General features: G+C 37.8%; 2 protein-coding genes across 2 annotated transcripts in view; one reads left to right on the forward strand and one right to left on the reverse strand.

Moving 5' to 3' along the window:
• Window positions 1–8,328: 8,328 nt before the first annotated feature.
• LOC131951623 (nuclear pore complex protein DDB_G0274915) lies at window positions 8,329–30,737 on the forward strand. Its single transcript, XM_059313960.1, has 13 exons — window positions 8,329–8,618; window positions 10,909–11,142; window positions 11,895–12,472; window positions 13,076–15,044; window positions 15,780–15,869; window positions 19,050–19,483; window positions 20,844–20,928; window positions 23,036–24,351; window positions 25,579–25,824; window positions 26,590–26,773; window positions 27,442–27,584; window positions 28,184–28,487; window positions 29,617–30,737. Exons 1-13 carry the CDS (start codon window positions 8,372–8,374, stop codon window positions 29,922–29,924), a joined length of 6,138 nt encoding a protein of 2,045 aa, XP_059169943.1. The 5' UTR covers window positions 8,329–8,371; the 3' UTR covers window positions 29,925–30,737.
• A 10,119-nt stretch (window positions 30,738–40,856) lies between these two features.
• The window catches only part of LOC131951630 (uncharacterized), a 44,677-nt gene continuing 13,444 nt past the window's right edge, over window positions 40,857–72,089 (reverse strand). The window contains exons 11-17 of the mRNA XM_059313973.1: window positions 71,919–72,023; window positions 70,649–70,832; window positions 46,886–46,982; window positions 46,076–46,126; window positions 44,292–44,367; window positions 42,955–43,061; window positions 40,857–41,020 (exon numbers count right to left, since the gene is read on the reverse strand). Of these exons, the coding sequence (XP_059169956.1) occupies window positions 40,857–41,020; window positions 42,955–43,061; window positions 44,292–44,367; window positions 46,076–46,126; window positions 46,886–46,982; window positions 70,649–70,832; window positions 71,919–72,023 (784 nt within the window). The remainder of the gene's footprint in view (window positions 41,021–42,954; window positions 43,062–44,291; window positions 44,368–46,075; window positions 46,127–46,885; window positions 46,983–70,648; window positions 70,833–71,918; window positions 72,024–72,089) is intronic.

A 72,089-nucleotide genomic window follows, 5' to 3' on the forward strand; every position in this document is an offset into this window, starting at 1 on the left:
AGTGTGTGTGTATATATATAGTATATATATATATATATATATATATATATATATATATACTATATATATATATATATATATATATATATATATATATATATATATATATAGGCATATCATTTGTTTTCTATAGATAACGTTGTATTGTGCGTTATGTTAATTGTGTCATTTATTATGTTACAAGTTATGCATGTTCTCTAAAAATTTCTAGAATATGACGATTTCTTTTCATGAAATTTAATTAAGCCCCTTGTGTTTTTAATACAACTACTCATTATTTAAGTCCCCTGATCATTAATAACAGTGACCTCCCTTGCTATAGGAAAATCCTATGAATGCGTGTATCCCTCTCATTAAGAGGCGACACAATCATCGCTATATTTAGAACATGACTCTTCTTCTTGTGGAGGAAAACTTTTAATTTTTTTTTACAAACCCGGGTTTTCTAAAAAAATGTGAACGTGGAACATCAGACAGATGACGTAGTTGCGATAAAACGAGTCAAATAAACATTTAAAAAAACTCCTCACACAAGCGCGATGAAGGGTTGGAGAGTAGCAAATCGATTTTAGCTTAAAAGGAGAGTGGTGCTAAGATTGGGACCCTGGGAGATTCTACGACGTTGAAAGCTCGACCAGTCCTCATGAAAATACATCAGAACAGTCTAGAATAAAGCGGTGGGAGTGGGAAGGGGGTAGGAGTTACCAGGCAAGAAGATTAAGTTCAAAGGTCAAAGAAGAAAAAAGGAATCTTTTTTTTTTTAAATCTGGTATTCTATTTGTAGAATAATTCAGCGGGGATTTTTTTTTATATAGGATAAACTCTAAAATGACATCTGACTAGAAGCTTTATAGCTAAAAAATAACTTCGTTAAAATTGACTTTTTCAAGCTTTATCCTGTCGTCATATTTCGATGATTTGTTTAGAAATCAAATTTGGCAAGTTGTATTCTATTGCTTAAAAACTTTATTTAAGAAACACAAACTGAAATCGTTTTTTTTCAAAGAACACATCTCTAACCACTGGCTAATAAAAAAGTAGTGCCCAATATTTGTTATCGAAACCGGGTGTTTAGATTAGGTAGATTTTTAATTAGCAACTGTTTTTTTTTCTATACCTTACAAAAACATTGGCAGAAAAATAAAACTGCATAATTTAAATTTAAAAATGTGAATAAAAATACATTTTAAATTTACAAGGTTGAAGCAACGTCACATCTTAATCTTAACCACATTCTTTGTCTTCGTCACATGGCATTACAAAATGTCAACACCTCCCACCTCTCTTCATATCTAGAGCGTGACTTCATTTATGGGCCACCCCTACTTTTTATTCCATACTTTTTTCCAGACCAAATAATAGACTATTCCCTTCATTTTAGACCAACATATTCAATATTAGACCCAGTGTACAGTGTTTCTTCCAGACTTTTTTCTCCCGAGGGGCACTTGAAATTTCCAAGTGGAGGGGGGGGGGGGCGGACACTGTTAAAATTATATATTTTCTATATACATTCAATTTCGTTCGGGGGGTAGGGGTAGACTTTCTTGCGGGGGGGGGGGGGGCTAGAAGAAACTCTGCCAGCGTACAAACCATTTCACTCTAGTCTATCATACAACTAGTTCATTAATTATAGACTAGCATACGCAATATTAAACCCAGTCTACAACTTTGAATACAATATATTCCAAACCATTCTCTCATACAACTAGTTCCTTAATTTTAGACCAACACACTCAACATTATACTCAGCCTACAACTGGGATACTATCTATTCCAAACCATTTCAAACAAGTCTATCATACAACTTTCTTTACTCTTTTTATCATACAACTAGTTCCTTAATTTTAGACCAACATACTCATTAGACCCAGCCTACAACTGTGAATACAATATTTTCCAAACCCTCTCTCACACAATCAATTCCGTAGTTTTAGACCAACACACTCAAAATTAGACTCAGCCTACAATTATGGATATAATCTATTCAAACCATTTCACCCAAGTCTATCATACGACTAGTTCCTTAATTATAGACCAACACAGTCTACAACTGTAGATACAATCTATTCCAAACCACTCCACATCCGCCTCTATTTGCCCACGCTATAATGTCTTGTAATTGCATATTTTGTTTTAAAACATTACCTAGGTTTAGAATTACAAATTCTGTATCAATTTCTCTCATTGCTCACGTTAAGGGAGATAATTCGCTAGGTATTTCATTGCTCACAATAAGAAGGGAGATAATTCGCTGAGAATTTTTATTTAATTTTTTTCCTGTGATCTTTTAACCATTCCTATCCCAACAATAAAAAAGCACTTTTTTTATCAAGATCAGGACATATTCCTTAAGTTTATTATTTTATTTTTTTTTTGTTCTTTGAAAATAGTAATGTCCATGAATAATGATTGAAAAGTCGCGTGAATTGTGAACGAGATCTGGCAACCTGAAATTGTCGCTGGAATTGTCCTACAACTGTCGCTAGGAATGTCGATATTCATCTGAGGGCCGACATTAGTCGGGGGAAACTTATTCAAATGAGATGCATTCTCTTGAAGGAATTTTTAGAATACTTTCGATCGTTCTTTTATACAAGCCGCCCACTCGTCCTACTCCCCCCTACCCCCGGGTCGTCGCCCCCCTTCCCCCAAACCACATTATTGTCTTTGGCGCTTGTATCTAAAGCATGTTACTGTTGTATGACGTGTTTTAGTAGTCTTGCAATTTTAAATATTTCTCTAATCTTGAGCACAAGTGAACTCTACTTCACCTGCTCCCATGACCTTCAGATCGAACGCCCAGTGATATGGACTATTTAATATATATATATATATATATATATATATATATATATATATATATATATATATATATATATATATATATATATATATATATATATATATATGTATATATATATGTATATATATATATATATATATATATATATATATATATACTGAACACTGACTACAGCAACACTTAGTTTTTGTTTGGAAGTCAGATGTGGCAGTCTCCCCCCCCCCCCCCCACACACACACTCGTATTATTCTCACATCACCCTATACACCCTCACTATCTGACGCCCCCCTTCCCACCTCACACACACAATCCAACTGTTTTATATTTTTACACACACACACACCCAGTCGTCCGAGCATTTCCACCCCCACATCACCTTAAACATCCCTCTCATTTCCTACACACATTACCTCAAACTGCCCCACACGCCCCCCTTCCCCACAAATTAACTTTACTCTCCCTCCTCTTTTCTCGCCACACATTACCTTAACACTTACAGTTTCTCCCCCCCCCCCCCCCCGCCTCCCCCCACATACACACATCACCTGAACCCTCCCCGACTCTTTTCCCACCCCTCCCCCTCCCATCACTGAAGCACCACAGGGAACATAACATAACAATCGCCGCTGTTTATTCTGACTTAAACCAAAGATCTATTGGTCACTTACCCCGGACCTGGTCCGCCAATTCTTGACCACGGTAATCAGAACGAGGTAATCGAATTTAGGAAATCGATACGCCTGGAGATATTCTGGTCACGGAATGGCCAGATTTCTGTAACAGAAAACGCTCATGCCTCGCCTAGAGAGAAGGGGCGAAGAAAACATGGTTCCTGGAGTTCTAACACAATGGGTTAATTCCCTTCTTGAACGTATTGTCTCCCTTGAATTGAAGTCTATTTTTATACCCGTGAAGAAACATAACCCACGTTGTAATCTGTTTCGGATTTTAAGCGTAAAGTTAGCGAACCGTAAAACAAATCAGCCCTTTATTGCCCATGAAATATGTATCCATGTCAAATTAGTTTGATTGAGGGTCCTATATATTCTGATAGCTTTTAAAGAATTCCATTCATGCATAAAAAAATTACAATTTATTCCACACGAATACTGATTACGTACCGGGTATTACTGATACTACTAGTTATAATAAACCTTAACTTAACCTTAATCCTGGTCCTTACCAAGTATAAACCTTAAGATAAGTGCTGTCTATATTGTTTAAGGCTTTACCGAGGAAGTAGTTTAAAAGTGTCATCCTTTAGGAGAAAACTCTATCTATTCTTATAGGTACCTGCGGGATATATATTTTAAAAGGCACTGTACATTCGACAAAGATGGGGTGAGAGGTATTAAAATATTGGTGGTTTCACGTTTTTTTTTATTTCCTTGTACACTACACGGTAAAAAAAAAAATTAAAAAAAAAAAGAGACAAACGAACACTAAAATCATATTTAAGAAGCCAAACATTTTATTTTAGCTCTCCCCCGCCAGCCCCATTCTATATAAAAATAAATAAAAATAACGTTAGCTCTCATGAAATGTGTATAAGGAACCGATGAACGAAGGGCACTTAACTCGTCCTCTGCCTTGCTGTTTTATGCTGTACGGTGCCCTGCAGACAATATCATTCCACTTGCCTTTTTACCTTTCTACAGCCCCTCCCCCCTCCCCTCCTCATTTAACCTCAGCTAAACACACTCTCTCAGATTTTTTTTTTTATTCGTCCTTCAAGAACCTCACATAATCTGAGATAAAGAACGCATAGGTCAGGTTGACATTTTCCCCTATAAGATCACAGCACTTTTAAGAAAAAATGTTTATTTTTGTTACCCTTTTTTATGAACTTGGTCACGTGAGATCTAAAAATAGTTTAATTATCTAGCTAATGTGTTATAATTTAAAGCCGTGTTAAAAACAATAAGATGAACTATTATAGAAATATTAATTATGAATTAATACTTAATGGTTTAAAAAATTTTATGATTAAAAAAACCTATTTTATAAAATGTTATGCTCAAAAACTGATTTTGGGTGATGTATTTAGCACTATGTTTTTGTAACTCAGCTACTTGGAACCAGTAAAGTGCACACGTTTTCGTACATTCTCACTTTAAACTGTACTTTTATAATATAAATGGGACGACCGACCTAAGCGGTAGAGAGCTAGGCTGCTAACCCGTAAGTCTCGAGTTCAGGTCCAAGTCAGTAGAATGTCCCTGAATCTACCCAGCTCTGATAAGTACCTAACTCAGGTGGGGCTGGGCAAAGTGCTGACCACAACTTCCGTTCATATGTCGAGGTCAAGAAACATATGAACTCTACTTCATCTTCCCATTGGATCGCTAGGTCTAAAGACGATTGTTATATTTTTTTATTATACCAGGTTAGCAAATGCAGACAAAGCAAATGAGGTTTTGAAAAGTTTACAATGTTACATTTGAGTTCTAAAGTCAATATAGAATGGACAGTACTCGAGACAGAAGAAGTAGAGTTCATCTGTTAACATCTTCTCGTTGTTAAAATAAACTCTGTGGTCAGCTTAGCCTATTGTTTTTTTTTTTTTTTTGTTTTTTTTTTTGTGTAAATAGTCAGTACAGACTTTACCGGTATGCTGAGTACAGGACAGGAAATGTAACGTTTTTTCATGTAAAAGAATCGCGTGCGAAACTGTGAGCTCAAACAACTCACCACAATCTTAACTTACCCTCAAGCGACCCCCCCACACACACACCCACACACCCTCACACCTCTCCAGTCAGCATCTAGCCTCACGTCGACCCGCACTTAGACCACACCATCTCTCCACTAATCTGCTTCCACTTCAATAGAATTGTCCCCCTTGGTGCGCGGGAATAAATTACTTCCCCTGAAGTCAGCTCATCGATAGAAAAAAGTAAAAAAGGAGAGGAAGGGATCAGAGGTCATATGACGTCAGACTCTGGACGTTGTGACATCACGCTGGCTGTTAATATCTACCCCTACCCCTCCCCCCCCCCCCACAAATCTAGATGTGGGGTTTTCATTGTAAACTTATGGAACTACCTGATATACTGTTTTGATCTTGTAAAGTTAAGTCACTTTGTATGAGTCTTTATGTAAGTATCTATAAAAAAAAAGAAAAAAAACCGCAGGACATTTAGTTACATTCACGATGTTTCTTTTAAATACACATATGGCTGATATTATCAAAAATCTTTAAAAAAAAAAAAAAAAAGAAAATTAAATTAAATATACGTTTCTGTTGACTGTCAATATTCCAAATACTCATAATAATTATTTACTGTAGGACATTTCGTCATCATCATCATCATTTCTCTACGCCCATTGCCAAACGAAGTCTCAATAAGTGAACATCATTTCGTCCCATCTCTAGCTATAACCTCCACATGATGGAATGTTAGATCTGTATTTCAACTCATTCTCCATTCATCATCTCCATGTTTCTTTATGAACTCTACTTCATCTGCCCTATGGATCGCTAGGTCTAAAGAGGATTCTTTACTTTTATTTTCGTATTTCTTCGGGCCTCCTTTCTCAGTATTACCATAAGCTGTTTTAGACGGTAGCATAAAGAACGTATTCACCGTGAGCTTTGAAGGTAAGGCAATACGTTTGTCATGGGAATATACCTGCGATATTGTGGCTGAGTATTGGAGTGTATTGAACTTGAATGGAACAAAGCTGTAGGGTTATTTATGTGAGTCGGGAATGGGGGGGAGTGTGTATGGGTGGGGGGGGGGTGGATACGAAGCTTATTAGAACTAGTTCTACTTAGCATGAATTTATTTCTTTATATGTCTACATTTCCGTAGCACGCGTATCGTATGTTGACATCAGCCAGATTTCATTGTTTATCGAATTTTAGAATGAGTTGTAATCTAATTTTGGTTAATAATCTTAATAATTCATTAAGACATCAAAACTACACAAAAACGTAACTGATACAACAGAATCTGTTTTTTATAGATAAACTTATTTTTGCGTACTCTCCCTATCCAAATCATACTTCTAATATTTTAAATCAGAGTTTCTTCCAGGCATCTCTTCGGGGGGGGGGGGGGGGGCAGAGCTTCGAACGAGATGGAATTTATATAGTAAACATATACTTTTACTAGTGTCCGCCCCCCCCCCCCGGAAAATGTTGACCGCCCCGCCCCCCGAAAATATCAAGTGCCCCCCCCCCTGGAGCAAAAAGTCTGGAAGAAACACTGTTTTAAATTCTTTTGATATGTGTTATTGTTTATATATTTAGAATATCACAAGCTTCATACTTTCAATTTAACTTTCAACTTATTCTAATATTCATCAATCGCAATTTCGGTAAACATTTTGATAATTAAATATTGTCTGTGATAAAAATTTAAAACCTCTCGCAGATGAAATGTTTTTTTGTTTTTAGCACAACTTATTTGAACGATGTATAGGCTATTGCGTCAACCACTGTTGACTTCACATAACATTGTGGGGAGGGGGGAATAGTGAAAGGTCACACCACATATGTAGTGTAGCATTATGTTATGTTGGGGGTAGGCTGGCTATAATGATGTTACATAGCAATTACTGTTTTAAAAAAAACAAAAGTGGTAAAGCCAAGCTTAACATTTCAGGCATTTCCCTCCCTCCCCCGAAGCATGTACCCCCCCCCCCTCCCCCCCCCCCCCTATCAGTCAAATTAATGTAAAACACATATCCTTTTACTAGAGTCCGCCCCCTTTCCCCCCCCCCCCCCCCCCGGAAAGTTTCAAGTGCTTCCCAACCTCCCCGGAGAAAAGTCTGAAAGAAACACTGAAGCATAACAATAGGGCCTACTTATTTGTTTACAATTGTTTTATGCCCTGCACGGGAGGGGTAGTAAATTAATAATATCGCAAATTCATTGAGTGAAAGGCTATTTCTTTTTTAAAACAAACATCGGAACAAAGAAAGAAGTGGGGGCTAAATTAGGTGAAAATGAACTGACGTCATTTATGGACAACCTTTAGCTGATTTTACAAGCCTCCTATGGAGTTTCTTTTGCATCGGTGCACATACAACCCGTTTTATCTTTGAACACTTTTTCCACACACTCTTCACTATTTTTAAAAATGCATTGTGTTTTATTTCTGCATTTATCTGAATGATTTAAATGACACTTTATAATTAGTTTACTAGTTTGCAATTAGCTGTTGCATTTAATTTTTTTTTAAATTAGTTTGACTGCAAAAAAAATAAATATGCAAGTTAATTTACTAGTTATAGTTTATTTTAGTTTATTGCTTGTTGATTAGTCGTACTAATGTATTCCAATCTTTAGTAAAATCGATTACGATTCTTTTATGCTCAGAATTACCCCTGAGTTTTGAGTATCGTAATTAGTTATTTACGATACTAAATTAATGACTAAAAAGCGTTACGACTAATTAATAAGAACCATTTTTTTCTTCTTGATTGAGCCCCTGATTTCTTCTAAGCATGCCCCCCTTTTAAAGCATTTCGTTTTTTTTTATTTTTGCCTCTTTTTGAATGTAGAACTTAGCCTGACATGACCTCCTCACACCTCAACTGTTTTGGGAAATCAAAGCTATGTCAGCATGTGAACACTTTACCCAGAATGCTTGGCGACCTGACCTTTGCTCCACTTGTCAACGGGCCAAGTCAGAGCACGAGGGCGTGGCGGGTTCAAGGTCGTCCTGGCGCAGGAGAAGCGAACCCAACCCGAACAACGCTATAACCGGGGTGCGCATTTCGGCGCTCGCGAGCAAGTTTCAAGGCAGGGAAACAAGAAGTGGGAGTATACCGGAAGACGAGCACGAACGGGCGAGAACTCTAGGTAACTTTGACCGGAATTTGGTAATGGCTGTGTTAGGGGACTTTAAAATAATAAAGCCATCGTGGCGACAAAATCATATAATATAGATCTAGAATCTATATTAGTATTAGCCTTAATTAGCTAAAGAGTAGATCCAGATCCTAAGACTTAGATTTTCAGTTTCTTTAAGTCATCTTTTGCCCCCTCCCGAATACTCCCCACCCCCCTCCCGGAGCACGTACACTGCTCCCCCCCCCCCCCCACGACGAAATAGAAAAAAAAGTTTAGAATAAGAGTAATAGCCTATAGATCTAGTATAGTGACAATAAGGGGACATCCATAAATGACGTCAAGCTTTTTGGACGATTTTTACCTCCTTTCTCCCCTACGTCATACATCTTCACAAAAAGCGAGATCCACCCCCTACCCCATTAAAATGACGTCACACCTTAGCCTCGAAAATGGAGTTGAATTTTTCTTAAAACATCGATTTTTTTTTTTCTCTAAAATGTCGACAGCGCTCAGTCAACATAGAGTATTTTAATCAATTCCTATTACAATTTATTAAAACAGTTTTCTAAAACATGAAATAACAGCTAGAATTCGTTTTCTAACATTATTTTTATAATGCTAATGTGTGATGTCATACTATCCGAACCCCACACCCCCTCTCCCTCATCAAAAATTTCTGAAATAAACACTGTTAGATTCTTTTCTTGTAAAAAATTTTGGCCTTTTGTATTTATTATTTAAGTCTAGGTTTATTTATCTGCTTGGTAAAAAAAAAATGGGAAATATAAGAGTACAAAAGTAAATAGTATTGGCCCAGTTTGTTGAGAAGATACACTTTGATATAGGCCTACAGTAGCAAGTGTATCAGAACAAGCTGTTAATTATTAAACCAAACAAGGTTATGCTACCACAATGAAAAAACAACCAAAGATTAGAAAATTCTAAGCCCAGCCCCACCAAAGCATGAGTTTCTTTCAGGCCTTAGCTACCTAGAAATTAGAAATAATTTATATAGTGCACTTTTCTTTGGCTTGCTTAGCATATGCTGTTTTTTTTTTCCTCAACAAAACCATTAACTATCACTTTTGTTAAATAGACTTACTTTTTGCCAAATTGTTTATGAACTTAATTTTTTCCATTCAAGGAATCTAGACCTAAACATTCATCAATTGACTCTACAGTCAAAGCCTACATGTTTTTTATTCTTGGTGTTTAATGAGTTCTTTAAAGTGATAAAAAATTAAGCTTTTAATCCATCATGTTTTTGTTTTAAAAAATTCATACTTAAAACAATATATTAAAAATTATTACAATAAAGTCATAATTATTTTTATCTATAGCTTTTAAGTATAACTTTATTAACATTTATGCAAATCATAATTATTATGTTAATATTGTTCAAATATATTTTTCAATTCATCCATCAGGGAAATAAATTTCTTATGACATGTTACCATGGAAAATTCAAAATCAAATAACATCCCTTTTTAAGAGCCTTCTATTATTGAACACTGGTATAAACAATCCACCATTAACTTAATAAACAAAATGTTTTTACAAATACTGCTACTTTACCTCCATCTACGTGTTACTTTAACTTCAAATTTAGATCTATGTAGTAATTTAAAGATAGCATCTATTTGGTTTTTCATATTATATCAAACTTAAACTTATTATAACCACAATGTCTTCATTGTAAACTGTAACAATAAAAGGAGATGTAATAGGTCAAACATGAAACTATAATTACAAATAATGTAAACTCATGTTAGGGTAAGTAGAGGCAGCTGGGCATAGTGCTGACCACACTATCCTTTCATATGCTGATTTCACAGAAACCGGTAAACTCTAAGTCACTTGCCCCTTGAACCATCACATTTGGAAAGGGAATATGACTTTTAATGTAAAGGAGCACCCCACACACAAAATACAAATTACACACAAGCTTTTGCTTATTAGAAGAAACGTTGCACTCCCCTCCCCAAATTAGCATCAAACTTTATACCTTTAATAACCTTTAATAATCATTTTGTAAAATAGAATGTTGTATGTTTTTAGACACACTTATTTTCTGTTTTCTTTTAATATATAGAGTGGATATATTCTAACAATATAACTAATCTGAAAATTCTGATTGATATATCTAGTTAGATTTGTACTGAATCAGCTACTTCCTTGATACGATGTTAAACCAATTTAACAGGTTTTAGCAAACGTAGTAATCTACACTTTAAACATTAATTTTTAACTATCACTCTATCCTTTGTCTTTGTTTTAAATTTTCTCTATTTTTTTTCAGATCGTAAATATGTCAAGGCGAAATCTGGTGAAAAGAAACTGAATGTTTCTCGCTCCACTGATTTACTTGATGCTGCTGCATCTTCCACTTTGTCAGTAAGTGAGAGACTGTCTTCTTCTTCAACCAGCGCAATCACATCCACACAAAGCAAGCCGTCGTTCAACTCGTCCAAGAACCCAGAATCAAATCATGGTGTTCATACCACTACCCCAGTAGCTACTTGTTCTGCTTCATGTGAGTAGGATAATTTCATGTTAGCATATACAATTTTTAAAAATATTTACTTAACATGTTTTTACAGCTTTGTTGGGGGGGTTTTCCAGTTAAGCATGTTTTCACTTCATCAATAGAATGTTTTAAATTATGCACTTGAAAGTCTTAAGTATTTCAATTAAATAAATATTAACAGTTTAAAACTAATACACTTACTTATTAGAAGATTACATTTTATGCAGGAAAATGTGATGTTGCAATAATTATTTGGAATTAGCTATTTCTTCTCTTCAACGTACATTTCGCTAACTAAGTTTGAACCTAAACTAAATTTTATTATTATGTTTATTTTCTATTCATTTACTATTGGCAATGACAACTGGCTCATATGCTAATAAAAAGTATACATTTACATGACTTTTATTCTTAAACCTTCAAACTTTTTTTTTAATTTACTTAATTTAAGACAATAATTATAATATATTTCAACTGTCAAGCATTTCTTGTTTTTAATTAATGGTTTGGTAGGTTAGAAAACAGTTTGTTTATGTGCTTGAAATTATTTGTTGTGTTTTGTTTTATTTTTTTCAAACTTTCAGCTTATAATATTCACGAATCATAGGTTCAGAAATTATTTTGTATTTTAAAAATTATTTTAATATTCAAACTCATTTTCCTAAGGTTTTATTTTTAACTTAAGCTCTCTCAACATCCATAAAACAAAAATCTTTAAACTCTAATTTTTTTGGTGTCTTTTTTTTTAAAACTTGCAGCTGTGTCATCGTCCTCAAAACCTCCAACAGATGCATCCGCCCACAAGAGTATCACCACCCAGCCCCTAACCACAACAAAGACTAGGACAACAGTCCTCACCAACAACCAAAAACCTTCAACGAAATCTTCCACCCAGCGCTCCGCTAAAGACTCTCCGTCATCCACAGCACCACCTGCCACTGGTACAACCACTAGCGCTGTTAAAGTCAGCACCGTCACCAGACAGACTCTCAGCAACGGCGCCGGAGTATCCGCAACCTCCGCGGTTAAATCCGCAAAACAGGATCCCGCATCGGTGCAAACATCGTCAGTACTTAAAACATCAAAACTTGTCGAACAAGGTAGAAAAAACGACAAGTCATCGAAATCCAAGACTAGAAGAGTCAGCATTCCAGATTCTGAGCCTGAGGTTATTGGCACTGATGGAGGTTTAGACAACCTATTCCCTGAAGAGGAGGTTGTCCACTCGGGAGAGGATACAGACAATGCTTACCTGTCCTTGACGGATGAAGAGAAACAATTTGCACTGTTGGCTTTGGGGAACACAGTCTGGAATTCAGATACTAGGAATCTTCAGGTAATATTTGATGGAATCAATTCACTTACAGTTTTCTTTAATCTGTAGGCTTTGAAGAGATGCTCAAAATGTATTCTAATCACAGACGTTTGATTTTAGACTCTTTGATCCTAGTTTGATTAAGAAAGATTACAACAAAATTACATCTTTGATTAGAAAATTACACATTTATAAATCTCTTTTTTTTTAAAATAAAATTCCTGTTTTCTATTAGTTTTATTTTAAAATATTATAAAAACCTGTTTGCAAAGATGCCTAATAAAAAATTACCTGTTTGGCAAAATCTACGCTTTCTTAAAAATAGAGAAATCTCTCAACATAATCAAGGAGTGTTTTAAAAAAATGTTAATTAAGATTTCAGATAAAGATACATCAAAATAAATTTTCCACAATTTTTTAGTCATAACTTTTATTTTAATTTTGTATTTGTTGTATGGCGGCATATAAAATCTAGTTCTGTGTTGTGTTTTCAAATCTTTCTTTAGATGTCTTTTTTTTTTTAATTTCTTTGTTTAAAAATTGATTACCGAAGTCTTATTTGTTCAATAAAGTTGTGATTCACTTCCCTCTGAAAATTCAATTTTTTTTTGTTACTACTTTCAGGTAGAACCAGAAAATGCTAAACGAGCATGCAGGGAGTTTGAGGACCTAGAAATTGACCAGCTTTTAACAAAAGAAAGGTTTAAGACTCTAGTAGACTGTGACGCTGTCAAACACCGCACAGATTTCGGAACATTTCCTCAGATCAGCGGAACCAAGCAGACAAAGCTTTCTATAGAAAGTGTGAAATTTAATTCCGACAGTTGCAGGAGCATTGAAACTGTGGCAGAAGTTTCCAAATGCATCAGAAAGGTGGAGAAATCGTGCGATGTTCTTAATAAAAAAAGAGGCACCGTCTCCTCAACGCCTGATTCCAATGGTCAGTCTAAAAGTTCTGGTCATTCTAGTGTAGAAAGATTGAAATCCGCCGGCTCGTCCGGCACTTCAGGGAATTCCTCAATGACTTCTTTAAGCTCCGACAGTGATTGGAAAGGGAATTATGGGTCTAGTTCAGGAAGCGGAGACTCTGGTGTAGAAATGGGACCAGGTATCGGAGACAAAGAACGTCCGTTGTCGTATACGGTTGGGGATATCACTGACTGTCTGTACGAGACACCGGATGAGGTTGGTACCAAGACTGGAGATACCAGCGCCTACCCTCATGCTAAATCCCGCAGCTCGTCTAGTACTGAAAGAAAAACAGCGAGCAATTCATCAACTGCTAAACTAAATCAGCAGAACGATAGTATGATAAGCTCAATGGGGTTTTCTTTAGAGGCAGAGGATGTAAGGAACTTAGAGCTGCTGAATGATTCCACTACAATGGAAGGACTGCAAGCAATTGCGCTTCTTAATGATGTCTTAAAGGATTACAGTGATTTCAATGAGTCGTCTACAGATGACTACGATGGTAAAAAGGATCCTTTAAAAGGGAAAAAGTCTTCAGACTTTGAAGCAAGAATGGCATCAGTAGCTGCAAATCTTGATTTAACAAAGCAACAAAGAGCCAAACGGCAAGCACCAAGACCTCCAGTCTCCCCTCCCCCAGAACCAACCTCTGCTCAAGCAATATCTCCGAAAAAAGTCGCAAACCAACCGGACCCAGTTTTCAAAATGGTGCCGGTTGGTAAAAGTATTGTAACGATTCCACCGCAACAAGACATTCCAAAATCGACCAAAACCCCACAAGGTCCAGTCGGGGTGGAGGAGTACATAGCCGCGTCGGACAACGGCGAATCACTAGCCAACAGGATGAATGGTGACGGTAAAGGTAAGAAGGGGATCACGTCATTCTTTCGGAATATTCTCAGACGTGGGAAAGATTCTTCTGAAAGTTTTGAATCTTTAAATCCCGATGTCCAGTTGATTGCCAAACTTGAAAGGAAAGACTCCACAGGTACGCCTGTGAGCAGTAGTAGTCTGGACATTGCGGACGAGGACGTGACCTCGTCGTCTGTTGATAAAAAACCAGGACCAAAATTGTCTCAGCCGTCTAAAGTTTTAGTCATTCCGCCATCTTCGGTCTCCCCCCAGCACAAAGGCGGCACAACGCCTGTCAGCGGTGACGGTTCTCAAACTATTCCTAAAGATCCGGAAACAATCTCAACCACCGCATCCATATCCTCTGCTGCTGCATCCAACGCCACCACCCCCGTCTCCGCCAGCCCACCCACTCAAAGAAAAAAGGGCTTAGCCAGCCCTAAGATGATGTTAAAGAAAGCCACCGCTAAATTCTCACCCCCTGTATCAAGACACCAAACCAAACCTATAGAGAAAGACCTTACTGATTCCACCCTGCCCAAACCATACCCCGCACCCAAACCTGCCGTACCGCCACCATCAAAACCACCGGTCACATCTACATCAACACCTGCGTCTACAGCAGCACCTGTCCCTACCTCTAAAGAAACCAGCCCATCCAACACTAAAGAGAGAGAGACAACAGCTGCTCCAAATGTGGTCAAGCGGAGGCCAAAAAGTCCTAAAAGGACCGCTCCACCTGTGCCACCTTCAAGGACATCTGTAGGACAAGGTAGGACTTCAAATTCAAATATTGTATACACTCTGTATGTTCTAAATTATAATGTCTGTACTGAAATTTAACAAATGACTGTATTAACTCACTCTAAGTAGTAGCCAAAAAGTTAACAAGACCGTTAAGTGAAACGGTATAGCTAAAACATTTATTTAAAAATAAGAATAATTCAAAACAGCAATATTCAGAGTTTCTTACAGGCATCTTTTTGAAGAAAGTCTACCGCCCCCCAAATGAGATGGAATTTATATTGTAAACATATACTTTTACTAGTGTTCGCCGCCCCCCCCCCCCCCTGAAAATATCAAGTGCCCCCCTGGAGAAAAAGGTCTGGAAGAAACACTGGCATTATTCATTATTATAGCTGATATATCTGATAAATTAAGCCATATATGAGCCACAAGCTGAAAGTGCTTGAAACAAACCTAGAAAATAATAGAATGTCATAGAACCAGCATGAAAGAATTGCCTAGTGTATAATGGAGAGATGTTATTGCATCCTTGTTCACCACAAAGGATCACAAGAAATTATTATTTTTGTGCTTATATTAATTCCTTTACAAATCAAAGTAGGAATCATTGAGATTCAATTAGTATGGTATTTTAAAAATATAAAAACAGAATTTGAAAACAATGGTGACTGGGAAAACTATTAGACTAGCTTAACATGCTAGACATATATGGCTGACCACTGACTTGAAACTGACCCCATGATCAAACCACTGTCCTTAGGAAAGTCTGCCCCGGCGCCTGATTCTAGAAACACAGATTTAGCTCGGGAGTTAGAGTGGCGTCTTAACAAGGCCGCCACTGACCAGTCAGGTTAGTGTGTACTGGTCAATCAACACTCCAGTCCTCAATTGTTTATTTTAGTTGCTTTTCCCTTGTAATTGTTTTTATTTTTCATGAACCTTAACACCAGAAGTTAGCTTTTATTCTGTTATTTTTTTATTTTATGTGTTTCTTATTTTATATAAATCCTAAAACCAGCTTTTCATCTAATATGTTGTTTCTTTTTAGTTTTTCGTTTTGTACATTAACCTTGAAATCAGCCCTTGACTTTTTATTCCCTTTTAATTAAAAACAAATTTTTTACAAATTTTAAGACCCGTAACTCAAAGCTAACCTTTAGAATAATGCTACTGCTGTTAACATTTAAATTCAACATTGAGAAATATATCAAATATTATTTTTCAGTAGGCCTGTTTTTGTAATGATATAAATTGCACTTGCTAGGCTATTTAATAATATAATCCAATATATCCAATAGATTAAATGATAAAATACTTTGTTCCATTCATGTGTTTAATAAATATTTTTACTAACTCCAGTTTTAATCAAAATTAAGTAATAGTATTTTCTTAATAATATTTTAAATGAAACTGCTATGTCAAAAGAAATTTAAAAAAACAACAGGACTGATAATAAGAAATTATTAAGCTTGTGAATCCACATTTTATATATACCAATGTATTCATATTAATTTTTACAGATAATTTGTTTTAAATAATATAATACTTATTGTTTCTATTCATAGGTTATTATTTGGTAATGGAGTTCTTTTGCATGCTATTGTCAATTGCTTTTTTATTTTTTTTTTACAGCTGCATGTTTATTTAATTTTATTTTTTAATAAAATAAATAATCATAATGTGAAATTCTTAGAATGTACTACACGCCATTAATGGTTATCTTATTAATATATATATATATATATATATATATATATTTGTATGTATATGTATATATATATTTGTATGTATATGTATATATATATATATATATATGTATGTATGTATATATATATGTGTGTGTGTGTGTGTGTGTGAGCTTATTTATGTATTTACTTATTTATTTATGTTACTGATTGCATGGCAGATTTTATTTGTATATTTATGTACACATTTAAGGGCATGGGCGGGTGATGAGTACCAACTTCCTTATTTCCGAGTCTAAAGATGTAATACTTGGCTAATAGTTATAACTCAAAGAGATAAGCATAAAAATATTTTTTTTTAATTTTTTAAATCCTCCGTTGCCATGGTGACGGCGGCCATATTGGATTTTATTGACGATTTTTAAATGGAAATAACTCAAAAATGGTTTGTACAAATTTCATAAAATCTTAATACATTCTGGAGACACATGTGTTTAACACTTCCTATTGATTACATTTTCAAAAAAGAAGATAGTTTATTTTTTACTTTTTTTTCCCATACATCACTGTAAAAATTTCATTATTTCGTCCAATTTTTTCACTATTTCAACAATAAAAAAAAATTTTTTTTAAATTTCCAAAAGTGTTCAATACGTTTTATTTGAACATATATACAGAGTAACTGGAAAAAATTTAGTTCAGTTCTGATAATTATTGACAAAGTTATTTCAATAATTGTTCACAAAAGTATCAAACTGAGAAAAACGCAAAAAACCAACAAAAAGTTGCAAAAAAAGAACATTTACAGCTGTATGTCACTAAAATTGACCACATTTATTGCCTGAAGTATGGTGCTGCTGAATATATTCCTTCTGAGCTTGTTCAGCTGTTAGTTTCCTTTTTTTCTGGCTTTCTTTGTTTTACCTAGAGCTGTAGTAAAGCTGTTGCGAAGGCGTCTTTTTTGGCGTCCTTCACTAAGTCTTTGACTATGGTTTCCTTCTTTTGACAGCAATGCCATAGCATGCATGGGCCCAATACTGAATTATGCTATCGCAGAAACAGCAGTATATTTTGCATGGTCTCGTGTCTAAAGCCAATTATGATAAGACGATGTCTTTGTTTATTGTGAATGGCCTTGTTGTGGATTCTTTTGCAGTTGTATACTTACGGTTTACAACATTTTATTACTGCCACACCATGCTTGAAGCAAACCCTTTACACTTTTTTCACCAATAGTAGCCGCTACATCACAGTTACACTCTTGGCAAGGAAATGTATTGATAACATCAAGAAGCAAATCACAGTCGACAATAATTCTGCATGGCTGTTGTTTACTACCATACTAGATGTAACAGTGCTTTCTTCTGTCTGTAAAAACTGTCTTACATTGCCGCAGTTTCTTAGTAAATGTGCATATTACATCTGCACCAGTGCTTGTCTGAATAGTGCTAGATTGAGTAGAGGTAGACTCTAGATGCAATCAGTTGCATTCGGACGTGCCCTTGCTTTAGTAAATTCGTTAGATGTGTGTATCTATTTTTAGCGAGTGTTTTGTTCTACCCATTATCGAAAGAGAAACAAACTAAATCGTCTCACTGCTTATGATAATTCACACAAACTAATCTAAACTGTTAATAGTATATTTAATTTAAATAATTATATGTTAAAATAATGTAAGTATTTCACAGAAGCTTAGAGAAACAAAACTAGATCAAACTTAGCAACGCGCTGAAACTAAGGGAATGTTTACTTACGAAGCGAAACGACCAATCGCTAACTAGCTTCCGCCGTTGAATGCCAATGAAAAAATTGAGGTCAAAAATTTGCATACCGGAAAAACCCGAATGAGTAAAATAAACAACTTTATGACGTATAGAAATAATCACATTAAAATAGGTATTTTGATTGGTCCTTTAATTTTAGAACAAATAAAGAAAGGAGGTCACGGCCTTTCCATTGATATGAAACACATTAGGCTTCCGCAAAATCTAATAGTACTTTTCTAGGTCGAAAAATGGCTATTTTTACCGAAAAAGTGATCAAATTACCCTGAACACACTACTTTGAACCCGGTTTTTCATAAATAAATAATGTTTTCAGGGTCATAACAATGTCATTTTTAGATTCAACGATGGTTATTCTGTATAGATCAAGTAAAAGTGGGAAATCGATGATTTAGTGGATTTATGACGAAAAGTACACCCGCCCATGCCCTTAAATATTTATTATTAAAGGGATGCTCTGATTATATACACATACAATATTTAAAAAAAAAATTAAAGTAGAATTTCTTTCCTTAAACTTTTCCGCTCCTAGATTTGTAACGTCTACTTTTGAATTGCCAGGTTGTGGAACCCTAACCAGGGAATCCCGCAGGTCCATGCCAGTGCCACCCTCCCCTCCTGGAGAACGCAAGGAGAAAACCTCCACGGGGCAGTCCCCTCCCATCTCGCCCATCCACGAGACAGAGAACTCCCTCCCCTCCTCCCCTTCCTCCCCCGCGGGGACCTCGTTTGATTTTGTCAACACAGAGTGGTCCGGTGGGTCCACTTCCACCATTGACGACGACCTCCCAAAGTTCACGGAGAAGATTGAGCTGCCAACGGTGGCCAACCCAGGAAGGAAAGGATTTCTGGGAAAGCTGGGAGGGAACAGGAAGAACCGAGCCCCCCAGCCGCCCTCAGTTAAACGTGCCAAATCCATCACGGAGTCGTCTACCTTGCCAAGGGGAGATAAGAAAAGCAAGAAAATTAATGTGGCAGATATTTCGGGTCCTGTGGTAAGTTTTCAAGCAGCTTTGTTAAAATTTGAGTTGAACAAAAATAAAACAGATTAAAATACAGCCTAGGCAGAAAAGATGTAGTTTTACAAAAAATTTTTAATGTAATTGTACATCAAAATATGTACTAAAAAAGTGACTGGTAAGTAGGCTCCATGTAGCTATTTAAAACTAAAACTTTATCAGCTTTGGTTACATTGTTTTTATTTCTTCAAACAAGTTTATTACTGTACCATTTTCAATTTTTTGTTTGTTTCTTTTCAACAGTTTAATATTTTCATCATTAAAGTTTGGTTTATAAATTTAAAAAAAAAAATTATTGTTATTAATAGAACCCTAACTGGCCTAATGATCCATGAGCAGATAAAATAGAGTTCATATGTTTCTATGCCAGCTCAGTAGCATAGTGAGGGGGGGCAGGGGGCGCCAAAATGGGTTGGAAAAATAAATTGAAAGGTTGAGGAAGTGCAAATCGAAATCTTGATGGGGGGGATGCAAATCGAAAGTTTGTCCCCGGGCGCAGGGAAAGGTCGCTACGCCTCTGTCCCAGCTGCCTTTACTTTCCCTATTATGAATCAGGTACCTATTAGAATTGGGTGGACTCACCCATGTCCAACCATACCGAGATCCGAACTCAAGACTATTGGTTTATCAGTCAAGATCTCTACCACTTGGACATGTTTCTTTAAGGTTTAGTTTTTTTTTTTTTTAATTTTCAAATTAATGTTAATTGTAATGTTTAAGTAACATCACAGTAACTGGGTTAAAAACATCAATAATTTAATGTATAATAATATGTATCTTAATAATACAATTATGTCCATAGGTGGATTTTTTTTTTTTGGGGGGGGGGGGGGGGGGGGGGTTGGGGGTAGCTATCACTTTATGTAATTCAGGAGATCTGTCCATTATTTATACAAATCTATATAGAAACTTAGGAACAGAAATACTAATATAAAATATTTTTAAATTAGAAATAAGAAAATTTGTTTATCTTTTTATAGAACTACGTTTTTTTCCAAACTTTCCCCCTCATTTGTTATGGGAGAGGGGATAAAGCCCCTTTAAAAAAACTGTATTATCGAGTATCTAATCACATAATATGGTTTTGCCTAGAGGTAGAGCATTAGACTACTAACCCAAAAGTCTCTAGTTCGAATCTTGGTTCAAGTCAGTAGAATGTTCCTGATGGGTACCTAACTCACAGTATGGGTTTAGTGCTGACCATACTATTCCTTAGTATGCCAAAGTCACAGAAACAGATGAACTCTACTTCACTTGCTGCATGGACTATCAGGTTTGTAAAGAGAACTATACTTTACTCAGTACAGAAAATAAAAACATTTTGTTTTTCTTCTAGTTGGTGACTGACATCACAAACAGCAGAGTGTTGGAGAACAGGAGGAACACCATCTCACTTGGGGACGAGCCAGCCTTTCATACAGGTCAGTACATGGATGTTCTGTTAAACAGTTGACATTCTGAGTGTAGACATTGTTTTTAACTGCTGTTTTTAAATAAAGTGTTCTCTGTTATTTAACCAGCCTTTCATACAGGTCAGTACAATAATGTTCTGTTCAATAATTGCAGTTGATTTCATACATTGTTTTTAAGTGCTGATTTAAAATCTATTGTTTAGCCAGCCTTTCATACAGGTCAGCACAATAATGTTCTGTTCAACAGTTGACATTCTGAGTGTAGACATTGTTTTTAACTGCTGTTTTTAAATAAAGTGTTCTCTGTTATTTAACCAGCCTTTCATACAGGTCAGTACAATAATGTTCTGTTCAATAATTGCAGTTGATTTCATACATTGTTTTTAAGTGCTGATTTAAAATCTATTGTTTAGCCAGCCTTTCATACTGGTCAGCACAATAATGTTCTGTTCAACAGTTGACATTCTGAGTGTAGACATTGTTTTTAACTGCTGTTTTTAAATAAAGTGTTCTCTGTTATTTAACCAGCCTTTCATACAGGTCAGTACAATAATGTTCTGTTCAATAATTGCAGTTGATTTCATACATTGTTTTTAAGTGCTGATTTAAAATCTATTGTTTAGCCAGCCTTTCATACAGGTCAGCACAATAATGTTCTGTTCAACAGTTGACATTCTGAGTGTAGACATTGTTTTTAACTGCTGTTTTTAAATAAAGTGTTCTCTGTTATTTAACCAGCCTTTCATACAGGTCAGTACAATAATGTTCTGTTCAATAATTGCAGTTGATTTCATACATTGTTTTTAAGTGCTGATTTAAAATCTATTGTTTAGCCAGCCTTTCATACTGGTCAGCACAATAATGTTCTGTTCAACAGTTGACATTCTGAGTGTAGACATTGTTTTTAACTGCTGTTTTTAAATAAAGTGTTCTCTGTTATTTAACCAGCCTTTCATACAGGTCAGTACAATAATGTTCTGTTCAATAATTGCAGTTGATTTCATACATTGTTTTTAAGTGCTGATTTAAAATCTATTGTTTAGCCAGCCTTTCATACAGGTCAGCACAATAATGTTCTGTTCAACAGTTGACATTCTGAGTGTAGACATTGTTTTTAACTGCTGTTTTTAAATAAAGTGTTCTCTGTTATTTAACCAGCCTTTCATACAGGTCAGTACAATAATGTTCTGTTCAATAATTGCAGTTGATTTCATACATTGTTTTTAAGTGCTGATTTAAAATCTATTGTTTAGCCAGCCTTTCATACTGGTCAGCACAATAATGTTCTGTTCAACAGTTGAAGTTCTGATTTCATACATTGTTTTTGTATTCTACTATTTAGCCAGCCTTTCATACTGATCAGCACATGGATGTTCTGTTCAAGTTGGCATTCTGTTTCATACATTGTTTTTAAGTACTGATTTAAAGTGTACTGTATTGTTTAGCCATCTTTTTATACAGGTCACAATACTGCTCTATTTCATCTGTTGGCGTTCCAATTTAAAACATCGTGAACTTCTAATTTAAAAAATTGTGTACTATGTATTTATTACTTTCCTCTATTTTGACATTAGAAATTCTGATTTCAAAAAAACATTTTAAACAATTATATACTCTTTTAGTGAGTGAATCTTACATGCAGGTGAATGCTGATTTCTTCCACCATTTAAATTTCTTGTTTTTAAAATTATGTACTCTTTTATTAGTTTTTTTTTTAAGAATTTCACCACTTTAGTAATATGAGGTTGTTTTGAGATGAACCTTTGTGAAACTTAAAAACTTGAAAAATCTGGGTTTTTTTTTTAAATTGGAACTAAAACATATGTACCCCATTTATAACATCAATATATAACCAAACTTTGAAAATTAAACTTTAATTAGTATAAGCTTTTATTACACAACAATTATAACATCATTATATGACCAAACTTTGTAAATTAAAGTTTTATTAGTATAAGCTTTTATTACACAACATTTATAAAATCAATATATGACCAAACAATTAAACTTTTATTAGTATAAGCTTTTATTACACAACATTTGTATTCAAATTAGCATCTTGTTAAAGTGTGTCCATATTGTAAAAAATTTTGCAATTTTTATTTTATTTTGGCAGTAAATATTCCAACTGGCAAAGAAGGCCCTACAAACTCTACAGCATCTGTAGACAAAGGGGGCTTTGATGAGTTCGACTTCCCTGTCCTGTCCCCTTTAGGATCCCTGGAAAACCTGTACGAATCCATCCTACCAAAACCAGAAGGAAACATGTTTCATTACTACGATCCTCCAACCAGCCCGAAAGTGTTGTGCCCTAATATTCCGTCTGACGGCTACTTAGAGCCTGTTCCACCCTTGACCTTGACCTCTGTCCCAGGGAGCTTACCCGCAGCATCTGCAGGCTTATCCACGGCTGCTCTCATCTCCGGTTTAACGCAGGTAGCGCCGTCTTCGTCAAACAGCTCATCCGCGAAATCTCCGCTAAAAACGAAAGGAGCGCCGTCAAAATTTGTGTCTAGAGAGTCTGTCTCGTCCGGCAGCGGCCACACAACTTCAACAAGCTCAAGTGAAGCGAACTCTACAGAAAATTCTGGAAACTCCTTGCCTGATTCCACGCAGCTGTCTAAACTTCCATCCCAGAATGGTCTGGGATCTAATTTCGTCGAACCGGAAATGACAGAACAAAGACGGCTGTTGCTGGCGTCGCAGCCTATTTACGAAGAAATTCCAAACGGGAACAATGAAGACGATGACTTGGAAGAAGCTGCTAAAACTGAGCTCAGGGACTCGCAGAAGAAGAAGAAAATGTCCGGGGCTAAGGAGAGCCCGGCGCTTTCTAGGAAACCAAGTCACGTAGAAGGATCAACACCTGGACTGTCCAGGAAACCAAGCATGGCTGAAGGCACCACCAACTTGCAGAAGATCATGCTGCCCGGGCTGGCCCCCGGGGGGGAGCTGACCAAATCTCAAATAGCCCACGCTTGGCTTCAGCAGCCTCACACTCCTGTTCCGCAAATTCCAAACGTTCCACCCCCTGCGTCGTCCTCATCATCATCAGCGTCTTCATCATTAACCGCGTCCGTCGTGGGTGCGCTACCCACCTCCCCGTCACACGTCACCTCCAAGCACAACCTAGCGCCGACTTCGCTCCACCTGACGTCAATGACCTCCTCCATGCTGTCAGTCTCCTCCCTCATGACGACCTCCATGACCTCCAGCATGCTCCCGCCCCCACCGCCCCCGCCCGACCACCTACCAGCCCCGCCCCCAACTGCCAGCCGATCTGTATCAAAGGAGACAGTGTCGTCTGAATCTGACACCCAGTCCAACTGTAGCACCTTGTCCAGACCCAGGCCGGCGCCTAGGAGAAAGCCTAAGAGACCTGACACAGGTGGATCTGACCAGTACGTCTCCATGAACAGACCAAACGCACAGGTGAGAACAGATTACATGGTAGTAAACTAAACCCAAATGGGACGGAGTGGTCTAGCGGTGGAGAGCTGGACTGCTAACCAGTAAGTCTCCAGTTCGAATCCGGGTTCTAATCAGTAGACCGTCCCTGAGTCCACCCAACTCTGATGGGCAGTGGTGTAGGCACGGGGGTGGGGGGGTCATAAACCCCTCCCCCCTCCCCATAGACCCCTCGGTATATATATATAAAGTATGAGGGGGGGTGCAAATCGAAAGTTTGAGGGGGGGTGTAAATCTAAAGTTTCTCCCCTGGTAAAAATTGGAACCCCCCCCCCCCCCCCCCTTGAGACGATCCTGGCTACGCCACTGCTGATGGGTACTTAACTCTGGGCATAGTGCTGACCACACTATCTCTTCATAAGCCGAGGTCACGGGAAACAAGTGAACTCTACTACACTTGCCCCATAGACCGTCTGGTTTGAAAGGGAAACTTTACTTACTTACTTTAAGCTAAACCCAACAGTGCAAAACAATGTTAACTATTTATGGCTGAGTGATAAGCAATAAACAAATATAGCAAAATTAAAGTGGGGACTATAAACAATGAACAAATATTGAAACAGTTAAAGAAAGGAGTATAACCAATGGAAAAGTATAGAAATTTAAAGCTTGGACTAACACCATTTAGAAACAGAGTATGGTCAATTACTAAGGTAAAACTAAACCGCTGTATAATTCAAGCCAAACCTAACAGTGCAAAAATTTTAGGAACCGTTAAAGCATGGTCAGTATCAGGAACTGTTTACTCTGTCTATTTATTTATACACATAACATTTGTACATAATCTAAGCTTCATTTGGGTGAACAGTTTTTATTGTTTTAAACAGTTTTTATTGTCATAAACAGATTTTACTGTCTTAAACCGTTTTTATTGTCATAAACAGTTTTTATTAAGTAGTTTTTATTGTTTATACAGTTTTTATTGTCTTGAACAGTTTTTTTTATTAAGCAGTTTTTATTATATTAAATAGTTTTTGTTGTCTTAAACAGTTTTATTGTTTTACTTGATTTAGAAGGTAGTACACCAGTATGGAATGAATTTTTTTATGTAATACACCATTATAACATTTTACAAAAGGAAAGTACTCAAAATAAAGCTTTTCTCCGGATGTTTTTTTTCTCAAGTTGTGTTGACTTTCAATACCCTAAAACAGCTATGACATTACAGCTGTATATTCTGTTTAATTCCAGGTGTCTCTCAGCGAAGAGAAACTCCGCGACGTCTTCACCAAAGTGACCAGCATCACGTTCCACGCCCTGCAGGATATCTACGCCCAGTGTGAGCGGATCCTGTTTGTGGACCGGCTGGACATACCCAACCCACACGTGCTCAAGTGGCCAGATTTTGACATCTACGGCCAGCCGCTGCATGCCTCGGGGCGATGCATCGTGTACAATGCCAAGTTTCGTGCCAACAGCTCACCCTGCCAAGTCATGGTACAGTTTACATTTGTTTTATTCTAAGATTAGGCCTACATTGAATGCAATCACAAGCAATCATGTTAATTAATTATTTCAGCACTAAAGCTTGTTGTGCATCACCATACGTTGGTTTTGTTTTTGTTCTATTGAAGTTTTTTTTTATATCCTTGTATAATTAAATGCTTTCAAAATTCTTTTTGTTAAATAACAATATTCAATATAATGCTTAGTATTTTTAACTCATGTGTTTAAAGTGTTACATAGTTTTAAAAAGCTTGCATTTCTTCAAGATCTTTGTAACGGCCTAGATATTTTCAGCTTTCTGTAATCATCTACTATCTCTTCCTATTTTCACCTATGATCTCCCCAATATTCTATGACTATGCCTCACACATATTATAATTTACTATCCACATATTCTCCAATCATTCCCCACAGATCATTTATTATTCCTCACTATCCCCCACACATCCTCCTATTATCAATTACCACTACTTCCACCCACACAATCTCTTATAATCTCCCACTATTCCCACCCACACAATCTCTTATAATCTCCCACTATTCCCACCCACACAATCTCTTATAATCCCCCACTACTCCCCCACACTGCTTATAATCCCTCACGCTTCCTCCTAAAAAACCCCACTACTCCCCAACACCTCTATAATCCCCCATTACCCCAACACACCTCTTATAATCCCCCACTATCCCCCACACCTCCTATAATCCCCCACTATCCCCCACACCTCTTATAATCCCCCACTACTCCCCCCACAGATCCTCCACTCACGCCCCGCCACAGAGCGCTGTACCACCAGCCACCCCAGCCTCCTGCGCCCCTCTGCCGTGTTTGCTGACACCATACCGTTCTCCTACCTGACCCCAGACTTCATCAAGACCTCTCAGCTGTTGCAGAACTCTGTCTATGATTCCAGTCAAGCTCGTTGTTTTATTGCTGTTGGTAAGAGCTGCTTGTGAGATTACTGTGATTGTGTGGGATAACTTAGGATTGTTTTAAAATCCGTCATGAATTATCAAATAGGCTTAAATTTTACTTAATTGAAATAAGAAATGAAAAATTGTGTTTACATTTGGATGTACTAATTATTAACCCTTTCTCTTATGCTTTACATTTTTTTATTGTGTTGTTAATAAATTCTTACCAAAATTGGATAGGGTATGCAGTGGGGAGGAGTATGGATGGATGGGCATTGTGCATGATCGCACAGGGAAGTTTAATTGGACGGTATTAATAACTGGCATGAAAAATTATGTATTATGGTACTTTTAACCCTAAGCCCAAATCTAACCCTAACCCTAGAAGCCTATCAGGAGTTGTGTATATGGCATGCGTTTAAATATTTAAATGTCTAGACATCAGAGATAGGTTACAAGAGGCTGAGCTAGACTTTTCACCAGTTCCCTTTTTACAGCAGTGACTGAGCTTATCTGTTTAGTTAAGTATTCCAGGCATTATTGAGTTTGCCTAGTTCAATACAAAGAACTTAAATATTTCCAGTTCTTTCTCAATCTCACTGGATAGCTCTTGTCAGCGGCCTATGTCCCACGACTGACAACAGGCAAACCTAGCCTAACTTCAATCTCACTGAGATCATATTTTTTCCCCAGGTGCTTTTGATGTGGTGGAGAGTTTAGATTCCCACCTTGCTTTGCTACGGGAGACCCTGGCACTAGACCCCACAGCTTACCTGAACATCATACTGACCGCCGCCCTGCAGCTGCTGAGTGCCATGTCCCACTGTCTTGACCAGGTAAGTCTTGTGCTAGTCTGAAATTGCCTTGTGTCTTAGACATTGCCTCATTGGACAATTCTGTGTATTGATTTTGTTGCTCAAACTTGCTTAAACATTTTTGTTTGTTTAACTATTTTCATTTTCTTTACAAGTCCATCACTATTTCTTAACTCATTTTTCTTAAATAATTAATCAGATTTAATGATTGAATAGGCCTATAATTTTCTGTTGTTTTTTTTTTTTGAGTAACTTAATACTTAATGAAATAATTTTATTTGATCTCTTTTAATGGAGAATTTCAGTATTTATTTTTTTTCTCGATTATTTTTTTCTCCCATGGATTCTCTATGGATTACAATACCAATTTTAACTTTTTATTTCATATCCATAGCTATTATGTTCATTACAATGGTTAAGAAACTTTAATTATTATTTTCATCATTACAGATTTACAGTATTTACAGATTTCTAACTTTTTATTTTTCTACATAGGGATTCACTGAAATGGACTACATCAGCTGTAGTAAACATTTTAAAATTTCAATGCACATCATTTTTATTTAATAAACAAGCTTCAGTTTTTTACAACTACCTGAATTGTTTTTTTTTCTTTTCAGGGATTCTCCGTAACCGAGACAGACTACAACGACGTGTTTCTCATCACAAGGTCGGACCTGCGTGGGAAAGTCGTCGCCTTCCTCCCCCATCAGAGATCCCTGGATGTGCCTCAAGGGGAGGCTATGTGTAATTTCTTGGACAGGCTGTTCCTGGATGCCATGCCACAGATGGATGAGGATGAGGATGATATGGATGAGGATGATGATGAGGAGGAAGAGTACGGAGAGAAGATAATCTCTGCTCCAAGGAAGGTTGTGGCGAGGCTGAGGTCGATGTTGGAGTCTAGACGAGTGGAGTGTTTAGGTGAGGTCCATTTTCTTGTAGAGTGGAGTGTTTAGGTGAGGTCCATTTTTTTGTAGAGTTGAGTGTAGGTGAGGTCCATTCTCTTGTAGAGTTGAGTGTAGGTGAGGTCCATTTTCTTGTAGAGTTGAGTGTTTAGATGAGGTCAAATTCTTTGTAGAGTGGAGTATTTAAGTGAGGTCCATTTTCTTATAGAGTGGAGTGTTTAGGTGAGGTTCATTTTTTTGTAGAGTGGAGTGTAGGTTAGATCCATTTTCTTGTAGAGTGGAGTGTTTAGGTGAGGTCCATTTTCTTGTAGAGTGGAGTGTTTAGGTGAGGTCCATTTTCTTGTAGAGTGGAGTGTTTAGGTGAGGTCCATTTTCTTGTAGAGTGGAATGTAGGTAAAGTCCATTTTCTTGTATGGGTCCATTTTCTTGTTGCTTGGAGTGATTACCTAAGGTCCAGTTCCTTTCCTTTAAGAGGGTGTGTTTAGTTCAAATTCCTTGTAATGGAGTGTAGGTGAGGTCCACATTCTTGTAATCTTGGAGTGTTTAACTAAGGTCGATTTTATTTCCATTAAGAGTGGTGTGTTTAGGTTAAGTCCATTTCTTCATGTACAGTGAAGGAAAAAAAGAAATGTTTGCTTTATAGAAGCATATGTGTAACCCACCATGACTGTTTTTAAATTTGATTCAACATTTTTAAAGGTCTGATTGTGTGACAAGTAAAGTTCTTTATTCAGACCTAAAAATTCATTGAGTAGAGTCCATATATTTTTAACCTAAGTATACAAAGAGAATGTTGGTGATCACTATGCCCATCTTTACTTTTATTTTTGCTAACATGAGTCAGGTACCCATTATAGCTGGGTGAACTCAGGGATGTCCTTCAGTCTTATCCAGTTGACACAAGAGTTTTATCTTCTTCTGTGTTCTTAATTGAATTAATGTTGTAGGATTTAAATAACAAGTCCCACTTCACAGGCTGTGGTCTCCAGATCTGCAGGGGCCCCAACGAGTTTTCTAGTAGTGTTTTACCACCCAACCATGCAGTCCCATAAATTTTCTTACAAAAATTATTTTAACTTTATTATTTTCGCACCCATTCCATGTGAAAAAAAACAATTTTAACAAATTTTTTTCTCCCCCACCAGGTCAAGTCAGAGCTTCAGTGGAGTATCTCCTATGGGGGCCAGCCACTTCAGAACTTCCCCTCTCCCCACACGGCACCGCCCAGAAATCTGCCGCTGGAGCCGCCACCACGGCTGTGTCCAGCGCCAGCAGGGAGCAGGAGCTGTACGTGTGGCTGGAGAAGGAGAGGGTCTCCACCATAGGGAGGCTGGCCCGCAACGTCTCCGGCCTGGGCGCCGGACTCACCCTGGAGGAGTTCTACACCCTCAAGTTCCTGCTCAAGTCCAGCGCCGGGTGCCTGGCTGAAAGTCTACGGAGGCTGTCAAGGTGAAGGACAGTTCATCTAGGTCAATGACAGTCAATCTAGGTCAAGGACTGCTGTGAGTCAAGGCGAAGGTCAATCTTGGTTAAGGACTGTCAATCTAGGTGAAGAAGTTAGTATACAGAAATCATCAAGGTGAAGGACAGCCAGTCTAGTTCAAGGAAAGTAAATCTAGGACAAGGTCAGTCAATCTAGGTGAAGGACAGTGCATGGTGCCTGGCTCAAAGTCTACTAAGTATACAGAGGTTATCAAGGTGAAGGACGGTCAATCTAGTGAAGGACTGTGGGTGCTTGGCCGAGAGTCTACGGAGGTTGTCAAGGTGAAGGTCAATCTAGGTTAAGGACATTAAGTCTTGGTCAAGAACAGTCAATCTAGGTGAAGAAGTTAGCTGGCAGTCTGGCATACAGTATACAGAGGTTATCAAGGTGAAGGACAGTCGACCGAGGGTAAAGTCAGTCAATCTAGTGAAGGAATGTGGTAGGTGCTTGGCTGAAAGTCTACTGAGGTTATCAAGGTGAAGGACAGCCAGTCTAGTTCAAGGAAAGTAAATCTAGGACAAGGTCAGTCAATCTAGGTGAAGGACAGTGCACGGTGCCTGGCTCAAAGTGTGCTGAGTTATCCAAGTGAAGGAATGTTAGTATAGGTGAAGGACAATCAATCTATGTGAAGTATAGTTAATCTAGGTCAAGTCCAGTCAATTAAGTTCATGGGCAGTCAGTCCAGTGTTGGGTGTCTGAATGAAAGTTTATGATGGTTAGTGAATCTAACACTGAATGTCTAGCTTATAAAAGAATAAATACTTTGCACTTTTTAACCATACATGGAGCTGAGATCAATAAATACTCAACACGTGTGGAAAAAATGTATACAGTTTTAAAACTCAGCTATAATATTTTATAACACACATTGAAAACATGTCTGAAAGATCTTTATGAGCATGTTTGTGTAAATTATATTTTTTTTTTTTTTTTGTATTAATTGTAATTTAATGCCTTTTTTGTTTTAGTTTTTAAAATCAATTTTACTATTAAGGTGAGGTTTTTTTTTTCAATTTTTAGATATTACTTTTGGCCCCTGTATATTTGAATAAATTACATCTCCTTACAGAATTTTTAAAGTTCAAAATACATTTAATTTTCTCCACAAATTATTTAAGTATAAATTGTTCTGTATCACTTACTACACTAAAAGCAAATACTTAAGTGTGAAATAGTGAGATAAGAATTCTGTATGTTTTTCCATAAAATTTGATTAAAATCATTGAATGATTGCAAATCATCTTCAGCTGTTTCTGTATTAACCCATTTGTTAATTCAACTTAACCCTTTGAGCCCGCCAGGCCGGTAAACCGGCTTCAACATTAGGCATATATGTCCGAAAAGCCGGTTTTCCGGCCCGATGATCTAGCGTCATATTCCTAGCGGCCGGTATACCATCTAATTAAATATAATTAGCGGAAGACTGACTAAAACTGCGCATATGTCTTTTTAGTGCGTGATTATGATTCTAAAAATAGATTTTAGGAAAAGTGAAAGTGTTTACATTTCGTAGCAACGCCGCCGAAACGAAAAGCTGAGCCACAGCCATCGACTTCATGCACATAAAGTTGGTGCAAAAGATGAAGCAAAAGACCGAAATATCAACAAAAGAAGTAGAATAACTGCATCTCGGGCAATACAACTACTTATTGATTCTGATGAAGAAGATAATATTCCTGGTCTATATTGTGATGATAGTGACGTTGAATTTGAGACTGGACACAGTGACATTGAAATTGACAGTGACAATGAATCTGTTCAAGTACGTTCTGATGCACGTGGTGTCAAGGACAAAGACTTGCCGAAACGAAAAAAAAAGTTTACTAGTGCAAAACATGCGAAGTTTTCCTTTGCATCGGGTCCGGCAGTGATAACTGTTTTGAAAGTTATCACACAAAAGTGGGCTTTTGGCGATGAGCTAGTATGGCCAGGTATCAATAATAACAAAACAATTACTAAATGTAAATTGGCTTCTTCTATGTTCTATCAAAACAATAATTATGTGTTCGTTTTATATACATTGTTCTGTTCAAACATTGTAAAAAAAGAAAAGAATTTCAGAATCTTGCTGCATTGTTGTTTGATCCCGAGTCTAGTTACCAAATTTGGCTTGATTATCTCAAACGGTTCAAAAGTTATAGGCAAAGTTAGAAGCAGATAAGTGAAAATCGGTTTGGGCCTGGGAGCTCAGGAAATAGGAGAAATTAGGTCAGGGAGGCCAGGGCTCAAAGGGTTAAGTCTATTTGTACTTCATTCAAGAATGAAATTAAATGTTAAAATGTATTTTTACATTTGTGTTTATCATTTTTATTTTGATCAAAGTAAATCTAAAACCAGCTGCTTAAAATAATGGAATAATGCATTAATTTGTTCAACTGTAGATCTATGTGTTGGTCTAATATTACATCATTTAAGTTATGAAATTTGATAACAATTTCTGTATAGTTACAAGATTTTTATTTTATTTTGATGTACGTTTGAAATCTAAAATGTTTTGTGCTTATAAGAGATGTGCTCAAAGGTTACATTAACTTTCACATTCATCTGCCATTAAACTTAGGGAGGCTGATAAATTACCTTTAAACTGAAGTTTTTGCTCAGTTTATTCTTCAAGGTATCGTATCAATTATAATTTTTTAATTAGAAAAATGTGTCCTGATTTCTGATTGGAATTTTTTTTTTAATATAAACTGGATTGGAAGAAAGTATGGAAGTTAGGTTTGTATGAAAGTGTAAAAAATGTTGAAAAATTAACATTTAATATTGTTTTTAAAAATTTGGATTTAAGTAAATGTTTGAAAATTTTATTGGATAAATGTTTAAGAGACTTTGAATAGATTAGTGTTGTGACTATATATTTTGTGTTATGTTTCTAAACTACATTATGTGATTTTATTTCCTGTGTTTTTTTATCTAAAAGCATGGTTTGAATTTTTCAAAATAAGGTATTTGTAATCAAACCCGACAGATAATGCTAAGAAAAAGAACGTAAATTATATTTATGCCCTGAATAAACTAATAAGCTAAGTTAAAAGAAAATATAAAATGCTTCATTTTTACTCTGTACAAATTTGTGGCAATTAATAAAATTTATTTAAAAAATTGTTACTAAATGTTTTAATATGCTAACAATCATCATTAATTTTAAAAGCTGCCTAATTTTAATTATATAGCTAAAGTTAATCACCTTATTACTGATGTTTTTAAATTGCTATAAACAACAAAAAGTAATTTTAACCCCATCAACCTACTAGACAAGAAAGCTATTATGTGATATTTTATTTATTTCCTTCAGTCATATCTCTTTTTCGATTGTAACTATTTGTTTCGTAATATTTACTTCTTTGTATTTGCATCCATACTTGTATACCCTATACAGTATAGAGAAATTAAAGCTAAAAAAAAGACAATGGTGGAAATTATATGTTTTTCATTTCCAAATTAGATCACAAAACAATACTATTACCAATCAGATGTTTTATTTTAATTTCATATCTGAAATTAAATTGAAAAAGCTACTTTCTTAAATTAAAAGGAACGTGTAAAAAATTCCTGTATTCTTTACTTGCACAAAGTCAAAGTTAGCACACGTACAGTTAATTTTGGTAAGATGAACAAATTGTAAACTATTTTAAATTTTATTTTTTATTTTTAAAAGTAATCAGTTGAGTTCTGATTACTTTACTTATATCCTAAAGATTAGGAAGTCAAAAATTAAAACTTGTATCCTTTATCTTAAAAATGCATTATTGCATCCTATGCCAAACTTGTACTATATACAGTGGTGCATGTCTGGGGGGGGGGGGGGACAGAACAAACACCCCTGAACCCTTTAAATAAAGTAAAAAAGCAAGTACCCTTTCAAACGTTGCAGTTCATGTGGCAGAGCTGACTTGTCTCAGTGACCCTGGCATATGAAGGGAACACTTTCAACACCCATCCCTTCCTGTAATAAAATCCTTTTCTCGTACTATTTTATTTAATGCAAAAACAGATTGCTTTTTTCTATGTTAAACAATTTTGCCAAGTCATTTTTTTTTTGTACAAATTTACTTTATGGTGCTGTGGTTATAATGTTTGAATACATTTCAGCTTGCCTTCTTTTATTATTGATTTGTTTTTACTGCACATTTTTTAATTTATTTGATTCGTGTTTTTTTTGTAAATTCTTGTTTTGCCGAAATACTATCGCAATTTATGTTTCTTCCCTATTTCATGGGGTTACACATTTAGAAAATACTTGTAGTAATAATTATTGATTCTGGTATACTATTTAACTAACAAGTACTTAAAAGTTGTTTCTTAAGAAAACTACTATTATATGTTCCATTAACAAATTAACCTTGTACAATGTCTGGGGTGAGTGGTATTGGGGGGGGGGAGTTAATAAAGGAAGGCAACTTTTTCTTCTAGATAGTTTTGCTAAAGGGAAGCAATAGTGTTGACCCTTGATTGATTTGCATTTTCAATGTAGTGGTATATTACAAAATTCAGATTTCTCTTAGGGAATACCTTCTAAGTACATGGTATTATATTTTTTTTCTATTAAAAAAATTATTTAACCAATGAATATACCTGACATGTAAATATATAATTTCAATATTGATGCACAAAGTCTTAGCAAAATTTTCAAGTTTTATGCTTTGTTTTGTTTCATAGAGCTCAGCAGGTGTGTTGTTTTAAATTCCACTTTTTAAAGTTAACGTCATGTGTAGGCCTACTTAATTTCTGTTTTGATCACTAACTAATATGTCCATTATTATTTGGAAAGAAAATGATATAATTTTATTGAGCTTTTTTACTATAATAATAGTACAATTATTATAGTTTTAGTTGTATAAAACAGTTTTTATTTAGATCTGTTTCATGACTTTAATTAGGCGTAATTCTTTTTATCTAACACCAATAGTATTTAACAAACTCAGTCATGTCCAGTGCTATTCAGAGCAATGCAATTAGGATTGTAGACTGAATTATATGCGATACAAAAACTATGTGAAATAGTAATAAATTAAACACTCTTATGAATATATTATTCATTATAGGGCCTAATGGTCAGCTAAGTACTTAGGCCTACTAGTTTCTTACTCTTTAGAGTGCTTTTACATTACATTTTTTACATTTAATTAAATGATTTTTTTAGTGGTTTTACAGTACATATTTTAACAATATTTTATAATACAAGCAGTAATATTTGAATTTTTGAGACAATTTGTATACATAAAGACATCTTCTAAGAAATATAAAACTTTGGCTTGTTTATAAGAATTTGTGTGATGTCACCTCAGCTGTCAAGGATTAAACCGTAGTAGTGGATTACTCTGAGATAAGAATTCAAGTATTATTTTCTAACCGGTGATACAGTAGCAGGCTGAACATTTACTGCATACACCAGGGATTCTAAAATTTAATTTTCCTGAGCCCTGTCTTAATAGATTTAGCCTTAATTATCGCAAGTAACCAACACCAAAAACTTGAGTAATTATGATTTATTAATTGTTTTTTAAATTAATTAATTATTCGCCAAACAAAATATACTGATTTTGAAAATGTTTACATTTATTTTACTTAACTTGGATTTAAATTTATGCAGCTTTGTTCTCAATATGAAATGTAAACAAGAAAGTTAACATTTAGACATATCAAAATATACAGTGTCTTGGCTTCCATGAATGTTTGTTACCGTGAAAAAGTTAACAGAAAAAAAACACGTGTGAATGTAATTTACTTGTCTGATTCATGTACCAAGCTAATTTAGTATGAGGACGTAGTGTTAAGTTAGTTGCTGTTTAATATTTTTTTAATCGATATTGTAATTCACTAGATATTGTCTTCTAATTCATTTTAAAACTTAAAGTCAAAGTCTCAACACAATTTTTACTTTTTTCAAAATGAAATAAAATTGAATACTTTCCAATAAAAAAATATGTATATTTTAATGTAATTTTCATCAACAAAATCATTATGTATGGTAACTTCATTTGATATATTTTTTTCCTTATAAAACGCATATCAACCAAGCATATTCATCGCTGCATGTTAGACTCATGTTTTCACCAATTAAAAAAATAATTATTATAACATGTAATTTCATCTTTTTAAAATATTGTGAATTTGATAACTACAGCTGTAATTGAAAGTTTAATTTTTGTTTTAAAAAAAAGTGACAACCTACATTAAGGAGAGTAAGAGGCAGTTTACTGCTTACACCCCTGACATTTAATGTGAATAGTTGACCACATGTGAATATTTAAATGTAATGTTTTACATTTTTAAAACAATACAAAAATTTGCCATAATAAAAATTTTGCCTAAACATGAAATATAGTGTTTATTATTTTATTTATTGTTTTATACACTTGTGTCTGTTTTTACATCATTTCTGATTGTATGTACAAATTTCAAACAAATGCATTTCTGTTTTATATAATTGTTCAGTATTAGCTTGAATATCTTATCAATTAACATTTTAAAAATGAAAGTAATAAATAAAACAAAAAAAGTCAACATGGTGTATTCAACATATTTACATAGCAAAGTAACTAATCACCTCAAGTAAGTTAAATACACTGTTGCATTTAATGTATTTGTTGCATCTTTTCAACATTCACATTACAATTCATCACTCACACAAATCTCTCATTTGCAATAAAAATAGACACTTATGTCCCAATGTATCAAGACTACATACATTTAGTCAGAAAATGTTAATATTTACATATATTTGACATTGTATATTTTTTTATTTTTTAGCCATACTACAACAATATACTACAACAGGATAATAGTTTCTAAAAAAATATATACTGCATATTTTAAAATTGTCTTTTTATTTTTTTAAACAATACAATATTTCTTATACATTGGATGAGTTCAGATAATCAAAAAAATCTAGTTTTTCATAGAGATATTTGAGAAAAAATTGCAAAAAATCAACGTAAAAACTTGAATACAATACTTTTAACCTTAAAAAATATTTGCTGCAGACACACAAGAAATATAATATCATTGAAAACATTTTTGGAGAATATTTTAAGCCTAGTGTCATACTTGATGATGATAACAGATTCAATAAATAGAAGTTTTACACTAACAAAAAGATGATAATGTAGAAAATTGTGTACTCAATGCTTTTAACATATAACATTACAATATCAGGTTAATGGTTATTCAATGTGCATGTATTCAGATAGAGCATTGTAAAACAAAGCACTGACATTTACAAGTATTATACAATTTACTGGAACATGATGCTGGGACTTGTTTCAGGTTTAAAGATACTTAAGCATATTGCTGCGGTAAAGCTGCTGGAAACTTGTTTCAAGTGTGGACATTGTGCAACTTGTTTCAAGAGTTAAGTTCTTGGAACTTGTTTCAATAGTGGACGTTGTGCAACACGTTTCAAGAGTTAAGTTCCTGGAACTTATTTCTAGTGTGCGACTAGTGCAACTTGTATCAAGAGTTAAGTCCTTAGAACTTGTTTCAAAGCATGAAACTGCTGGGGCATGTCAAGTATCTGGAACAAGTTTCAAGTATGGTGCCAGTGTGCAGCATGTTCCAAGTATAAAGTTTCCGGAACACATCAGATAAGTTGAGGTTGTTACTTCAGATTTTCAGTAAACATTGGTATTTCATTTTTCTTTTGTTTAATGCTACACATTTTTTTCATGAGGGAAAGAAGATAAAAGCTCTTTACAACACATTAAAGAAAGCATTACTATTTAAAATTAAACTTACATCCTTAACTAAGTTCACTAGCAGAACATACACGCTAAAAACGTCGCATTGGACAACAAAATCTAATTAGGCTACACTAAAATTAAGCCACATGGTACACATTACACCATAAGAATTAAGGTAAGCAACCTTTAAATAACAAAGACAGTATTGCACCACATATAGACAAATTAGACCCAAGAAACAGCAAATTACATCCTACAAACAACAAATTACATCCTACAGACCAGATTACACACCACAAAGGCAAGTTTTATTACACATCACAAACAATAAATTACACTCGATTAAAAACCAGATTCACCCCACAAAAATCAGATATTCCAAAGAAAAACCAAATTACACCTCGTAAAGACAAAATACACCCAACAAAGTCAAGATTACACACAGACCATATTACACTCCTAAAAGGTCAGTGTACACCCTAAGAAAAACCAAATTACACCTCGTAAAGAATACATTACATCCCACAAGGACCAGATTATACCCCAATGACAGATTACACCTCACAAAGACAAGATTACACCAATTACATAAGAAAGACGAGATATACTTACAAGAAATACATGAGCAGACAGCAAGGGACAATCAGCAGCAGCAGTAAGAGATACGGCCACACGCTGAACTTACTGTGCAGCAACACTAGGCGGATGTTAGGTGAAAGAATACAATCAATTTGTTAGCTTTTTGGTGAGCTTATTTTTTTTCTTCAACAACACTACGCGGGTGTTCGGTGAAAGAACACAATCAAATTGATAGCTATTTGAGGAACTTATTTTTTTTTTTAACAACGCTACGCAGATGTTAGGTGTAAGAACAAAATCAAATTGTTAGCTATTTGAGGAACTTATTTTTTTTTATTCTACAACTTTAAGCGGATGTTCGGTGAAAGAACACAATCAAATTGTTAGCTATTTGGTGAACTTATTTTTAGCGCAATTTCCATACTGGACAATTGCGATTATTAACTCGTCATTTCTGGTGATGGATGGATGGATGGATGTGCGCAGCTTTAAGTCGTATCTCCTCCTCAACGAAGCAATATCGAGGACTAGTTCCAAAAGCAAATATGTTAAGCAAGTTCCAAGGATGATTGTGGGCCAAAAAAATTTCCCGGAATTCCTTCCTGGATTTCCCGGAAAAGCCAAAAAACCTCGGAAAAAATGCAGTTTTTGGCCCATATCTCGGCAACCAGACCATTTAGCGACTTAAAACATTTACCAATCGATTCCTGCCATAATTTAGAACAATATTGCCGAAAAAAGTTTTCAAAAATATCCTTTCGTTCGGTCACAAAAAATTAATTAAGAATTTTTAAACTGAGCATCGTGTAAGCCTAGGATGATATTTTTAATTTAAACTGAGCATCGTGTTGGTTTTTAGCGCAAAAAATATCATTTCGTTCGGTCACAAATTTTTTTTAAAAATTCTTATGGATAACATAAGGAAATTGCGCTTAAATTGTCACTAGACTTTTTATTAACTTGTTTTTTCTTCAACAGCACTACGCAGATGTTAGGTGAAAGAACACAATCAAATTGTTAGCTATTTGAGGAACTTATTTTTTTTTTATTCTACAACTTTAAACGGATGTTCGGTGAAAGAACACAATCAAATTGTTAGCCTTTTTGGTGAACTTATTTTTTTTCTTCAACACTTTGACCGTGGTCCACGGTCAAAGTTCCTTTCAGGCATCTCTTCACCCCCCCCCCCTCCCTGAAAGAAATATAATTGATGTAGAAAATGTAGACTTTTTACCAGTAACCCCCCCCCCCCTCCGCGGAAAATTTAGTCCGGGCGGATAATGGTAAAAGTATATACTTTCTATATAAATTCCAATATATTCAGCGGAGCGGGCCGTAGACGTCCCCCGGCCCCAATAGATGCCTGAAAGAAACACTGGCTAGGCCTATTTGTCGTTTAATTAAACAATAGAGTGCAATCAGGATCTCTACCTGGTCGTACCCAAGACACATGGGGCAGATGAAGTAGAGTTCATCTGTTTCAGTGACCTCGTCGTGTTAGAGGGATAGCGTGGCCAGCGGTATGGCCAGCCGCCTTAATTTTCCCATAACAAGAGTTAGGTACCCATTAGAGCTGGGAGGACTCAGGGACGTACTATGGACTTGAACCCGGATTTTAACCCGGGTTAACAGTCTAGAGCCCAACCGTCAGTCCATTAATGTTTCTTTAATTGCTTAATTAGTACATTATATTAAGCCAGCTGGACCAGGGTTTCTTTTAGACATTTTTTTCCCGGGGGGGGGGGTATGGTAAATTCCACACTTTTGTATAAAAAATGTATACACTGTTACTATTTCGTCCGGGGTGATTTGGGGGGGGGGGGGGGGGGGTCGAGACGTGCTACGAGAAGATGGGGTGGGGAATGACGGGGAGGGGGAGTCTGGAAGCAAATGAGGCAGGACGTTATCTGGAATACTTAAGAGGTTGGGGTGGGGGGAGTGGATAAGTCCGAAAGAAACTCTGAGCAGGACATCATCTGGGATACTTACGAGGTGGGCAGACCCCGGTAACTCGGTCAATACAATCCGTGCCACATTTTTCTCGACAGCTGAATCTGCAGTCTTGGCCGTAGGAAAAATCCGGGCAGGCTATTTGGAGGGTAAAGTACAGTGGAAGTTAAGACTCGATATTTTTTACGTGAAATACGCTTCATAGAAATTAAGCGTAGTATGGGTGAAGTATATTTTTTATTTCAAAACTTAAATGCAACTCATAAAATGGCTAAACTCAGAAAGAATTATAACATATAAGGAACGTGAGCAATGTGAAAGTAATTTATCGTCTGTTGCGTATTTTGTTTGGGGGGTAATGAAGTTATGGAACATTTTTAATGGGCCCAATTGTATATTATATATTATATTAGTGTGTTATAAAATCTATTAGTAAATTATATATTGCAGGTGTATATTAATTTTATTATATAAATAAATATAAATAAATGTATATATGTATATATATATATATATATATATATATATATATATATATATATATATATATATATATACATATATATATATATATATACATAACTTATTGCTGATATATATGATCTCTCACTCTCTCTCTTTATATATATATATATATATATATATATATATATATATATATATATATATATATATATATATATATATAGCTTTAGAGTAACAAGTCAACAAATGCCTTACTCTGAGTACAGGTTCCCTCTTTCAACTTAAAGCCTTCAGCGCACGTTGAGCAGTTGCCGGCCCATTTGTCGCAGTCCGTGGCACAGTTGGGGCACTTGCGGTGACAGCCTGGACCAAACGTGCCTTTCGGACATTCTGTGGACACGGTTAGGCTCAATACATTCATACCGTTTGTGGTTAGATTCAAAGTTTGTTCCAGACATTTTTGGGCTCAATACATTCATACCGTTTGTGGTTAGATTCAAAGTTTGTTCCAGACATTTTTCTACGGGGGGGAGGGGGGAGGGGGGGCTAAATACATTCATACCGTTTGTGGTTAGATTCAAAGTTTGTTCCAGACATTTTTCTACGGGGGGGGGGGGGGCTCAATACATTCATACCGTTTGTGGTTAGATTCAAAGTTTGTTCCAGACATTATTCTACGGGGGGGGGGGGGGTGGCTCAATACATTCATACCGTTTGTGGTTAGATTCAAAGTTTGTTCCAGACATTTTTCTACGGGGGGGGGGGGGGGGGGCTCAATACATTCATACCGTTTGTGGTTAGATTCAAAGTTTGTTCCAGACATTTTTCTAAGGGGGGGGGGGGGGGCTCAATACATTCATACCGTTTGTGGTTAGATTCAAAGTTTGTTTCAGACATTTTTCTACGGGGGGGGGGGGGCTCAATACATTCATACCGTTTGTGGTTAGATTCAAAGTTTGTTCCAGCAATTTTTCTACGGGGGGGGGGGGGGGGGCTCAATACATTCATACCGTTTGTGGTTAGATTCAAAGTTTGTTCCAGACATTTTTGGGCTCAATACATTCATACCGTTTGTGGTTAGATTCAAAGTATTTACAAGACTTTTTTCTGCGGGGGAGGGGGGGGGCTCAATACATTCATACCGTTTGTGGTTAGATTCAAAGTTTGTTCCAGACATTTTTTACTGGGGGGGGGGGGGGGGCTCAATACATTCATACCGTTTGTGGTTAGATTCAAAGTTTGTTCCAGACATTTTTCTACGGGGGGGGGGGGGGGTGGGGGCTCAATACATTCATACCGTTTGTGGTTAGATTCAAAGTTTGTTCCAGACATTTTTCTACGGGGGGGGGGGGGGGCTCAATACAATCATACCGTTTGTGGTTAGATTCAAAGTTTGTTCCAGACATTTTTCTACGGGAGGAGGGGGGGGGGGGGCTCAATACATTCATACCGTTTGTGGTTAGATTCAAAGTTTGTTCCAGACATTTTTCTACGGGGGGGGGGGGGGGTGGGGGCTCAATACATTCATACCGTTTGTGGTTAGATTCAAAGTTTGTTCCAGACATTTTTCTACGGGGGGGGGGGGGGCTCAATACAATCATACCGTTTGTGGTTAGATTCAAAGTTTGTTCCAGACATTTTTCTACGGGAGGAGGGGGGGGGGGGGGCTCAATACATTCATACCGTTTGTGGTTAGATTCAAAGTATTTACAAGACTTTTTCTGCGGGGGAGGGGGGGGGGGGGGCTCAATACATTCATACCCTTTGTAGTTAGAGTGTTGGTTGAAGGGTATGGTGGATTATATTAAGGGCTGCTCTATGTTTTGTTTCAATTTGGATCAGGACTAAGACTTAACTGTGGGATATGATGGTGGTATATTAATGTAGATTATAACTTTAACATAGAGGTTGGATAATAAGGGCGCGCTGGGCGAGAACTAATTATTCATAATCAATGTTTCTTCCAGACCTTTTTCTCCGGGGGTCGGGGGGGGGGGGAAGTAACTGTTCATATTGTATTTTGACATATATTATCAATACACTGATTTGTTCCTTATGATTCTGGCGTTTACCAAATTTAAAAACGAATTAACTTGGAAGTTAGAAGCATACGCATAGTCATAATTTTACGTGCATGTGTGTATGTGCAATCCAATCACACGAAATAGAAAATTAACATACAATTTATATACAAAATATATAATTCAACCAGTGTCCCCCCATCCGACCCCCTTTTCCCGAAATTTTCAAGAGCTCACCCCCCCCCACACACACACAACCATTCCATATATAAATATCTGAAAGAAACCCTTAAAGTGGGTCACCTGTGGGGCAAGTGACGTCCGTCATAAAACAATACGCCGCCAAAGACTCTTTGGAGTCACCGACACACTCCTTCCCTCCGTGCTTGGGCTTCGGATGGTCACATTGTCTGTTTGGAAAATAAAAAGTTTAGGCTTCGGATGGTCACATTGTCTGTTGGGGGGGGGGGGGGGAAGTTTAGGCTTCGGATGGTCACATTGTCTGTTGGGAAAATAAAAAGTTTAGGCTTCGGGTGGTCACATTGTTGGGAAAATAAAACGTTTAGGCTTCGGATGGTCACATTGTCTGTTGGGAAAATTAAAAGTTTAGGCTTCGGGTGGTCACATTGTCTGTTGGGAAAATTAAAAGTTTAGGCTTCGGATGGTCACATTGTCTGTTGGGAAAATAAAAAGTTTAGGCTTCGGGTGGTCACATTGTCTGTTTGGAAAATATAAAGTTTAGGCTTCGGATGGTCACATTGTCTGTTGGGAAAATAAAAAGTTTAGGCTTCGGATGGTCACATCGTCTTTTGGAAAATAAAAAGTTTAGGCTTCGGGTAGTCACATTGTCTGTTTGGAAAATATAAAGTTTAGGCTTCGGATGGTCACATTGTCTGTTGGGAAAATAAAAAGTTTAGGCTTCGGGTAGTCACATTGTCTTTTGGGAAAATAAAAAGTTTAGGCTTCGGGTAGTCACATTGTCTGTTGGGAAAATAAAAAGTTTAGGCCTCGGGTGGTCACATTGTCTGTTGGGAAAATAAAAAGTTTTTTGTTTTTTTTTTAAGTAGGAACATGTTTATTGAACTCAACTAATTGAACCAAAAAAAAACAACAAGTTGTTGAAAAATTTTATAATACAGGTTACTGGCCTTGGTCATCTGATTGTAGTTGACTTAGTCCATCGGACAAATAGTAGACCTAGGCCATTAAACAAGTAGTTGACTTTGGCCATTAGATTAAAATTTAATAAGAACGAAAAAGAAGAAGAAGAAAAAGAAGAAAGGCCATTAGACAAGTAGTTGACTTTGGCCATAAGATTAAAATTTAAGAACGAAAAAGAAGAAGAAGAAAAAGAAGAAAGGCCATTAGACAAGTCGTTGACTTTGGCCATAAGATTAAAATTTAAGAACGAAAAAGAAGAAGAAGAAAAAGAAGAAAGGCCATTAGACAAGTAGTTGACCTTGGCCATCAGACAAGTGGTTGACCTTGGCCATTACACAAGTAGTTGACCTCGGTCACTCGGTCACCGGATAAATAGTTGACGTAGGTCATCTTAGGTAACTGACCAAGGAAATCTAATAGGTAACTGATCAAGGCCATCTAACAGGTAACTGACCTAGGTCATCTTACAGGTAACTAACCTGCTTCTATAACCGAATTTATCCGAGCAGTTCAAGACACAAGCCCATTCCGTCCAGCCGCCCCAAGCCCCGTTTACTGTGGACACACAATTTCTAGTTAACCTCTCGCTATATACTAGCTATATATATATATAAACACATTTCACTTAAGTACATCCTACATTTTCTCATTAATCCCTCGTGATATACTAGAACAATATCACGTAAGTACAGCAAACCGGCAACTAAAATTTTAGTGTTTCTTGTTCATTTATGTTCCCTATTTGGTTTCGGTACGAGAACACACTTCGACGCCATTGAGTCCACCCAGCTCAAGTGGGTACCTGACTCGGGCATTATTTTTTTTTTCATTAGCCGACGCCACTGTAACTGGAGAACTTTACTCTACCTGCCGCATGGACCGCCAGTTTCGAGACCAGAGGCGTAGCGATGGGGGGGGGGGGGGGGGGCAGGGGGTACATATGTCCCCGGACGCCGACCTTAGAGGGCGCCAAAATGGGTTAGTAAAAAAAATTAAAATGGCATTTTAGCTGCATTTTTGCATTATAAATAGTTTGAGGGGGGTGGGGGTGCAAATCGAAAGTTTTGGAGGGGGTGGGGGTGCAAATCGAAAGTTTGAAGGGTGGGGGTGCAAATTGAAAATTTTCTCCCGAGGTGGAGAAAGTTTGTCCCCAGGCGCCGGGAAGGGTCGCTGCGCCTCTGTTCGAGACAGTACTTTACTTAAACTTGACGAGACTACATTTAACAAGGGATCTGTGAGTCAAGTTCAGCAACTATTTCACATCGTCACCCAGTTCTTTGGGTTTTTTTTTGTTGTTTTCAATTGAGATCTGTAAAGCTCATGATAGAAAAGTCACAAGTTAGAATCAGTGTTTCTTCCAGACTTTTTTCTCCGGGAGATACTTGCTATTTTCGGGGGGGGGGGGGCGGTCAACATTTTCCGGGGGGGGGGGGGGGGCCGGACACTGGTTAAAGTATATGTTTTCTATATGAATTCAATTTCGTTCGGGGCGGGGTGGGGGGTAGACTTTATTCGGGGGCGGAGGGGGGGGGGGGCTCCGCCCCGAAGAGATGCCTGGAAGAAACTCTAGTTAGAACCCCTTTGGCAGATGAGACAACATTACTCTAAAATAAAATAAAAATGATACTACTACGGCATCACTGGGCGTATGGGTTTCCAGTAAAGGTCACCGGCTAGAGCGCAAAAGTTCTTACATGAACCTCAGTTATGATCAATTAAATTGGTGGAAATATTTCTTTCGATTAAAAAATAGGGTGTCGGGGTGGTCGAGTCGGTAAAAACTCATGGTTTCTAAACCGAAAAGTCTCGAAGTCGACCCGTCGGGCAGATGAGGCTCTGTAGCTGGGGACAGCCACTCTTATAGGAGAGACAACTCCAAAATCAAACAACAGCTGCCTTGTAGTTTGTTCTTGGTTGGACAAAGGCTATGGAAGCGAATCCAAAAAAAAAAGCAGGCTGAAATTGTAGTCAATGGCCTCAATGGCTCCTTACCAGTTGACACGTTTACTTGATTGTGTTGAAGGGGATCCCTTCCAATATTAAAATTAAGAGCAAAGAAGAAGAAGATTAAAAAATGTGTCTACTTTTCAAATTTCTGGATTTTTTTTTTCGCCTCAGACACGTAATTTACATCGTCAGTTTGCCTTGCATGTTCGCTTTAGTATTACAGTTTTCATCATAGGATTGTGAGGACTGATACAGATTTACAATAGTAATATTTCTTTCTTACTTGTAGCCTACTTGCATTCATTCAGTGACTTACTTGGTTCGTTGGGAAGTAGGTCTTCATCCACCCGCTGGTCATGGTCGTTATCTGGGTCAAAGGTCAGAGTTATAGTTTAGGGGTACATCACCGGTTCAAAGTTCAAAGAGTTATAGAGTTTAATTTTACGTCACAAGTTCAAAGTTCAAATAGTGACAGAGTTTAGTGGTGCATCACAGGTTCAAAGTTCAAAGAGTTATAGAGTTTGATTTTACATTACGGTTTCAAAGGGGATAGTGTTACGTCACAGGTTAAAAGTTCAAATAGTGATAGAGTTAGGTGGTACATCACAGGTTCAAAGTTCATACAATCATAAATTAGTGTTAAATCATTGCTTCAAAGTTCGAATAGGTATAGAGTTTAATGTTACACCACAGGTTCAAAAGTCAGAAGTTATAGTGCTACGTCACAGGTTCGAAGATCAGGAAGAACTTTGTGTTACTTGAAAGATACAAATTTCTATGTACAGTTAAAGCCCTCTCCAATATTCATGCATTAGCCCACACAGATGTAGGGAGATCAACACCATTTTAAATGTAATGCCCCCACATAAATACAGGTAGCCCTAACCTATCACATTATAAATGCAGCGAATACCAACACACATAAACAAGTAATGAACTCCTATATATTCATGTATTGCCTCATATATACAGTTAATAATCATATCTATATTCAGGTGATGCCCTTCCGCATATGTAAGTATTACCTCATATATATGCATTTTATACCCAAAGCTATATGCAGGTAAGGCCCTTCCATATACTTAGTTAATGCCATCACCTGTGCCCAATTATTACCAATTATTACCTATGCCATCCGGTTTCTCTTCGTCGAAAAGTCGGTCGCAGTCGTTGTCAATGTTATCGCCTGGCATCATGAGATTTGGAGCAGTTGGCGTACATGGCTACAGTGAATAAGTCAATAAAAAACACCTGTTACATACATTATATATATATATATATATATATATATATACTAGGCATACTGCCTAGCTTCGCTTAGGTTTTCAAAAAAGTTGAGAAATTGAATGATTAATTAATAGGCGATTGGCTGTTATATTAAATGTCTAAATTTATACAGTGGGGTACTTTTTTAGTACCCATAAATTGATAGAATATTCGCAACTTATTACTCGCAAGGTTATTAGAACTGAAAGGGCTTTCATAAAAATTATCAATCAAATATTATATTAAATTACTTTTGCAATTAATTTTACAATTACAATACAATACAAAACTTAATTTATAACACAATATCCATTTAAAACAATGCTATACTTTATGATTTTTGTTTTTTCTTAAAAAGAGTATACAAAATATTAAAAAATTGTTACATTAAAAAGTTACCTCCCCTGCTCATAGACCAATTGACCAAATTTCGTATAATGAGAATTTCACTCGCAGTCATTTTTAGCCCTCTTCGAGGGCTTTAATGCTGACCAACAGGTTTTCCATACGGCCCATCTATCTATAGAGGTGTATGCAAAAAATTAGCCAGTTATACAAAGAGTAAGTACCCTAAAATTTGCGTAGAAATTACCCAGTTTTCCCCATAAAATACAAAGATTATATAGGGAAATACAACTGGTCAGTTTTGACCCCTTTACGAAGTTTTCCCAGATATGCCGAGTTTTTTGTGACACCCCTAGGTGTTCTTCTACCACCTCACAAAATATCAAGGGGGGTCGTCGGAGGAAAATTTTTTTCGTAATAGAGCTCATATAAAGAGAATTTCACTCGCGGTCACGTTTTAGCCCTCGTCGAGGGCTTTGAGTGTAACCGACAGTTTTCCCTAAAGGTCAAGCCATTGACCTAGGAGCATGCAAAAAATTAGCCAGATATACTGAGCTTAAGTACCCTAAAGTCTGCGTTGAAATGACCCTCTGTTTTTCCCATAAAATACAAAGATTATATAGGGAAATACAACTGGTCAGTTTTGACCGCTTTACGTAGTTTTCCCAGATATGCCGAGTTTTTTGTGACACCCCTAGGTGTTCTTCTACCACCTCACAAAATATCAAGGGGGGTCGTCGGAGGAATTTTGTTTTCGTAATAGAGCTTATATAAAGAGAATTTCACTCGCGGTCACTTTTTAGCCCTCGTCGAGGGCTTTGAGTGTAACCGACAGTTTTCCCTAAAGGTCAAGCCATTGACCTAGGAGCATGCAAAAAATTAGCCAGATATACTGAGCTTAAGTACCCTAAAGTCTGCGTTGAAATGACCCTCTGTTTTTCCCATAAAATACAAAGATTATATAGGGAAATACAACTGGTCAGTTTTGACCGCTTTACGAAGTTTTCCCAGATATGCCGAGTTTTTTGTGACACCCCTAGGTGTTCTTCTACCACCTCACAAAATATCAAGGGGGGTCGTCGGAGGAAATTTTTTTTCGTAATAGAGCTCATATAAAGAGAATTTCACTCGCGGTCTTTTATTAGCCCTCGTCGAGGGCTTTGAGTGTAACCGACAGTTTTCCCTAAAGGTCAAGCCATTGACCTAGGAGCATGCAAAAAATTAGCCAGATATACTGAGCTTAAGTACCCTAAAGTCTGCGTTGAAATGACCCTCTGTTTTTCCCATAAAATACAAAGATTATATAGGGAAATACAACTGGTCAGTTTTGACCGCTTTACGAAGTTTTCCCAGATATGCCGAGTTTTTTGTGACACCCCTAGGTGTTCTTCTACAACCTCACAAAATATCAAGGGGGGTCGTCGGAGGAAATTCTTTTTCGTAATATAGCTCATATAAAGAGAATTTCACTCGCGGTCACTTTTTAGCCCTCGTCGAGGGCTTTGAGTGTAACCGACAGTTTTCCCTAAAGGTCAAGCAATTGACCTAGGAGCATGCAAAAAATTAGCCAGATATACTGAGCTTAAGTACCCTTAAGTCTGCGTTGAAATGACCCTCTGTTTTTCCCATAAAATACAAAGATTATATAGGGAAATACGACTGGTCAGTTTTGACCCATTTCCCGATTTTTCCCGGACATGGCGAGTTTTTTGTGACACCCCAAGGTGTTCTCCTACCACCTCACAAAATTTCAAGGGGGGTCGTCGGAGGAAAAATTTTTTCGTAATATAGCCCATATAAGGCGCCGGTCAGTCGAGGTCAGTTTTGACCCCTTCTCCGTAGACTTTTCGGCCAACCGTCACCGTCCTTCGTGTTCTATCGCCCGAAGGCACCATCGTGCCAAATTTGACGCGCCTGCGGCGCCGGGAAGTGCCCTATCGGGCACTTGACCACTTTGCTTTATATATATAGACTAGGCATACTGCCTAGCTTCGCTTAGGTTTTCAAAAACATTTGATAATTTGAATAGTAATTATTAGGTGATGGATGAGGCGTGGAGTGCTTAAATGTAAACAGTAATGCTAATTTTAGAGAAGATGTTGTAGGCCTATGCTCTTTAACATAAGCTTTCAGAGAAAGTGTTCGAAAGTACGCAATTTATAACTAAGATGGAAATAGAACTACAGAGGTTCCATGAACAGTATATCTCATAATTTATATTACATTGACTTTTAAAATTAATTTTTTATTTAACTATGATACGTAGCTTAATTAATAACTTATTTTAATCTAAAACAAATGCTATACTTTATCGTTTTCTGTTTCTGTTTAAAATAGTATACAATTATTTGAAAAATAATTATTTAAAAAGGTTACCTCCCTTGGAAATTAACCGAATGACGTATCTCTCTGTTTACTTTTTTTTTAAACAAACAGTTACTATGCTTATATAAGAAAATACGATATATAAACATATTTAACGACTACAATAGCTTTTTCCGACGGGATTAAAGTTTTTTTGTTACCCTCCAGGGTCGGTCTCCGACCTCAAATAATATTAACGGGATCGATCGTCAAATTATTTATATAAATCTCATATAAGGAGAATTTCACTCGCGGTCATGTTTTAGCACTGGTCGAGGGCTTTGAGTCTGACCAACAGTTTTTCCATACGGCCTAGTCATCTATAGAAGTGTATGCAAAACATTAGCATGATGTACAGAGGTTAAGTAACGTAAAAATTGTGTTGAAATTACCCTGTTTTTTTCCATAAAATACAAAGATTATATAGGGAAATACGACTGGTCAGTTTTGACCCCTTTACGAAGTTTTCCCAGATATGCCGAGTTTTTTGTACACCCAGTGGCGTAGGCAGGGGGGGGTTAGGGGGGGTCATAACCCCCCCCATAGACCCCTCGGTATATATATAAAAAGTATGAGGGGGGGTGCAAATCGAAAGTTTGAGGGGGGTGCAATTCGAAAGTTTGAGGGGGGGGGGTGCAAATCGAAAGTTTGAGGGGGGGGGTGCAAATCGAAAGTTTGAGGGGGGGGGGGGGGGGGGTGCAAATCGAAAGTTTGTCCCCGGGTAAAAATTGGAACCCCCCCCTTGAGACGATCCTGGCTACGCCACTGGTGACACCCCAAGGCGTTTTCCTACCACCTCACAAAATTTCAAGGGGGGTCGTCGGAGGAAATTTTTTTTCGTAATAGAGCTCATATAAAGAGAATTTCACTCGCGGTCACTTTTTAGCCCTCGTCGAGGGCTTTGAGTGAAACCGACAGTTTTCCCTAAAGGTCAAGCCATTGACCTAAGAGTATGCAAAAATTTAGCCAGATATACTGAGTTTAAGTACCCTAAAGCCTGCGTTGAAATGACCCTCTGTTTTTCCAATAAAATACAAAGATTATATAGGGAAATACAACTGGTCAGTTTTGACCGCTTTACGAAGTTTTCCCAGATATGCCGAGTTTTTTGTGACACCCCAAGGCGTTCTCCTACCACCTCACAAAATATCAAGGGGGGTCGTCGGAGGAAATTTTTTTTCGTAATAGAGCTCATATAAAGAGAATTTCACTCGCGGTCACATTTTAGCCCTCGTCGAGGGCTTTGAGTGAAACCGACAGTTTTCCCTAAAGGTCAAGCCATTGACCTAAGAGTATGCAAAAATTTAGCCAGATATACTGAGTTTAAGTACCCTAAAGCCTGCGTTGAAATGACCCTCTGTTTTTCCAATAAAATACAAAGATTATATAGGGAAATACAACTGGTCAGTTTTGACCGCTTTACGAAGTTTTCCCAGATATGCCGAGTTTTTTGTGACACCCCAAGGCGTTTTCCTACCACCTCACAAAATTTCAAGGGGGGTCGTCGGAGGAAATTTTTTTTCGTAATAGAGCTCATATAAAGAGAATTTCACTCGCGGTCACTTTTTAGCCCTCGTCGAGGGCTTTGAGTGAAACCGACAGTTTTCCCTAAAGGTCAAGCCATTGACCTAAGAGTATGCAAAAATTTAGCCAGATATACTGAGTTTAAGTACCCTAAAGCCTGCGTTGAAATGACCCTCTGTTTTTCCAATAAAATACAAAGATTATATAGGGAAATACAACTGGTCAGTTTTGACCGCTTTACGAAGTTTTCCCAGATATGCCGAGTTTTTTGTGACACCCCAAGGCGTTTTCCTACCACCTCACAAAATTTCAAGGGGGGTCGTCGGAGGAAATTTTTTTTCGTAATAGAGCTCATATAAAGAGAATTTCACTCGCGGTCACTTTTTAGCCCTCGTCGAGGGCTTTGAGTGAAACCGACAGTTTTCCCTAAAGGTCAAGCCATTGACCTAAGAGTATGCAAAAATTTAGCCAGATATACTGAGTTTAAGTACCCTAAAGCCTGCGTTGAAATGACCCTCTGTTTTTCCAATAAAATACAAAGATTATATAGGGAAATACAACTGGTCAGTTTTGACCGCTTTACGAAGTTTTCCCAGATATGCCGAGTTTTTTGTGACACCCCAAGGCGTTCTCCTACCACCTCACAAAATATCAAGGGGGGTCGTCGGAGGAAATTTTTTTTCGTAATAGAGCTCATATAAAGAGAATTTCACTCGCGGTCACATTTTAGCCCTCGTCGAGGGCTTTGAGTGAAACCGACAGTTTTCCCTAAAGGTCAAGCCATTGACCTAAGAGTATGCAAAAATTTAGCCAGATATACTGAGTTTAAGTACCCTAAAGCCTGCGTTGAAATGACCCTCTGTTTTTCCAATAAAATACAAAGATTATATAGGGAAATACAACTGGTCAGTTTTGACCGCTTTACGAAGTTTTCCCAGATATGCCGAGTTTTTTGTGACACCCCAAGGCGTTTTCCTACCACCTCACAAAATTTCAAGGGGGGTCGTCGGAGGAAATTTTTTTTCGTAATAGAGCTCATATAAAGAGAATTTCACTCGCGGTCACTTTTTAGCCCTCGTCGAGGGCTTTGAGTGAAACCGACAGTTTTCCCTAAAGGTCAAGCCATTGACCTAAGAGTATGCAAAAATTTAGCCAGATATACTGAGTTTAAGTACCCTAAAGCCTGCGTTGAAATGACCCTCTGTTTTTCCAATAAAATACAAAGATTATATAGGGAAATACAACTGGTCAGTTTTGACCGCTTTACGAAGTTTTCCCAGATATGCCGAGTTTTTTGTGACACCCCAAGGCGTTCTCCTACCACCTCACAAAATATCAAGGGGGGTCGTCGGAGGAAATTTTTTTTCGTAATAGAGCTCATATAAAGAGAATTTCACTCGCGGTCACATTTTAGCCCTCGTCGAGGGCTTTGAGTGAAACCGACAGTTTTCCCTAAAGGTCAAGCCATTGACCTAAGAGTATGCAAAAATTTAGCCAGATATACTGAGTTTAAGTATCCTAAAGCCTGCGTTGAAATGACCCTCTGTTTTTCCAATAAAATACAAAGATTATATAGGGAAATACAACTGGTCAGTTTTGACCGCTTTACGAAGTTTTCCCAGATATGCCGAGTTTTTTGTGACACCCCAAGGCGTTTTCCTACCACCTCACAAAATTTCAAGGGGGGTCGTCGGAGGAAATTTTTTTTCGTAATAGAGCTCATATAAAGAGAATTTCACTCGCGGTCACTTTTTAGCCCTCGTCGAGGGCTTTGAGTGAAACCGACAGTTTTCCCTAAAGGTCAAGCCATTGACCTAAGAGTATGCAAAAATTTAGCCAGATATACTGAGTTTAAGTACCCTAAAGCCTGCGTTGAAATGACCCTCTGTTTTTCCAATAAAATACAAAGATTATATAGGGAAATACAACTGGTCAGTTTTGACCGCTTTACGAAGTTTTCCCAGATATGCCGAGTTTTTTGTGACACCCCAAGGCGTTCTCCTACCACCTCACAAAATATCAAGGGGGGTCGTCGGAGGAAATTTTTTTTCGTAATAGAGCTCATATAAAGAGAATTTCACTCGCGGTCACATTTTAGCCCTTGTCGAGGGCTTTGAGTGAAACCGACAGTTTTCCCTAAAGGTCAAGCCATTGACCTAAGAGTATGCAAAAATTTAGCCAGATATACTGAGTTTAAGTACCCTAAAGCCTGCGTTGAAATGACCCTCTGTTTTTCCAATAAAATACAAAGATTATATAGGGAAATACAACTGGTCAGTTTTGACCGCTTTACGAAGTTTTCCCAGATATGCCGAGTTTTTTGTGACACCCCAAGGCGTTTTCCTACCACCTCACAAAATTTCAAGGGGGGTCGTCGGAGGAAATTTTTTTTCGTAATAGAGCTCATATAAAGAGAATTTCACTCGCGGTCACATTTTAGCCCTCGTCGAGGGCTTTGAGTGAAACCGACAGTTTTCCGTAAAGGTCAAGCCATTGACCTAAGAGTATGCAAAAATTTAGCCAGATATACTGAGTTTAAGTACCCTAAAGCCTGCGTTGAAATGACCCTCTGTTTTTCCAATAAAATACAAAGATTATATAGGGAAATACAACTGGTCAGTTTTGACCGCTTTACGAAGTTTTCCCAGATATGCCGAGTTTTTTGTGACACCCCAAGGCGTTTTCCTACCACCTCACAAAATTTCAAGGGGGGTCGTCGGAGGAAATTTTTTTTCGTAATAGAGCTCATATAAAGAGAATTTCACTCGCGGTCACTTTTTAGCCCTCGTCGAGGGCTTTGAGTGAAACCGACAGTTTTCCCTAAAGGTCAAGCCATTGACCTAAGAGTATGCAAAAATTTAGCCAGATATACTGAGTTTAAGTACCCTAAAGCCTGCGTTGAAATGACCCTCTGTTTTTCCAATAAAATACAAAGATTATATAGGGAAATACAACTGGTCAGTTTTGACCGCTTTACGAAGTTTTCCCAGATATGCCGAGTTTTTTGTGACACCCCAAGGCGTTCTCCTACCACCTCACAAAATATCAAGGGGGGTCGTCGGAGGAAATTTTTTTTCGTAATAGAGCTCATATAAAGAGAATTTCACTCGCGGTCACATTTTAGCCCTCGTCGAGGGCTTTGAGTGAAACCGACAGTTTTCCCTAAAGGTCAAGCCATTGACCTAAGAGTATGCAAAAATTTAGCCAGATATACTGAGTTTAAGTACCCTAAAGCCTGCGTTGAAATGACCCTCTGTTTTTCCAATAAAATACAAAGATTATATAGGGAAATACAACTGGTCAGTTTTGACCGCTTTACGAAGTTTTCCCAGATATGCCGAGTTTTTTGTGACACCCCAAGGCGTTTTCCTACCACCTCACAAAATTTCAAGGGGGGTCGTCGGAGGAAATTTTTTTTCGTAATAGAGCTCATATAAAGAGAATTTCACTCGCGGTCACTTTTTAGCCCTCGTCGAGGGCTTTGAGTGAAACCGACAGTTTTCCCTAAAGGTCAAGCCATTGACCTAAGAGTATGCAAAAATTTAGCCAGATATACTGAGTTTAAGTACCCTAAAGCCTGCGTTGAAATGACCCTCTGTTTTTCCAATAAAATACAAAGATTATATAGGGAAATACAACTGGTCAGTTTTGACCGCTTTACGAAGTTTTCCCAGATATGCCGAGTTTTTTGTGACACCCCAAGGCGTTCTCCTACCACCTCACAAAATATCAAGGGGGGTCGTCGGAGGAAATTTTTTTTCGTAATAGAGCTCATATAAAGAGAATTTCACTCGCGGTCACATTTTAGCCCTCGTCGAGGGCTTTGAGTAAAACCGACAGTTTTCCCTAAAGGTCAAGCCATTGACCTAAGAGTATGCAAAAATTTAGCCAGATATACTGAGTTTAAGTACCCTAAAGCCTGCGTTGAAATGACCCTCTGTTTTTCCAATAAAATACAAAGATTATATAGGGAAATACAACTGGTCAGTTTTGACCGCTTTACGAAGTTTTCCCAGATATGCCGAGTTTTTTGTGACACCCCAAGGCGTTTTCCTACCACCTCACAAAATTTCAAGGGGGGTCGTCGGAGGAATTTTGTTTTCGTAATAGAGCTTATATAAAGAGAATTTCACTCGCGGTCACTTTTTAGCCCTCGTCGAGGGCTTTGAGTGTAACCGACAGTTTTCCCTAAAGGTCAAGCCATTGACCTAGGAGCATGCAAAAAATTAGCCAGATATACTGAGCTTAAGTACCCTAAAGTCTGCGTTGAAATGACCCTCTGTTTTTCCCATAAAATACAAAGATTATATAGGGAAATACAACTGGTCAGTTTTGACCCCTTTACGAAGTTTTCCCAGATATGCCGAGTTTTTTGTGACACCCCTAGGTGTTCTTCTACCACCTCACAAAATATCAAGGGGGGTCGTCGGAGGAAAATTTTTTTCGTAATAGAGCTCATATAAAGAGAATTTCACTCGCGGTCACGTTTTAGCCCTCGTCGAGGGCTTTGAGTGTAACCGACAGTTTTCCCTAAAGGTCAAGCCATTGACCTAGGAGCATGCAAAAAATTAGCCAGATATACTGAGCTTAAGTACCCTAAAGTCTGCGTTGAAATGACCCTCTGTTTTTCCCATAAAATACAAAGATTATATAGGGAAATACAACTGGTCAGTTTTGACCGCTTTACGTAGTTTTCCCAGATATGCCGAGTTTTTTGTGACACCCCTAGGTGTTCTTCTACCACCTCACAAAAAATTAAGGGGGGTCGTCGGAGGAATTTTGTTTTCGTAATAGAGCTTATATAAAGAGAATTTCACTCGCGGTCACTTTTTAGCCCTCGTCGAGGGCTTTGAGTGTAACCGACAGTTTTCCCTAAAGGTCAAGCCATTGACCTAGGAGCATGCAAAAAATTAGCCAGATATACTGAGCTTAAGTACCCTAAAGTCTGCGTTGAAATGACCCTCTGTTTTTCCCATAAAATACAAAGATTATATAGGGAAATACAACTGGTCAGTTTTGACCGCTTTACGAAGTTTTCCCAGATATGCCGAGTTTTTTGTGACACCCCTAGGTGTTCTTCTACCACCTCACAAAATATCAAGGGGGGTCGTCGGAGGAAATTTTTTTTCGTAATAGAGCTCATATAAAGAGAATTTCACTCGCGGTCTTTTATTAGCCCTCGTCGAGGGCTTTGAGTGTAACCGACAGTTTTCCCTAAAGGTCAAGCCATTGACCTAGGAGCATGCAAAAAATTAGCCAGATATACTGAGCTTAAGTACCCTAAAGTCTGCGTTGAAATGACCCTCTGTTTTTCCCATAAAATACAAAGATTATATAGGGAAATACAACTGGTCAGTTTTGACCGCTTTACGAAGTTTTCCCAGATATGCCGAGTTTTTTGTGACACCCCTAGGTGTTCTTCTACAACCTCACAAAATATCAAGGGGGGTCGTCGGAGGAAATTCTTTTTCGTAATATAGCTCATATAAAGAGAATTTCACTCGCGGTCACTTTTTAGCCCTCGTCGAGGGCTTTGAGTGTAACCGACAGTTTTCCCTAAAGGTCAAGCAATTGACCTAGGAGCATGCAAAAAATTAGCCAGATATACTGAGCTTAAGTACCCTTAAGTCTGCGTTGAAATGACCCTCTGTTTTTCCCATAAAATACAAAGATTATATAGGGAAATACGACTGGTCAGTTTTGACCCGTTTCCCGATTTTTCCCGGACATGGCGAGTTTTTTGTGACACCCCAAGGTGTTCTCCTACCACCTCACAAAATTTCAAGGGGGGTCGTCGGAGGAAAATTTTTTTCGTAATATAGCCCATATAAGGCGCCGGTCAGTCGAGGTCAGTTTTGACCCCTTCTCCGTAGACTTTTCGGCCAACCGTCACCGTCCTTCGTGTTCTATCGCCCGAAGGCACCATCGTGCCAAATTTGACGCGCCTGCGGCGCCGGGAAGTGCCCTATCGGGCACTTGACCACTTTGCTTTATATATATAGACTAGGCATACTGCCTAGCTTCGCTTAGGTTTTCAAAAACATTTGATAATTTGAATAGTAATTATTAGGTGATGGATGAGGCGTGGAGTGCTTAAATGTAAACAGTAATGCTAATTTTAGAGAAGATGTTGTAGGCCTATGCTCTTTAACATAAGCTTTCAGAGAAAGTGTTCGAAAGTACGCAATTTATAACTAAGATGGAAATAGAACTACAGAGGTTCCATGAACAGTATATCTCATAATTTATATTACATTGACTTTTAAAATTAATTTTTTATTTAACTATGATACGTAGCTTAATTAATAACTTATTTTAATCTAAAACAAATGCTATACTTTATCGTTTTCTGTTTCTGTTTAAAATAGTATACAATTATTTGAAAAATAATTATTTAAAAAGGTTACCTCCCTTGGAAATTAACCGAATGACGTATCTCTCTGTTTACTTTTTTTTTAAACAAACAGTTACTATGCTTATATAAGAAAATACGATATATAAACATATTTAACGACTACAATAGCTTTTTCCGACGGGATTAAAGTTTTTTTGTTACCCTCCAGGGTCGGTCTCCGACCTCAAATAATATTAACGGGATCGATCGTCAAATTATTTATATAAATCTCATATAAGGAGAATTTCACTCGCGGTCATGTTTTAGCACTGGTCGAGGGCTTTGAGTCTGACCAACAGTTTTTCCATACGGCCTAGTCATCTATAGAAGTGTATGCAAAACATTAGCATGATGTACAGAGGTTAAGTAACGTAAAAATTGTGTTGAAATTACCCTGTTTTTTTCCATAAAATACAAAGATTATATAGGGAAATACGACTGGTCAGTTTTGACCCCTTTACGAAGTTTTCCCAGATATGCCGAGTTTTTTGTGACACCCAGTGGCGTAGGCAGGGGGGGGTTAGGGGGGGTCATAACCCCCCCCCATAGACCCCTCGGTATATATATAAAAAGTATGAGGGGGGGTGCAAATCGAAAGTTTGAGGGGGGTGCAATTCGAAAGTTTGAGGGGGGGGGGTGCAAATCGAAAGTTTGAGGGGGGGGTGCAAATCGAAAGTTTGAGGGGGGGGGGTGCAAATCGAAAGTTTGTCCCCGGGTAAAAATTGGAACCCCCCCCTTGAGACGATCCTGGCTACGCCACTGGTGACACCCCAAGGCGTTTTCCTACCACCTCACAAAATTTCAAGGGGGGTCGTCGGAGGAAATTTTTTTTCGTAATAGAGCTCATATAAAGAGAATTTCACTCGCGGTCACTTTTTAGCCCTCGTCGAGGGCTTTGAGTGAAACCGACAGTTTTCCCTAAAGGTCAAGCCATTGACCTAAGAGTATGCAAAAATTTAGCCAGATATACTGAGTTTAAGTACCCTAAAGCCTGCGTTGAAATGACCCTCTGTTTTTCCAATAAAATACAAAGATTATATAGGGAAATACAACTGGTCAGTTTTGACCGCTTTACGAAGTTTTCCCAGATATGCCGAGTTTTTTGTGACACCCCAAGGCGTTCTCCTACCACCTCACAAAATATCAAGGGGGGTCGTCGGAGGAAATTTTTTTTCGTAATAGAGCTCATATAAAGAGAATTTCACTCGCGGTCACATTTTAGCCCTCGTCGAGGGCTTTGAGTGAAACCGACAGTTTTCCCTAAAGGTCAAGCCATTGACCTAAGAGTATGCAAAAATTTAGCCAGATATACTGAGTTTAAGTACCCTAAAGCCTGCGTTGAAATGACCCTCTGTTTTTCCAATAAAATACAAAGATTATATAGGGAAATACAACTGGTCAGTTTTGACCGCTTTACGAAGTTTTCCCAGATATGCCGAGTTTTTTGTGACACCCCAAGGCGTTTTCCTACCACCTCACAAAATTTCAAGGGGGGTCGTCGGAGGAAATTTTTTTTCGTAATAGAGCTCATATAAAGAGAATTTCACTCGCGGTCACTTTTTAGCCCTCGTCGAGGGCTTTGAGTGAAACCGACAGTTTTCCCTAAAGGTCAAGCCATTGACCTAAGAGTATGCAAAAATTTAGCCAGATATACTGAGTTTAAGTACCCTAAAGCCTGCGTTGAAATGACCCTCTGTTTTTCCAATAAAATACAAAGATTATATAGGGAAATACAACTGGTCAGTTTTGACCGCTTTACGAAGTTTTCCCAGATATGCCGAGTTTTTTGTGACACCCCAAGGCGTTCTCCTACCACCTCACAAAATATCAAGGGGGGTCGTCGGAGGAAATTTTTTTTCGTAATAGAGCTCATATAAAGAGAATTTCACTCGCGGTCACATTTTAGCCCTCGTCGAGGGCTTTGAGTGAAACCGACAGTTTTCCCTAAAGGTCAAGCCATTGACCTAAGAGTATGCAAAAATTTAGCCAGATATACTGAGTTTAAGTACCCTAAAGCCTGCGTTGAAATGACCCTCTGTTTTTCCAATAAAATACAAAGATTATATAGGGAAATACAACTGGTCAGTTTTGACCGCTTTACGAAGTTTTCCCAGATATGCCGAGTTTTTTGTGACACCCCAAGGCGTTTTCCTACCACCTCACAAAATTTCAAGGGGGGTCGTCGGAGGAAATTTTTTTTCGTAATAGAGCTCATATAAAGAGAATTTCACTCGCGGTCACTTTTTAGCCCTCGTCGAGGGCTTTGAGTGAAACCGACAGTTTTCCCTAAAGGTCAAGCCATTGACCTAAGAGTATGCAAAAATTTAGCCAGATATACTGAGTTTAAGTACCCTAAAGCCTGCGTTGAAATGACCCTCTGTTTTTCCAATAAAATACAAAGATTATATAGGGAAATACAACTGGTCAGTTTTGACCGCTTTACGAAGTTTTCCCAGATATGCCGAGTTTTTTGTGACACCCCAAGGCGTTCTCCTACCACCTCACAAAATATCAAGGGGGGTCGTCGGAGGAAATTTTTTTTCGTAATAGAGCTCATATAAAGAGAATTTCACTCGCGGTCACATTTTAGCCCTCGTCGAGGGCTTTGAGTGAAACCGACAGTTTTCCCTAAAGGTCAAGCCATTGACCTAAGAGTATGCAAAAATTTAGCCAGATATACTGAGTTTAAGTACCCTAAAGCCTGCGTTGAAATGACCCTCTGTTTTTCCAATAAAATACAAAGATTATATAGGGAAATACAACTGGTCAGTTTTGACCGCTTTACGAAGTTTTCCCAGATATGCCGAGTTTTTTGTGACACCCCAAGGCGTTTTCCTACCACCTCACAAAATTTCAAGGGGGGTCGTCGGAGGAAATTTTTTTTCGTAATAGAGCTCATATAAAGAGAATTTCACTCGCGGTCACTTTTTAGCCCTCGTCGAGGGCTTTGAGTGAAACCGACAGTTTTCCCTAAAGGTCAAGCCATTGACCTAAGAGTATGCAAAAATTTAGCCAGATATACTGAGTTTAACCCCTTAACGCCGACAGTCGCGTTTTCGCGACATACCGATTTAGCGCATAGCATTTGCGCATATATACATTTATCCTACTGCTGTCGGTCGTTGTGTATTGGGTACATCCAGACGGTTGTATTGGTACCAGCGGTCACGTTGTCAAGTCGAAATTTATGACGTCACACTCTCTTGACTCACGCGCATCGTAATTTTTTTGACTTCGTGAATTCAGCCTACTTACATTGATTATTATTACTAAATGGGTGACCCGCTTCTGCTACAAAAAATACTAATAGCTTTATTATTCATTCTTTTATGTATATAAACAATATAAATCACATATGAGAATAATTTTGGAAGTTATCTGCTAATTACGGTTTGTCGCGTTTTCGCGACATCCGGCATTTAGACATAAAATGGAACTTGGGTGCCAAGTAGGTATAACGAAATACGATGCATCGCCAAGCTGTCATTCATTCAAGTATGATTATAAATAAGTAAAGTATTTACAATATGGTATTCGCCTATATATAAAACTGCACTTTAGAACGTTACGGACCATGTGGTAGGTGAAGTAGAGTTCACCTGTTTCATTGATATTAGCATATGGAGAGAGAGTGATGCTTGAATAATGTGATCATGTTGCTGGGTACAATATAACGAATTTAGCTTTGAAATAGTGTTGTATAATATTAGGAGAACATAAAAAACAAAATAGACAACAGGAAGTGAGGTGGTGGACCACTATCCTGGATACCACCAAATAAAGGTCTTCACAGTGACCTTGACAATTATTACATTGAGCACAGACCTACACCCCGTAATAAATACAGTAAGGTTGAGTGCTGACACACATACCCTTTGCAGTGCTATTGAATAACCACATTAGTGGCATTATACTGGCATTTAGTACCTACAGCAGTGTTATTGAGTACCCACATCTTCAGCACTGAGTACCAACATCAGTGACACTGAGCAACCACAGTTTGAGCACTAAGCACTCACAGCAGTGCTACTGAGTACCCACTGCTAAGGATGAGTACCTATATCAACGTTATCGATAACCAACAGCTCCAGCGCTGAGTACCCACAGCAGTGACACCAAGAACCGACTGCAGTAACACTGAGTACCCACAGCTTCAAGAGTGAGTACCCACAGCTTCAGCACTAAGTACACATGGCTTCAACACTCAGTACCCACTGCTTCAGCACTGAGTACCCATAGCAGTGGCAATATGTAGCTACAGCACTGTGTTTGGTAATCAATATCAGAATCAGTTGAGAACAATAGCCGTAGCACGAATTGGAAACATAGGGTACCATCAACAATAGCAGTGAGTACCCACGCCGGTGGCACTGAGTACCCACAGCAGTGACAATAAGTACCCACAGCAGCTGCATTGAGCATGGACGAATATACAATGGCTGAACACTGTCATTTAGGACATTATTTGTTCACGTGATTTGTGTGTATAGCAAATATAGGTCAAATGAGAAATATGCGTCTTTATTAGTTGACCTTGAATAAGAGTTCACGAAAATTACGTAACCGGGGACAACTAAGGCTCTACACATTGAAGGAAGTCCTTTCATATGTAGTGTGTTACTGTAGTGTAGTAGAATTACGACAGCAAGACATCAAAATACCTATTCATAAGAGTTAGTCAGTGAGCAGGTGCAGCAGAGTTATGTAACTCTATGCCTGAGCTAATAAAATATAGTTTTCATGAGTTTTGCAAGTGATTCTACATCTCCTTGCATGTCCGTATGTTTAGTTTGTGATATTTTATTGTTTGTGCATGGATATTTAGAGAAACATGTGACAGTAAAAATAGTAAAATGACCCGGACTAAAAAAAAGTTAAATTACTGTTTGGTCCATAAGTGCCTGATGTCGCGTTTTCGCGACATACCGTAATTATCATCAAAAATAAGTCATAATTCAAAAACAACTATATACATCAAATTCAATGTCAGTATGATGAGAGAAAATCAGCACAAATAATTTTTTACACGCTTGGAACATAATTCAGGCATTAAGGGGTTAAGTACCCTAAAGCCTGCGTTGAAATGACCCTCTGTTTTTCCAATAAAATACAAAGATTATATAGGGAAATACAACTGGTCAGTTTTGACCGCTTTACGAAGTTTTCCCAGATATGCCGAGTTTTTTGTGACACCCCAAGGCGTTCTCCTACCACCTCACAAAATATCAAGGGGGGTCGTCGGAGGAAATTTTTTTTCGTAATAGAGCTCATATAAAGAGAATTTCACTCGCGGTCACATTTTAGCCCTCGTCGAGGGCTTTGAGTGAAACCGACAGTTTTCCCTAAAGGTCAAGCCATTGACCTAAGAGTATGCAAAAATTTAGCCAGATATACTGAGTTTAAGTACCCTAAAGCCTGCGTTGAAATGACCCTCTGTTTTTCCAATAAAATACAAAGATTATATAGGGAAATACAACTGGTCAGTTTTGACCGCTTTACGAAGTTTTCCCAGATATGCCGAGTTTTTTGTGACACCCCAAGGCGTTCTCCTACCACCTCACAAAATATCAAGGGGGGTCGTTGGAGGAAATTTTTTTTCGTAATAGAGCTCATATAAAGAGAATTTCACTCGCGGTCACATTTTAGCCCTCGTCGAGGGCTTTGAGTGAAACCGACAGTTTTCCCTAAAGGTCAAGCCTTTGACCTAAGAGTATGCAAAAATTTAGCCAGATATACTGAGTTTAAGTACCCTAAAGCCTGCGTTGAAATGACCCTCTGTTTTTCCAATAAAATACAAAGATTATATAGGGAAATACAACTGGTCAGTTTTGACCGCTTTACGAAGTTTTCCCAGATATGCCGAGTTTTTTGTGACACCCCAAGGCGTTTTCCTACCACCTCACAAAACTTCAAGGGGGGTCGTCGGAGGAAATTTTTTTTCGTAATAGAGCTCATATAAAGAGAATTTCACTCGCGGTCACTTTTTAGCCCTCGTCGAGGGCTTTGAGTGAAACCGACAGTTTTCCCTAAAGGTCAAGCCATTGACCTAAGAGTATGCAAAAATTTAGCCAGATATACTGAGTTTAAGTACCCTAAAGCCTGCGTTGAAATGACCCTCTGTTTTTCCAATAAAATACAAAGATTATATAGGGAAATACAACTGGTCAGTTTTGACCGCTTTACGAAGTTTTCCCAGATATGCCGAGTTTTTTGTGACACCCCAAGGCGTTCTCCTACCACCTCACAAAATATCAAGGGGGGTCGTCGGAGGAAATTTTTTTTCGTAATAGAGCTCATATAAAGAGAATTTCACTCGCGGTCACATTTTAGCCCTCGTCGAGGGCTTTGAGTGAAACCGACAGTTTTCCCTAAAGGTCAAGCCATTGACCTAAAAGTATGCAAAAATTTAGCCAGATATACTGAGTTTAAGTACCCTAAAGCCTGCGTTGAAATGACCCTCTGTTTTTCCAATAAAATACAAAGATTATATAGGGAAATACAACTGGTCAGTTTTGACCGCTTTACGAAGTTTTCCCAGATATGCCGAGTTTTTTGTGACACCCCAAGGCGTTCTCCTACCACCTCACAAAATATCAAGGGGGGTCGTCGGAGGAAATTTTTTTTCGTAATAGAGCTCATATAAAGAGAATTTCACTCGCGGTCACATTTTAGCCCTCGTCGAGGGCTTTGAGTGAAACCGACAGTTTTCCGTAAAGGTCAAGCCATTGACCTAAGAGTATGCAAAAATTTAGCCAGATATACTGAGTTTAAGTACCCTAAAGCCTGCGTTGAAATGACCCTCTGTTTTTCCAATAAAATACAAAGATTATATAGGGAAATACAACTGGTCAGTTTTGACCGCTTTACGAAGTTTTCCCAGATATGCCGAGTTTTTTGTGACACCCCAAGGCGTTTTCCTACCACCTCACAAAATTTCAAGGGGGGTCGTCGGAGGAAATTTTTTTTCGTAATAGAGCTCATATAAAGAGAATTTCACTCGCGGTCACTTTTTAGCCCTCGTCGAGGGCTTTGAGTGAAACCGACAGTTTTCCCTAAAGGTCAAGCCATTGACCTAAGAGTATGCAAAAATTTAGCCAGATATACTGAGTTTAAGTACCCTAAAGCCTGCGTTGAAATGACCCTCTGTTTTTCCAATAAAATACAAAGATTATATAGGGAAATACAACTGGTCAGTTTTGACCGCTTTACGAAGTTTTCCCAGATATGCCGAGTTTTTTGTGACACCCCAAGGCGTTTTCCTACCACCTCACAAAACTTCAAGGGGGGTCGTCGGAGGAAATTTTTTTTCGTAATAGAGCTCATATAAAGAGAATTTCACTCGCGGTCACTTTTTAGCCCTCGTCGAGGGCTTTGAGTGAAACCGACAGTTTTCCCTAAAGGTCAAGCCATTGACCTAAGAGTATGCAAAAATTTAGCCAGATATACTGAGTTTAAGTACCCTAAAGCCTGCGTTGAAATGACCCTCTGTTTTTCCAATAAAATACAAAGATTATATAGGGAAATACAACTGGTCAGTTTTGACCGCTTTACGAAGTTTTCCCAGATATGCCGAGTTTTTTGTGACACCCCAAGGCGTTCTCCTACCACCTCACAAAATATCAAGGGGGGTCGTCGGAGGAAATTTTTTTTCGTAATAGAGCTCATATAAAGAGAATTTCACTCGCGGTCACATTTTAGCCCTCGTCGAGGGCTTTGAGTGAAACCGACAGTTTTCCCTAAAGGTCAAGCCATTGACCTAAGAGTATGCAAAAATTTAGCCAGATATACTGAGTTTAAGTACCCTAAAGCCTGCGTTGAAATGACCCTCTGTTTTTCCAATAAAATACAAAGATTATATAGGGAAATACAACTGGTCAGTTTTGACCGCTTTACGAAGTTTTCCCAGATATGCCGAGTTTTTTGTGACACCCCAAGGCGTTCTCCTACCACCTCACAAAATATCAAGGGGGGTCGTCGGAGGAAATTTTTTTTCGTAATAGAGCTCATATAAAGAGAATTTCACTCGCGGTCACATTTTAGCCCTCGTCGAGGGCTTTGAGTGAAACCGACAGTTTTCCGTAAAGGTCAAGCCATTGACCTAAGAGTATGCAAAAATTTAGCCAGATATACTGAGTTTAAGTACCCTAAAGCCTGCGTTGAAATGACCCTCTGTTTTTCCAATAAAATACAAAGATTATATAGGGAAATACAACTGGTCAGTTTTGACCGCTTTACGAAGTTTTCCCAGATATGCCGAGTTTTTTGTGACACCCCAAGGCGTTTTCCTACCACCTCACAAAATTACAAGGGGGGTCGTAGGAGGAAATTTTTTTTCGTAATAGAGCTCATATAAAGAGAATTTCACTCGCGGTCACTTTTTAGCCCTCGTCGAGGGCTTTGAGTGAAACCGACAGTTTTCCCTAAAGGTCAAGCCATTGACCTAAGAGTATGCAAAAATTTAGCCAGATATACTGAGTTTAAGTACCCTAAAGCCTGCGTTGAAATGACCCTCTGTTTTTCCAATAAAATACAAAGATTATATAGGGAAATACAACTGGTCAGTTTTGACCGCTTTACGAAGTTTTCCCAGATATGCCGAGTTTTTTGTGACACCCCAAGGCGTTCTCCTACCACCTCACAAAATATCAAGGGGGGTCGTCGGAGGAAATTTTTTTTCGTAATAGAGCTCATATAAAGAGAATTTCACTCGCGGTCACATTTTAGCCCTCGTCGAGGGCTTTGAGTGAAACCGACAGTTTTCCCTAAAGGTCAAGCCATTGACCTAAGAGTATGCAAAAATTTAGCCAGATATACTGAGTTTAAGTACCCTAAAGCCTGCGTTGAAATGACCCTCTGTTTTTCCAATAAAATACAAAGATTATATAGGGAAATACAACTGGTCAGTTTTGACCGCTTTACGAAGTTTTCCCAGATATGCCGAGTTTTTTGTGACACCCCAAGGCGTTTTCCTACCACCTCACAAAATTTCAAGGGGGGTCGTCGGAGGAAATTTTTTTTCGTAATAGAGCTCATATAAAGAGAATTTCACTCGCGGTCACTTTTTAGCCCTCGTCGAGGGCTTTGAGTGAAACCGACAGTTTTCCCTAAAGGTCAAGCCATTGACCTAAGAGTATGCAAAAATTTAGCCAGATATACTGAGTTTAAGTACCCTAAAGCCTGCGTTGAAATGACCCTCTGTTTTTCCAATAAAATACAAAGATTATATAGGGAAATACAACTGGTCAGTTTTGACCGCTTTACGAAGTTTTCCCAGATATGCCGAGTTTTTTGTGACACCCCAAGGCGTTCTCCTACCACCTCACAAAATATCAAGGGGGGTCGTCGGAGGAAATTTTTTTTCGTAATAGAGCTCATATAAAGAGAATTTCACTCGCGGTCACATTTTAGCCCTCGTCGAGGGCTTTGAGTGAAACCGACAGTTTTCCCTAAAGGTCAAGCCATTGACCTAAGAGTATGCAAAAATTTAGCCAGATATACTGAGTTTAAGTACCCTAAAGCCTGCGTTGAAATGACCCTCTGTTTTTCCAATAAAATACAAAGATTATATAGGGAAATACAACTGGTCAGTTTTGACCGCTTTACGAAGTTTTCCCAGATATGCCGAGTTTTTTGTGACACCCCAAGGCGTTTTCCTACCACCTCACAAAATTTCAAGGGGGGTCGTCGGAGGAAATTTTTTTTCGTAATAGAGCTCATATAAAGAGAATTTCACTCGCGGTCACATTTTAGCCCTCGTCGAGGGCTTTGAGTGAAACCGACAGTTTTCCCTAAAGGTCAAGCCATTGACCTAAGAGTATGCAAAAATTTAGCCAGATATACTGAGTTTAAGTACCCTAAAGCCTGCGTTGAAATGACCCTCTGTTTTTCCAATAAAATACAAAGATTATATAGGGAAATACAACTGGTCAGTTTTGACCGCTTTACGAAGTTTTCCCAGATATGCCGAGTTTTTTGTGACACCCCAAGGCGTTCTCCTACCACCTCACAAAATTTCAAGGGGGGTCGTCGGAGCAAATTTTTTTTCATAATAGAGCTCATATAAAGAGAATTTCACTCGCGGTCACATTTTAGCCCTCGTCGAGGGCTTTGAGTGAAACCGACAGTTTTCCCTAAAGGTCAAGCCATTGACCTAAGAGTATGCAAAAATTTAGCCAGATATACTGAGTTTAAGTACCCTAAAGCCTGCGTTGAAATGACCCTCTGTTTTTCCAATAAAATACAAAGATTATATAGGGAAATACAACTGGTCAGTTTTGACCGCTTTACGAAGTTTTCCCAGATATGCCGAGTTTTTTGTGACACCCCAAGGCGTTCTCCTACCACCTCACAAAATATCAAGGGGGGTCGTCGGAGGAAATTTTTTTTCGTAATAGAGCTCATATAAAGAGAATTTCACTCGCGGTCACTTTTTAGCCCTCGTCGAGGGCTTTGAGTTAAACCGACAGTTTTCCCTAAAGGTCAAGCCATTGACCTAAGAGTATGCAAAAAAATAGCCAGATATACTGAGTTTAAGTACCCTAAAGCCTGCGTTGAAATGACCCTCTGTTTTTCCCTTAAAATACAAAGATTATATAGGGAAATACGACTGGTCAGTTTTGACCCATTTCCCGATTTTTCCCGGACATGGCGAGTTTTTTATGACACCCCAAGGCGTTCTCCTACCACCTCACAAAATTTCAAGGGGGGTCGTCGGAGGAAATTTTTTTTCGTAATAGAGCTCATATAAAGAGAATTTCACTCGCGGTCACTTTTTAGCCCTCGTCGAGGGCTTTGAGTGAAACCGACAGTTTTCCCTAAAGGTCAAGCCATTGACCTAAGAGTATGCAAAAATTTAGCCAGATATACTGAGTTTAAGTACCCTAAAGCCTGCGTTGAAATGACCCTCTGTTTTTCCAATAAAATACAAAGATTATATAGGGAAATACAACTGGTCAGTTTTGACCCACTTCCCGATTTTTCCGAGATATGCCGAGTTTTTTGTGACACCCCAAGGCGTTCTCCTACCACCTCACAAAATTTCAAGGGGGGTCGTCGGAGGAAATTTTTTTTCGTAATAGAGCTCATATAAAGAGAATTTCACTCGCGGTCACTTTTTAGCCCTCGTCGAGGGCTTTGAGTGAAACCGACAGTTTTCCGTAAAGGTCAAGCCATTGACCTAAGAGTATGCAAAAATTTAGCCAGATATACTGAGTTTAAGTACCCTAAAGCCTGCGTTGAAATGACCCTCTGTTTTTCCAATAAAATACAAAGATTATATAGGGAAATACAACTGGTCAGTTTTGACCGCTTTACGAAGTTTTCCCAGATATGCCGAGTTTTTTGTGACACCCCAAGGCGTTCTCCTACCACCTCACAAAATATCAAGGGGGGTCGTCGGAGGAAATTTTTTTTCGTAATAGAGCTCATATAAAGAGAATTTCACTCGCGGTCACTTTTTAGCCCTCGTCGAGGGCTTTGAGTGAAACCGACATGTCTGCCCTACGGCCAAGCCATTTACCTATAAGCATGCCAAAACTTAGCCAGATGTAAAGAAGGTAAGTGCCCTAAAATCCGTTTTGAAATGACCCTCTGTTTTTCCAATAAAATACAAAGATTATATAGGGAAATACGACTGGTCAGTTTTGACCCACTTCCCGATTTTTCCGAGATATGCCGAGTTTTTTGTGACACCCCTAGGCGTTCTCCTACCACCTCACAAAATATCAAGGGGGGTCGTCGGAGGAAATTTTTTTTCGTAATATAGCCCATATAAGGCGCCGGTCAGTCGAGGTCAGTTTTGACCCCCTCTCCGTATATTTTTCGGCCAACCGTCACCGGCCTTCGTGTTCTATCGCCCGAAGGCACCATCGTGCCAAATTTGACGCGCCTGCGGCGCCGGGAAGTGCCCTATCGGGCACTTGACCACTTTGCTTTATATATAGATATATATATATATATATATATATATATATATATATATATATATATATATATAATTCTCTTCATGGACACCACGACGCAGCCAGACGACTATCTAACTCTCATCTGCCCCCTCGCTCACCAGTCTGGCGAGCTGTGGTTCACGCCGAATGTTTTCAATCGTAGAGCAGTGTCGAATTAGTGACGGCTATTAAGGGCAGATAATTTAGCTTTTAAAAGATTTGAAATTAAGTGGAGGTAACTAAGGGGAGGCTGCTTTTTTGTGAGTGGGTGAGAATCGTCGTTTCACGAGCTACTGATAGTGTTTTAAAGCAAATATTTTCATTGGCAGCGTTGGTACTGTCGAATTCACAAATTATAAATTACTGAAAAGTAGAAAGTAAAACAACTAAATAGCAGCGTATGCTACGCCGCAAGTCGGCTCGGATATAATGCATATCACTTCCCTTCACTCCCCCGGTCACCCCCCCCCCCATCACTCCCACCACACCCCACTACTCTCCAACACTCCTTGACTCACGATTGAAAAAAAATAAAGACGACTGGGCATAGTGCTGGCCACATTACCCCTTTCATAAGCGGATCTCACAGTAAGCGGGTGAACCCTACCTCACTTCAGAGGCGTAACGATCATTCTCGGCGCCAGGGGACAAACTTTCAAGTTGGCGCCCCCTCGGGAGCAAATTTTCAATTTGCACCCACCCTCCCCCCCCCCCCCCAAACTTTCGATTCGCACCCCCCCTTCCTCAAACTATTTATAATTTGCTTTTCCAACCCATTTTGGCGCCAACTTGGGTCGGCGCCCGGGGACATATGTACCCCCCCCCCGCCCGCCCCTCGATACGCCTCTGCCTAACTTACCCTATAAGCGACCCTTCCCGGCGCCCGAAGACAAACTTTTCGATTTGCACCCCCCCCCTCAAACTTTCAATTTGCACCCCCCCCCTCAACCTTTCAATTTATTTTTCCAACCCATTTTGGCGCCCCCTTAGGTCGGAGCCCGGGGACATATGCCCCCCCCCCCCTTCGCTACGCTACTGACCATCCAACACCTACCGCGTTGACGGGGGCTGACATGTAGGGGCCGGGGTGCATGTAACTGACAGCCTGGTCACTGAGCCCGTAGATGATGAGGGAGAACAGCATCTTCTCCGAGCCGCGCATCTCGTGGAAGCCGGGCTCTATATCCGTGTTGCCCACCCGGTAGTCGGGTTTACCCAGAGCCTGGATCCATTCAATACTGTAAGAAGACGATTGGCACTGTGACATTATGACATTTGACAAGTGGGCTATAATCCGTCGACACATGTGACGTATTGCTAATTTGGAATATGTGTATATATATATATATATATATATATATATATATATATATATATATATATATGTGTATATATATATACATATATATACATATATATATATATATATATATATATATATATATATATATATATATATATATATATATATATATATATATATATATATATATATATATATATATGATTATATATATATATATATATATATATATATATATATATATATATATATATATATATATGTGTGTGTATATATGTGTGTATATATATATACATATATATATATATATATATATATATATATATATATATATATATATATATATGATTATATATATATATATATATATATATATATATATATATATATATATATATATATATATGTGTGTGTATATATATATATATATACATATATTTATATATATTTTTATATATATATATATATATATATATATATATGATTATATATATATATATATATATATATATATATATATATATATATATATATATATATATATATATATATCACAAATATTATATCCTCTCTCAGTAAACTTCGTGGAGTTAACAGTCTTAAAAATTTGTTTTGCAGAACTGAATGTTAAGAGTGATTGTAAGATTCTACCTAAACATATGCCTTAGAATCGCACTATTTCTTCTTATAACTGGGTGCCTGACACAAATGAACTCTACTTCATCTGCCCAATGTGTCTTGGGCACGAATAGGAAAATTCGATAATATTATTGATATGTCTTAGAAAACTGGCTTCATAGATTGATAAAAGCAACAACATTGCAGGATTCTACCTAGGTATTATTATTTAAGAATTTTGGCTTCATTAATTGAAAAAAAAAACTTTATAAGACCACGCCGACCCCTAAATATTATCTTATAAATCCAACTTCATGAACTTAAAAAAAAATAATTATAAGATTCTAACTAAACACACGAACATGACCATTGACAACAAACAAACAGGACAGATGTAACCTACTGTGCAGGCAGCTGCCCGTCATCAAACCTTAGGCGGATAACAAACTCAGTTTTGACCGTGATGACAATATAATGTGTTAGGTGTACGAGCTCTTGATCCGGGGTTCTGTAAGGGGGAAAAAATCATTGAAAATAGTGTTTCTTTCAGTCCTTATGGCCGGGGGGGTTGTTC

This window comes from Physella acuta, unplaced genomic scaffold (genome assembly GCF_028476545.2).
Source record: "Physella acuta isolate Inbredline_101_S28 unplaced genomic scaffold, ASM2847654v3 ptg000066l, whole genome shotgun sequence".
NCBI classification, from domain to species: Eukaryota; Metazoa; Mollusca; class Gastropoda; family Physidae; genus Physella; species Physella acuta.

What these genes read in the sequence shown, in the direction of transcription:
- LOC131951623 (XM_059313960.1), top strand. Translation starts at nt 8,372, where the DNA reads ATGTCAGCATGTGAACACTTTACCCAGAATGCTTGGCGACCTGACCTT. An exon ending in CGAGCCAGCCTTTCATACAG is followed by an intron (nt 20,929 to 23,035) that starts GTCAGTACATGG and finishes TTATTTTGGCAG; the next exon opens with TAAATATTCCAACTGGCAAA. An exon ending in GCTCACCCTGCCAAGTCATG is followed by an intron (nt 25,825 to 26,589) that starts GTACAGTTTACA and finishes CTCCCCCCACAG; the next exon opens with ATCCTCCACTCACGCCCCGC.